Source organism: Danio aesculapii, chromosome 1 (assembly GCF_903798145.1).
Source record: "Danio aesculapii chromosome 1, fDanAes4.1, whole genome shotgun sequence".
In the NCBI taxonomy this organism is placed as follows: domain Eukaryota; kingdom Metazoa; phylum Chordata; class Actinopteri; order Cypriniformes; family Danionidae; genus Danio; species Danio aesculapii.
This window is the reverse complement of record NC_079435.1, coordinates 15978301-16042436: the sequence shown is the minus strand read 5'-3', so window position 1 is coordinate 16042436 and position 64136 is coordinate 15978301. Positions and strand designations below refer to the sequence as shown.

General features: G+C 34.6%; 3 protein-coding genes and 2 non-coding genes across 6 annotated transcripts in view; all 5 read left to right on the top strand.

Annotated features, from left to right (window-relative positions):
* Nucleotides 1-13916: 13916 nt before the first annotated feature.
* On the top strand, nt 13917-23067 carry LOC130238171 (T-cell surface glycoprotein CD5). Its single transcript, XM_056469117.1, has 7 exons — nt 13917-14004; nt 14484-14535; nt 16827-17216; nt 17860-17976; nt 19546-19596; nt 19676-19738; nt 22654-23067. The coding sequence occupies exons 2-7, from the start codon at nt 14484-14486 to the stop codon at nt 22734-22736; spliced, it is 756 nt and encodes a 251-aa protein (XP_056325092.1). The 5' UTR covers nt 13917-14004; the 3' UTR covers nt 22737-23067.
* A 9107-nt stretch (nt 23068-32174) lies between these two features.
* Nucleotides 32175-50463, top strand: tmem132a (transmembrane protein 132A). The gene is made up of 11 exons (XM_056469015.1): nt 32175-32247; nt 33710-33924; nt 38515-38724; nt 40853-41346; nt 41422-41574; nt 42881-43076; nt 45455-45598; nt 45678-45880; nt 47910-48135; nt 49417-49608; nt 49681-50463. The coding sequence occupies exons 1-11, from the start codon at nt 32175-32177 to the stop codon at nt 50461-50463; spliced, it is 2889 nt and encodes a 962-aa protein (XP_056324990.1).
* Nucleotides 50464-50975: 512 nt separating this feature from the next.
* Nucleotides 50976-51047, top strand: trnae-cuc (transfer RNA glutamic acid (anticodon CUC)). The gene has a single exon. It is a non-coding gene; the product is annotated as a tRNA-Glu (tRNA).
* Nucleotides 51048-52731: 1684 nt separating this feature from the next.
* trnak-uuu (transfer RNA lysine (anticodon UUU)) lies at nt 52732-52804 on the top strand. The gene has a single exon. It is a non-coding gene; the product is annotated as a tRNA-Lys (tRNA).
* A 727-nt stretch (nt 52805-53531) lies between these two features.
* dnaja1 (DnaJ heat shock protein family (Hsp40) member A1) overlaps nt 53532-64136 on the top strand; it is a 12814-nt gene continuing 2209 nt past the window's right edge. Inside the window, exons 1-8 of one of the 2 annotated variants that reach the window (XM_056456708.1) lie at nt 53532-53636; nt 54032-54185; nt 56015-56189; nt 58002-58106; nt 59058-59285; nt 59748-59862; nt 60501-60616; nt 62545-62645. In XM_056456708.1, the coding sequence (XP_056312683.1) occupies nt 54054-54185; nt 56015-56189; nt 58002-58106; nt 59058-59285; nt 59748-59862; nt 60501-60616; nt 62545-62645 (972 nt within the window). In that variant the 5' untranslated portion in view covers nt 53532-53636; nt 54032-54053. The remainder of the gene's footprint in view (nt 53637-54031; nt 54186-56014; nt 56190-58001; nt 58107-59057; nt 59286-59747; nt 59863-60500; nt 60617-62544; nt 62646-64136) is intronic. The other variant, XM_056456709.1, reaches the window with a different exon arrangement.

Here is a 64136-nt window from a genome sequence, read left to right as displayed (position 1 = left end):
ACTATTATCATATTTTCTAGTGGGAACGGTGTACTTAAATCAACCTAATATTAAAAGGAAACTGGAGAACAAGGGATATTAATATAGACATATCTACAGTGCTCAGCATAATTGAGGACACCCCATTTTGAAAAGGAATATTTTTCTCCATTTCTCAGTGCATTGAAACTACACAGATTTATGAAACAGATATATTTATTAAAATAATGTTTTAGTCACCAAACATATTCAGAAATTGAAAGATTAATATAATTAAATTCAAGCTAAATATTGCAAATAAAATTACAAACTACAAAATTTCAACTAAATCTTTCTATTTTTTGCTTCACTTGATTCTTCCTCTTTTTAAATTTGTATTTAATATTTTTCTCTAACATATACATTTGGGCTGTACTAGTTTTTGGGCCGCTATCATAAGTTATTTTGTTAGATAAGATCCAGATTTGGCTTCAGTACTGACTAATCTAAAGTATATGGACACAAATATAATATTGTGTAGCTTCCTATTAAAAACAGAGATTTGTGAGGGGTGTACTTGTATATGCTGAGCACTGTATCGGCTATAGCACAGGATTTGGTGGGGGCAGTTGAGATGTAACATAGCACAGAGCTAATACAAAGAAAATAGGCGCTGCATAATACGCTTAGGTTAGTAGACATAGCATTGAGAATCTACCAGTAAGGTAGAGAACCCTTTCTGTTGGTAAAACTATGCTGATGAATACCTGGCTGCATATGTTACACTCTGAATTCAGATAAAGATGAGGCGTTTTGCATATCCAGCCCTCCAGTCAGCATAGATATTTACATTAGATGGCGCCTACGCTATTGGTGTCTATTGGAAGGAATGTGTCAATAGAGCTGCCATTTTAGTACAGGGTAGCGCTCCTTTGAAATGAATGAGGGACCAAGGTGCAGTGGAGGACTGGCCATCCAGAGCCAGAGATATAGACACATATAAACATGTATCTATGATCCGGAGTTTTCCCGGTGGTCAGTATGCAAATATCTTTTTAAATTACGAAAATTATCATTTTACATTACATTCCTACATCGATGGATAAGTGATCGCATGGACATTGCCAACAAAGAGCGTGTGGTTGTGAGCATGGAAATGTATTATCCTCCCTCCCTGTTAAATTTGATCTAACCCGTGTCCTGAAACTCTCCTGCTTTCACTTCTAATGCTAATGGAGGGAGCGATTCGTTTGCGAATAAATTCCCGTTATGAACGACTCGACAATAATACAAGTTTCTAGCACCGCAGCATCTCGTCATGCTTCATTTACATTGTCTGCTGATTCTATTCAACCAAACTAGCATAAGCCTAGTATTTAGTGCGAGTTGGTGCTACTTTCCTTATGATTGATTGATTGATTGATTGATTTTATTTGACAATTCTAACAAAAATATACAAACAAGTCCAGTTAGACCAATTCATACATTATTTCAAAAACTGTCGAGGATAAAGTACACAAAAAAGCCACAGGCTTATTTCCATTGTGGTCCTCGATATTTTTTAAATTAACGAGCAAATCATAAATGGAATGCAAACATCATCAGCTCAGCAACTCAGCACAATAAAATCCTCAACATCAACTATAAAACAACCACTTTTTAATTTCCCTTTTAAAATCACTCTCAATTTGCATCTCTTTAAAAACCGTGGGCAAAACATACCAAACAGCAGAGCTAGTACACAAAAAAGAATTTCTACCTGATTCACTCTTAAATCTATATGGATAAATATCCCTGCTACGTGCTCTTGTAGAATGACAATGTACCTCACTAACTAAAACGTAATAATTAAGAAAATATTTTGGGACCATTTTCTTTAAAATCTTAAAAACCATCACTAATTTTAAAAATTTTACCCTATTCTCAACTTTTAAAATATTACTTTGGCTATAATGTTCATTATTTAAATGTGTCAGTGGAGGTACTTTCATAACAATTCTACACAACTTATTTTGGGCCGTCTGCAATTTATTTTTCATTTTTTTAGAACTACCGCTGTACCAAAAAGCTGCAGCATAATCAAAGTATGGCTGCACTAATGCACTTGCTAAAATTTTTAAAGTTTGGGTATCTAGGAGCTCTGCCTGTCTTGCTAAAAACCTAATTCTAGAACAAGTTTTTGAATGAACTACAACAGCCATCTTTTCACCTGTCAAATTACTATCTAAAACACAACCCAAATATTTCACTTCCTGTTTTGGAGTAATAATTTGATAAGTGCAGTAAGTGACTGTATTATCATCAATACTTGAGCACAAAAGTTCGTAACATAAAAACGTAATCTCACCTATGAAATGTTGTCTTTGTGCTTTGTTTGCTCGTTACTACACACTTACACAGCGCTAAAGTCCAGCATCTTCATATTGGCTTTAGTCTTGACTTGTGCAGTTGAATGACTGGGAGCACTGTACAAATATGGCGGCGCTATTGACGCATGCTCAGAGTCCGTATGCGATATCATATGTGTATATATATGTGTAGATATATATATATATATATATATATATATATATATATATATATATATATGTATATGTCCAGCAGGAATGAACAGAAGGGGCGGATCTGGAGCGTTTACTCTTCACCAAACTAATGCTTTTTGTGTTGCGGTTTGATTTGAACTCAACTTCACTTCATGCTAGCCTCCAAAACACAAAGATGTAGGCCTACTCAATGAAACGGTCATCATGAGCTGTTATGTAGTTGTGTAAAAAGCCCACCGAAGTCTCCTGTAAATCACACTATCACTCCACACTAAGAGCCCTGAACTTTTTTTCGGCAACAGGAGCTGAAGCGGGGCCTTCAAACCATCAGCTTTAGCAAAGGCGTGTGTGCGGGGTCTCTCTTTATTTTTGTACTTTAAAGCAATTCAAAACCAGAGGCGTCCTCAATCAAGCCTCGGGTGGCTTTATCTAATTCATGAACTCAGTAATTAAGACTCAGGTTTGTAGCAAAACCCCCACGTTTAGGTTCCCTCCCCAGCACCTGGAGCGAGGGAGAGGGGTGACACGACACGAGGATGAGAGAGAAAATAAAATAAACAACAAGGGGGAAAATGGGATGAAAATGTTATTAGCACATTGATTTGCAGCATTAGAGGAAAGAGATTCTATTGCATTGGTTGTGATGACTGTAGCCTGTTAAAAGTGTATTTTTATTTTTATCGTCCTTTTTTCGGGTGTGGATATTAAACTCTGAAGTTGATCTATGATTTCTGTGTTGATTGCAATATCTCCTTTATTTTACATTTATCTATTATCATTCATTCATTTTCTTTTCGGTTTAGTCCTTTTATTAATCTGGGGTCGCCACAGCGGAATGAACAGGCAACTTTATCCAGCACGTTTAACGCAGCAGATGCCCTTTTAGCTGCAACCCATCTCTGGGAAACATCCATACACACTCATTCACACTCATACACTACGGACAATTTAGCCTTCCCAATTCACCTGTACCTCATGTCTTTGGACTGTGGGGAAAACCGGAGCACCCGGAGGAAACCCAACATGCAAACTCCACACAGAAATGCCAACTGACCCAGCCAAGGCTTGAACCAGCGACCTTCTTGCTGTGAGGCGACAGCACTACCTACTGCGCCACCGTGTCACCTTCTATTATTATTATTAGTATTATTAGATGAATGCTGCTCAAAAGTTTGTGGTACTTCAATGCTGATTAAATGATCAGGGTTCTTACATCTTTTCCAACTTCATGTTCCAGCACTTTCAAGATGCATTTTATGCTTTTTTTCTAGCACCTGATAACCACGGTAAATTTCGTTCATATATGTTATATGTACTTTTTCCACATTTAAATCCATTGTGCTATTTTTAAAATAATAATTTTATCAGGGTTTTCACCTTTAATTGATAGGACAGTAGAGAGTATTGACAGGAAAGTGTGTCAACGCACTAACCACTACACTACTGGCGCCGACATCCATTGTGCTCTTTTAAAAAACACAATATGACATTTCAACTTAAATTGTTGAATACTTTAGAGCAGGGGTCACCAATCACGGTTCTGGAGGGCCGGTGTCCCTGCAGGGTTTAGCTCCAACTTGCCTCAACACACCTGCTTGATTGTTTCAAGAATACCTAGTAAGACCTTGATTAGCTTGTTCAGGTGTGTTTGATTAGGGTTGGAGCTAAAATCTAGAGGACACTGGCCCTCCAGGAACAAGTTTGGTGACCCCTGCTTTAGAGCATAGATTTATTGGGAAAGTTCACCAAAAATGGTAAATATATATATATATATATATATATATTAAAAAAAGTTCAGTTCTTGGATGAAGTACCTTTTTAAGTTTGGTCTCTTTCTACCTGAAGTTGATATCTCAAAAAATTGCTATTTTTTTACAGTCATTGGTGTGGCATTTTATGTGCAAATGTGCATCCTGGGTGAATGTCTCCTAAATACATATGGAGCTAATAATATGCCAAAACAATCTGAATTTGTAATTTGAATTATTGACAATTGTGAAGTTAATAAAACTGATTATTATATGCCTTTTGAAAACAGTTTTGAATTTGAATTTCTTAACTAAAAGATAAGGTTACAGTACAGGTCAGAATCAGCTCTTTATCTCTCAAAACACCGAAAGCTTAAGCAAGTTTGCTTAACCAATGTGTTTTAATTTAATTAAATATATGAATTTGGTTCACTGAAGCATGAATGTAACTACTAAACATAGCTGCCCCCTGATGGTCAATTTGCAGAAGAATGGTCTCCTCCTGAGCAAAACAAATGCCAGCAAACTCTCGCAGCTCTGTGTTTGACCAAAATGCTTAGTTTGCCTTATTGGTGATCATCTACTCTTCCCTGCTAATGACCCCTGACCTACTTTCTACAAGATCTGAATTTCACAATCTGAATTTCTGGTTTTGAATTTTAGGATACTGAATTTGATGTTCTGAATTGAATTTTTACAAGCCCAATGTCTGCATTCTTATCAATTCAGAACCAATAAAATCTGAAGTTTGAAATGTCTATAAAAATCAGAAAAAATGTCTTAAAATTGTCTTAAATTTCAGATGTTAAAATTCAAATTCAAGTTAAGAAATTTAAATTCAAAACAGTTTTAAAAGGCATACAATAATCAGTTTTATTAACTTACAATTGTTAATAATATTAATACGGTAATACACATACGGTGAACATTTCGCAATGAAAACTGGTCGCATGGCAACAATTTATGCAATCACACAAACGCTCCCAAATATATTTTGAGCTCGCATAAATACAATTTCAGAGGCAAATGCAACCAAAACAGTTGCAATTTCGAGCCCTGCAATTTCAAATTCAAGCATGAAGCACTTTGACCAAAATCCGAGCACTTTTCCAACCTTGAAAACACTATATTAAAAATCAAGCATTTTCCAGGATTTCCAGCACCCGTAAGACCCCTGTATGATCAATTAGTCATGACAACAGGCATTTTTGTTAATCATAAATAGGGCCAGACAGAATGTGTGGGCATTTTTTGCTATTTCTGCACAGAATTTAGTATTTTGAATGTATCAAAACTCAAAACTTAATATATGAAATAAAAAATAAAATGTTTTTAACTTTTTTTTAATGTTTACAGTTACATCCATTTATTTGGTAAACAAAGCAAGCCCCTCATATACAGGGTGTCTGCGGGGTCTTAAAATGACTTAAATGTCAAAAAACTCAATTTTAGGCCTTAAAAAGTCCTAAATCTACTGAAATATTGTGTTGTAGGTCTTAAATCTTTTTTTTAACAGGTCTTAATTTTCCTCTGTTCATGTATAGCTTCCCAGTCTGGCCATTACCACTCATACAATCACCAACAAACCCACTCTCAATAACAATAACTGTTTATTTAAAAATAGCACTTTTAACTCTATTTACCATCATGTTTTAATTACTTTCCTTACAGTAACATTTGTTTAAAAGTTCTCCATTTGTTTACTGCTGAGGATACTGACCTGACCTGTATTTATTATTATTAAATTATTATTATTATTGTATTATTAAATGTATTCAATTATAATCATTTTTTAGATAGGGCAAGTGAAAATCTTTTTCAATTGGGATATTAGAAAGAAATCCTCAGCATTTAGCCTTTTATAAGTATAAAAATTTACTTCATAATGGTCTTAAAAAGGTCTTAAAGTCTTAAATTTAACTTGGTGAAACCTGCAGAAACCCTTATATAATATTAAAGACAGAAAATATTACTTTACAAACTGTATTTGAAATAAATCATATGAATATTTTCATATTAGTCAAAAATATTACTGGCATTAATTTAAAAAACTAAATAAATATAAATTTACACAAGTAATTAAATAGACTCAATGATTGGCTATCATGTGTGCACGGATTCCGTGTGGGCCTAATCATAACTCATTAAAGTAAGCTAATCGTGTTTCAACTTAAGTTATACAAGCAGATTGAAGTCATTTAATGCACAAGGTTAATTTGATTCAACTTAAAAATTGAAGGTAAGCTGACATTTTTTACATTAAAGAAGCTTCAGCCATGCAATGGTTACTATAACCATAATATACAGTGCTCAGCATTTATAAGTACACCCCTCACAAATCTATCTTTTTAAATTCATATTTTAATAGGAAGCTACACAATATTATATCTGTGCATATACATTAGATTAGTCAGTACTGAAGACAAATTTGGAGCTAATCTAACAAAATAACTTACGATAGCGGTCCAAAAACATGTACAACCAGATTTATAATGTTAGAGAAAAATATTAAATACAAATTTAAAAAGAGGAAAAATCAAGAGAAGCAAAAAAAAAAAAAAATAGAAAAATAGTTGAAATTTTGTAGGTTGTGATTTTTTTTGCTTAAATTTAATTATATTCTCTTTCAATTTCTGAATATGTTTGGTGACTAAAATGTTATTTTAATAAATGTATCTGTTTCATAAATCTGTTTTGTTTAAATGCACCAAAATACACTGCCTAAATTCACTGAGAAATGGATCAAAACATTCATTTTCAAAATGGGCTGTACTGAATTATGCTGAGCACTGTAGATACTTTGTTAAACTGTAGAGTTGAATTTTCAACATCAAAAGTCAACAGAGCAGAAATTAAAGTCCCATAAGGCATTTTACACCTGTAAATAAACAAACATAAAATACGGAAACTGTTAATTAACAGATATGTTTTATGCTGTATATCTATATTGTGAAACTTTTTAAAATAAATTTCAACAGATTGGATTTTTTTACATGAATAAATACATTTATCATTTATATTTAGTCATTTAGCAGAAGTGATTGTGAATTACAAGAAGCTTTGGTACCAGTAAAAGGAAAGGACAGGATCCATTCTCACGGCCATCATAGTAAATTTCTATGAACACAATTGATCATCTTCTTTTGCTTTCCATCACAAGCAGCTCACACTACTGTATGTAGAGAGATTCTACTTTGAATATGTAGATTCTTTTCCTCTTGATTTGTTACACTATCCTTTTTAATTTTGCTTTTACTTTATGAACATTTAAATTTTAATTTAAATTATTTTATTTTTTAAAGCTTTCTGATGTATTCTATTTATTTATTCACTGCAGTTCAATAGTTTGGGCTCAGTAAGAATAATGAATATTTTTATTCAGCAATAACAAATGTAATTAGTTAAAATTTGTGTTACAAAGATTGACATATTTTTGTTTTGATTATATTTTGATTTATGTGACACATAGCAAACAAAAGTAAAAGAGAAAATAACAGCACAAATAGAAACAAAAATAAAAACAGTACAAAACTGATGAAAAAATAAAAATAAAGCACACATTGTGGAACGAACAGTGTATGATGTGCATAAACAATATATGATGTGCATTCATTTTACAACAGGTCAGAGAAACAGGTCAGTACTGAAAGTGGAGCTTGGCAGCATGGTGTATTAAGTAAAATAAATAATGATAATAAAAGAAAAAGGAAAAACAATGTAAAGAAAGAGAAAAGGGAAAACATATTGAACTGAATAGGCTGGGGTGGCGTGTTCTTCAAACTTGTGGTTTTACATCAAGAAAGAGTTGTATGCTTGTGCTATATCGGCACCAGTGTTCATTTGGAAGGTACAGACTAAAAGTGCAAGATGGAGAAAGGTAACTGCTTCAAGTTTCAGACAGGGGTCTATTGAAAGGGGTGGTTCTGTTTTCTAAAAAAGTGGATTCATTTTTTTATTCAATCATGAGCTTTAAATGTTGCATTTTAGTAATATTTCAAGTGATAAACTTTGCTGGATTAGATTAGTCACACTCTGTGTTGTACCAAAAATATTTTCTACATTTTGTCAAAGTGCTAACAATACTATTTTACTGTAAGGTATAAATATTTACAAATGTGCATTTACTGTCAGTTATTACAGTTTTATAAATAATGTCAGGCCCGTAGCCAGCCTGGTGAAAGGGGTGGTTCTTTTTCCTCAAAATGTGGACCTTTTCCCGGTTATAGGCCTCATTTAGGCAACTATTTAACTACGAGATTTAAATACTTCATTTTGATGACATTTTAAGCACTATTTTAGCTGAAATAGACTGTCGGATGGTCATCATAACCACAAAAGTACATTTGAAAATTCATGGATTACAACAATAGCCAAAATAGTATTCAAATGCATTTTAATATCAGTCATTTTTGGTGCTTCACCACTTTTCATCTGTGATTTTTTTGTAGAATAAAAGTTACTTGTAAAATGTTTTCTCCATTTAAAAACAAAACAGCAGTGAAAGATGACGTCCCTTCATCAGATTGTATGTTTTCTTGCATGCTGGTTGGTGGATGTTGGAAAAGAATTGTGTGCACTGGCCAAAACTGATTAGCTGTAGTCACACCGAAGCGACTCCACTTTAAACTCCACTACACAGGATTCCACTTGGTCTTAAAACCTTTTTTGATGTGTTAGTTTCACTATTTATGGTAGCATAGCAGTCAAAATAGGACAAATAAGCTCATGTATGGGACAAATTCTGGACCTTTGTCAGTGAGGGCTGGGTCTTTCGAACCACCTGAACACCCCCAGCTCTGAATGTTATAAGATTAGCATTTTAAACAACAACAACAACAAAAAAATTACGAAATATGAAAAAAAACATCTTATTATTAAAAATATAAATGTATTTTCATCCATTATTGAACAATAAAAAATTAGGAATCTGTTAAAACTTGTTTTAAATAAAAACAACTGAAGCCCTTAGGCAGATAACAAACTGGCCTGATCATTCAACTCTCCTCAGTCAGAATTTGGCCATTTCAATAATTATAAATGATCTTAAAGCCTTCTTCTATTGGTTAATTTCACAATTTATGATGGTTTAGTAGTCAAAAATAGAACAAATGAGCTCTTATAGGGGCCAAATTCTGGGCTTTGTCAGTGGAGAGTGGGTCTTCAGGCCTGTCGAGATTTAACATGCTTCAAGAATGACAACCAAATGTTGGAAAATGTAATGACTGAGCCTTGAAGACTGCTTAATTTAACAAAAAATAAGACATTTTTTAATGGGTGGAGGGTTGAGGAAACTTCCACAGCAACAAAATACAAACCCTTTTTAATTGAACTTTATCAAAACATGTATTCCAATAGTTATATAAAAAAGGCTCGAGCATCAGATCAGCATATTGAACGATTTCTGAAGGATCATAAACGTTTTTTTTTCTTTTTTTTTTCATTAAATTACATTTTCAAATGAATTGTAATGATATTTCAAAGTATTACTGTGTTTCACTCTAAAAAATAATCTGAATTTGCATAAAATATGGACAAACTCAACTGCGGGTTTAAAATCAAACATGTAAAATAATTTACCCCAATGAATGGTTTGTTCATATTTGACCAAATTTTTATTTTAAAGTATAAACATGTCTTTAGTTATTTATTTTTTTGTCTTACCAACAGTGGCGGTTCTGGGGGGGCCGGTGCCCCGTGTCAACAAGCTTGGCCCCTTCTCTGGCCCCCCTAAATTTGGACGCTTATTTTTGTGTCACAACTAAAATAAGGTGGTAGATGGAGACATGACTGAGGCCTCTCTCGCATGCTCTCTGTGTCTCGCGCACACGCTCTGTCTGCTTTCCCTTGACTGTTGTCAGTGACGGTGCTGCGTGCATCGGTTTCCCACATTTGTCAGAAGTTAAGCCCCAAATTGAAACAGGTAATAAAAAACTCAACCACAGTCATATTCTTGTTGTGAAACACTATCATAAATGTCCACTGTTGATTATATTAGACTTGTTTTCAATAGTGATTTTAAAACTTCTAATATAGGAAGCCCTCAGCTATGCATGGGTATTATCAATCAGAAATTGACTGGACATAGTTTTACGTTAGGAAATGCAGTCTTGAATTCACAAACAGTCGGCAAGTACCGAAGAACAGATGCAACACGTTGATCAAATTTAGTTTTCAGTCACGCTCATGTAAAAGGAATATTCAACTCGTTCAGTTTTGCCTTCATTCATTTTTGATTTCAGTCGTGAGATAAAGCACGAGTCTTCAGACACAATGTTCTTTCCTACACATTTTTAAACATAACAGTTTAACTAACTAATGTCTAATAACTTAATAAATACTTTTAAAAATAAATACTTTTTGTCTTTCCCATCGTGACAATATTTTACTAGTTATTTTGCAAGATTGTATTCAGATTAAAGTGCAATTTAAAGACTTGTGTTAACTAGGAAAGTTAGAATAATTAGTCAAGTTATTGTATAACTGGTTTGTTGTGTAGACAATCATAAAATATACAGTAAATATTAAAGGAGGCTAATAACACTGACCTTAAAATAGTTTTTTTTTTTAATTAAATACTGCTTTTATTCAAGATAAACTATAAGAAATAAAAACTTATTATAACTCCAGAACAATTATATTTGTTTTATAGGAAATACTGTGAAAATCTCCTTGGTTTGTTAAAGATGACTTGAGAAACGTTATATTAAATTAACAGGGGGGCAAAAAACTAGACTTCAGCTGCATCTGTTAAAGTTAACAGATTTGCCTTGATGTACTTGAATGTTAAACGTGTGTTATCCTACAATATAAAGTTACTTGTCAAATAAACTAACATGGAAGATTATTTTGAGTTTAGGTTATTTAATTATCTTGTTTATGAAGACTGCAGAGTGATGCTTGAAAGAAAATGACTTCGAATATTTGTATAAGTAGTTTGTGATGTATGTTAAAGTGTGCCCTCTACCCCTGCCCGCCCCCCCCAGCTATTCTACACTGTAAAAAATGTCCGTGATTTCAATTGTAAAAAACTTTAAAAATGCTACAGTAAAAATCCATAACCTGGTTAACAGTATGTTTCCTTAATATATACGGCAAATAACTCTAAACGGACTTTCCCAGAATTCCCTGCATGGCACATCACTTTTTATGCTTTTCGTTGACATTACCATGGATCTTTTTGGTTGTTTCCCCATCTGTGATGTACATTAGAGATTAATGTTACATCTAATGTTGATGAACAATGTTTATTTCATGACTTTAATTTTATGCGTGTTACCATACTGGTGTTTAGGAGCCGTGTGAATGACACGGAGCACCTTCTATACTGATATATTTTTCTGCTTGTGGGAAAAGTTATTTGTGATGAGCATTGGTTCAATATGTAACTTTCTAATCACCACCTGCATATGGCTGTGTTAACGTGTCTAACTGTGTAACAAAAGATGTTTAGATGTTGGTAATTCAAAATACAGATTACATCTATAAATTAATTAAATATGGTTGTTTACTGTAAAAATTAGAAATTACTTTTACGGTTTGTACCATATTTTTAACGGTAAAACACTGGCAACCACAGCTGCGTTTTTTTTACCGCAAATTTTACGGATTTATTTTTTACAGTGTAGTCTAGAACAGTGGTTCTCAAACTTTTAAACCCGCGACCCCCATTGTAAGATCGTCAAGAACTCGCGACCCCCCACTACCAAAGCATATACAAACAATAAAAATAGCTTTTTTTTAAGCTGTTCACAATATTTTAACTATATTTACTATAGATTACAGGGCTCGAAATTAACATTTTTGCTTGGTAACACTGGTGCTTCTAACTTTAAAAATGTAGGCGCACCAGCCAAAATTTAGTGGCTCCCACCAATTATCGCACTGTTACTACAAGTTTTATAAACAGATTTATTGCATTTGAAAATCAACACTAATCAAAACTAACAAGCAAAAAAATAAATATGCATGCGTGAGGAAAATATGTCTTAATGAAATCCCGTTATCACAAGAAAAGACATTTTTATAACATAATTGAGTGACCAAAAGATACACGGACGGATATCCCAAAAGATATCCCACAGACTTTACAGTGAATGCTAGTCATTTTCATAGCAGACTGCCAATGGAGGTCTTTTATCCACTCTTCAATAAGTATAGCTGGTGGATTAACATTCAGCACATGATCAGTAATCAGATGTGCCAATATTTGTAGCTTTAGGTGTTTCTAAGACAAATTCTGTCAGTGTTGTTTTCATTCTCATCTTCAGCGCTTTACATTTTCGCGGTTGTAGCTCCTGTCATCTGAAGACAGGAGGCGTTGACTGAGTGATTGACAGCTGATTTTAACCAATCATTCGCGTTCAGTTCTAACAGCAGTGGGCCAATAAGAAGAGCGCGAAGGCGGGGCAAGCGTTGAAGGCTTTGTTTACTGCGGCAAGTTGACATGACAACAGTTTTAAACTGTTCCTGAGCGCTGCGTTCCAAGTACAAAGATGTATTCTGCCCGAATGTGTCCTAAATACTTTATGAATCAGTAATATCTTTTTAAAAATCTGAAAATATTAGCTTTCACTTGTAATACTGAAAAATATTTATTATAATCACTGAAAATTACACAATTTTTAAATAACTCTCGCGACCCCTTGAAATTATTCTGCGACCCCCGCAGGGGTCGCGACCCCCAGTTTGGGAACCACTGGTCTAGAACTGCCACTGCTTACCAATCCCAAACGTTTTAACTAAATCTTTTTTTTCGAACTGAGGATTACACCTTTTGTTGCTAAATTTACAGGAAGAGAAATTATGCTTGAACTCACTGACTCACATTCGACGGCTGCATGAATTCAGTCCCGTATTGAATCATAGATGAGAGTTTCAAGAGGGTGTTGGGGGAATTTTTTTCTACACGTACAAAAACCAGTCTTTACGGGTCTCTCTCCCACTGTACGATATGGTAAACCAACCCCGGCGACACCTGAGAGAGACTGAGAGAGTGAGGGAGGGCACAAAGACGGCTGGGAAAGATTGTGAATGAAAAGAAGATATGAGTAACCATTAAATCAAAGGACTGAGGTGGATATATCGGTGGTTTTATAGCTTTACTGATTTGCCACCATGATCGCAAATGATTCCTACAAGCGCGATTAATCATCTTTCGTGCAATTTTTCGAGGGTCGTACACCACAGGATGCTCAGTTCCTGTATGCAAAAACATTTTCAGTTTTGAATATGCAGATTTTTTATGTCAACTAAAAATGCAGGGATTCATGCAATTCCTCCATGTTGTCGCAACACAAATCGATTAAGTTAATTGTTTACAAATTTAAGTGGATTGAACATAAAACAATTAAGTTTTCCCCCCAATAAACTCAAGAATTGTGTTGTTTCAGCTCATTTTAATTTAGTTTGAACTTAACAAATTTTTGGAGTGTACCATAATGTTTTGAATTAGGTAAAATCCCTTTCATTTCAAGATGAGACAATATCACATCACTAAATACTTGTCCTCCTCCCACTTACCCATTTTTTTTTTCAAGTTTTCTTCACTTTTTGTGTGTGTGCCGCTCTCTTTGAAGTGAGGAAGCAGTGCAATGTGCAATCAAACAATGCTCGACATTAAAAAACACGCTGTATATGGAGAGAGAGAATGGGGGCGGGGAATGAAGATCGTAGCTCCACACCTCTGCCTATTTCCTTTCACTTAATTTTTTCTTGTCACTTGTTGCACACGTTTGTTCTTGTCAGTCACAGGCAAGGTAAGATCTGATAAATCTTGTTTAAAAGCTGGTTAGAAGTCGTGGCGTTGCATTGATGTTTTGATGTTTGACACTCTTTGAGGAAGAAAATCTTCAAACGTGTTGAAGCGGAGGAGAAAAGACGAGACGTAGTGTCATATTTATGAAATAACAATAAATATAAGTAATAGTTTTGCAGATTAAGGTTTGTGGCAGCTAATTAACTCTACGATTGTCACTTTGGTGAAGAATTTGCAACTCAAGTCACATCATCGTAGAGGTCAGATCATTGAATATAGTCATAGTTGTGTATTTACGTGCTTAATCTGAACCATTAGATAGAAACCTTATAATAGCTATTTACAAACTGGGGTTTGTAGCGCACCAAAGGTCACTGATTTGACCTCTGGGCCTGAGTGTGAGTGTTTGTGTTTGAGTTTGAGTGTGTGTCTTTTTGTTAAGTCAAATGATGTTAAATGTTTGGCACAACCTTCTGCCAGATGGAAAACCGTCTGCTGATGAGTCTTACGGCGCTCCTGCTTATTGATGTTGGTATGTACATTATTTATTCTTTGCTTATACTTTGTTGTCGATGAATTCAGAGACACATTTTCCATGATCTGCTCTGCCGCTGTAAAACCTGCCTCTTGCTGATGATATCTGTTTTCATTTGTAGATTAGATTTGTATTAAAACACGCATATCAGTGTTTTATTGTCTGCAAAATGACATGAGAAATGCACTTGACATTTATTGTTCTGCTCAAAATGTTATCATTTTTTGTATTATAATCACAATTTAAAGCAACTTTTCAAATTCATCTTACGAAGTCTCCATTTTCTGCAGACGTATGTTGACGCGTGAATTTAAAAACTATTGCAATCTAACAAGATAAATAAATGATTATCTAATATGATTAATTCAGTCTTTGTCAATCTCGCAATATCTTCATTACACATTTCTTTAATATTGATAAATTACCCCTCCTTTAAAATTTTTAAAATGTTGTTTATAGATAAAGTACATGCTACAACCTTGATTTTTACATGAGCAGACCATGTTATAATGTGTTATTTACAAGTTCAAATGGTTGTACTTTATGTCTGGTTATTTTATTTAAGTATATGGTAGATATGCTACTTTGTTGTGTAAAATGGAAAACTGTTATGGTTACAAATTCATATTGTTAAGAACGTAAATCAGGCCAAATGACATTTTCAGCTCACAGTCTAATAATATATATATATATATATATATATATATATATATATATATATATATATATATATATATATATATATATATATATATATTTATATGTGTGTGTGTGTGTGTGCAGTTGCAGTCAGAATTATTAGCCCCACTTTTAATTTTTTTTAAAAATATTTCCCAAATTGTTTAACAGAGTAAGAAATTTTTTACAGTATCTCTAATAATATTTTTTCTTCTGGAAAAAGTCTTATTTGTTTTATTTCGGCTAGAATAAAAGTAGTTTTTATTTTTTTAACATACCATTTTATGGTCAAAATTATTAGCCCCTTTAGGCTAGATTTTTTCTGATAGTCTACAGAACAAACCATCATTATACAGTAACTTGCCTAATTACCCTAAACTCCCTAGTTAACCTAACTGACCTAGTTAAGCCTTTAAATTCCACTTTAAGAATTTTAGAAGTGTCTTGAAAAATATCTAGTCAAATATTATTTACTGTCATCATGACAAAGATCAAATAAATCAGTTATTAGAAATGAGTTATTAAAACTATTATGTTTAGAAATTTGTTGAAAAAATCTTCTCTCTATTAAACAGAAATTGGGGGAAAAAATAAACAGGGGGGGTAATAATTCAGACTTTAACTGTATACAGATACAAATAAAAGATACTTCACAGAGCAATATGAGAAACATTGCTAGAAACTATAAATTTAGGCTTTACTAAGATGTTAATATTTATTTTATACTAAAGGTCTGATAACATGTCTTCCACATATAAATGAAATCATTTAGAGCATATTTTGAAAATGAGAAGCGGTCAGAATAATAGATGTTTAAAAACACAGTTCTTCCACCAAATACTGTTTAACTTCTCTGAAGTTCTAACATTGGTAATGTGTTGTCTGAAGATGATTATAAACAGGTCTAAAACCCTGATGTCTTTTTTTATGCATGCAAAAAAGATCTAAACGATAACATTTTTATTTCAAATTTGAAAGAAATGTCTTTAGTAATTTACAGAATAAATTTAAAATGTTATTTTTTTCTGAACATATAGCCATAAATCATAAATCTTTGTTTACTCCACAACTGCGTGGTGTATATGTGTGCACACACTATATAATGTGATACTGTAACAGCAGATTGCATGATAATCTTTATGCACCGTGATCATGAGCATTCACACACACATCGCATATATGATGGTTTAATCCTTACTGCAGTTTGCAAACATAGACGCTTTTTGAGAAAAAATAAAACATAAATATGAAGGTACACACGCACACACAGACATACACACAATAATTCTCTGAATGCCTTCAAGCAAAGGCCAAACATTTCATGTATGAAAAATTATTCAATAATATTAAGTGATGTGGAGTGAGAACACCATGCTGTATTAAAATGACACCATCACTTCACCTCAAATGCACTGCGACAAATTAAGCCCACAGAATAGCATGCTTTACTGCAAATATATCAGACAATCTCTGTGCAGCTTTCATTATTAATATTTCTTTATTTCACCATCCTTGATTTGTATTTATATCCAAACTAAACATCTCAGGGACAGATGAAAAGTTGTCCTGAAAGTAACTTGGAAATCTCCATGTGTATTTTCCTCTTGCAGGACTCGGAATCACGACTCCGAACCCAACCAACATCTCTGCAACCGATGGAACTAAAGAGACCTCTATAACACCTACACCACCAACAGTCCCACAGACTACACGTCAGGGAGATATCAAATATATTGCTCTGACAGAAATTGCCCTGCTGAAAGTAAAAAGAAAGAGTCCGTGTGAGGGTCCGGTGTATGTCTATTCCGCTACTCTTGGTGAAAAGCCTTTGTGCTTAAATGAAAAAGCAGTCAGCTTGTTGAGTGGACTGTGTAAAGACATGCGGTGTGGAAACTCCAAGCATGTTACTACCTTTTATGAAACCGATTCTGGGATTCAGCTCGCAAGCAATATGACATTAACAATTACTCCGTGCTCAGGTCTGAGTATAAGCTGCACAGGTATGTCTGCGTGCTTATTTCATTTAGGAATCTGTGTTGAATTGTTCCTCTGGATGTAATATCCGCTGTAAAAAAAGTCAGTAAATTAGCAGTTTTCCATATTTTGTGATTCATGTTTATTTTTTCTGCTTTTGAATTGAATTATGATAGCTTGATCTTTCTTCCAGCAACTTTAAACCTTGAAGAGTTTGAAAAAGTGACTTTAGCATTAGTAATTAACATTAGTAATAGTTTACAGTGATAGATTGTCTGGGTTGGTGTTGTATATGACGGTACAAAACCTTTTTATAAACTGCCAGTGCATTAAACTGCAAGTGCAGTTATTTTACAGTTATTTCTCTCTCTATTATGTTTTATATATTGTTTAATCTTCTGACTAAAATGTCAATAAAAGTCACTTTGTTAAATTTTAGAGTTGAATTTTCAACATCAAAAGTCGACAGAGCAGAGATCAACATCCTATAATGCAATTCACGACTGTAAATAAATAGAAAACACTTGTGAATCACAAAATACAGAAACTATTAATTAACAGATATTTTTTACAGTGTACTTACAAGCTTTATTAGACAAAATAATAATAAACCTTATCATATGAAACGTACATTTTAAACAACATTATTTTCTTTCTGATTTTTTTCAGATCCGCTGGGAAATGAGTTGATTGCTTATAAAGCAGTAACTGGCATATTGTTCTTCATCCTGCTTGTCATTTTGGTTCAGTTCAGTCGCCCCACGATCAAAGTCATCCGAAAAAGATGTGAGTCGGTGAAGCCGCTCTTTAATCTCACATCACCTTTAAAACATTCATGTTTCTATATGAATACAACACTGTAACATTTCTGTGTTCCCTTATAATTGTTTTGTACAAGGACTGTATTTAAAATCAAATTTAAAAAGGTATTGAAGTAATACAATGTAAAATTGAGAAGAAATATTTCAGATGATTCACTTTTATAACTCTCTGAACAAGCAAATCTAAGCAGATTACTGAGGCTGATCATATGAACTCTTCGTGCAGAAGGGCAGAGCTTATTAGACTTGTGTAAAGTCTTTGCGAGTTGCACGTAGTTATAGAGATGTGGCGGGTGACGAATTGAATTAGTGACATTTTAATCTAACAAGACTCAAACTATTTTCGTAAGACAAACTAACATATTTTTAGGGTTCCAATAAATAAAAACAATAAGATTTTATTTTTTTCTTCAGCTCCTGTATGAGGATTTGACAGCTCATTTTTTGCTTCTTAAGAACATATCGTAATCACATTCATTTTCAATTTATAAAATATCACTCAAATAGCTTATATGATATGAAATATTGGCAATACATAATACAATATTATCCTATCAGTTAGTAAATGGATTAATTTAATTTAACTAATGAGTAATACAGTTCAAGTCACAATTATTCGCCCCCCTTTGATTTTTTTCTTTCTTTTTTTAAATATTTCTCAAATGATGTTTAACTGAGCAGGGAAATTTTTACAGTATGTCTGATAATATTCTTTCTTCTGGAGAAAGTCTTATTTGTTTTATTTCAGCTAGAATAAAATCAGTTTTTATTTTTTTTAAAACCATTTCAAGGTCAAAATTATTAACCCCTTTAAGCTATTTTTTTTTCGATAGTCTACAGAACAAACCATTGGTATACATTAACTTGCCTAATAACCCTAACTTGCCTAGTTACCCTAATTAACCTTGTTAAACCTTTAAATGTCACTTTAAGCTGTACAGAAGTGTCTTGAAAAATATCTAGTCAAATATTATTTACTGTCATCATGGCAAAGATAAAATAAATTAGTTATTAGAAATGAGTTATTAAATCTATCATGTTTAGAAATGTTTGAAAAAAATCTCTCCGTTAAACAGAAATTGGGGAAAAACTAAACAGGGGGGCTAATAATTCAGGGGGTTTAATAATTCTGACTTCAACAGTACATTTGTTACAGTGTTTATTTGTCTGCTGAATTTAGTTGAAAAAATCTCAGTGGTTTTTGAATGCTTAATTGTTTATAATGCATGAGTAAATAAAAAATGTTAATATTAATACATATTTTAGAAGTATTTTTCATAGTCCTCTGGTTCGAGTTAATTATTAAACTGGACTTAAAAAATACAAGCTTTTCATAGTGTTAATGGAAATTTGTTATTGCAAAACTGACATTCAAAAGCAAGGTGTCTTAAAAATAATATTTCTTATATTTATACTAATATATACTTCTATATATTTATTTATTTCATATTTATACTTTAAAATGATTGCATTTTCTGTTTGTAATATAAATGTTATGGTAAAAACGGTCTAATTTGCCCTTTTTTTGCTGCAGTTTCACAGAAGCGTCAGAGTCGCTGGATCGGGCCGACTCAGAGTCAGAGTGGTGAGTCATTTCACACATCAACACATTCGGGACTCCTGAGTCTGACAGGCGATTCAGCATTTTATCTTTCTTCTTTAAGTGTCATATCACAGAGGTCAAGGTGGACCAAACAACAACACAGTCAAAAGACAGTCTTATCCTGGTGAGTCCATCCCTCTCTCTCTTTCTCTCTCTCTCTATTGAGCGTTCTGGACTCTATTAATCTCTCACTCACATTTGCTTTGTACTCAATTATATAATGATGACTACAGTATTATGATGATGTATTGGGCTTTTCATTCAAACTACTCAGCATAATAAATGGTGGGTGAGTGTGAGTGTGTGTTTGTTTGTATGGTTGTGAGATCTATTGGGCATGTTAGAACAAATTATCTAACATTAAATGAGCTGTGTATGAACGTATCTAATTCATCATCATTCAAAAGACTGACCATGAGTTTCTGAACTTTATATGGCATTTAAAACATTGAATAACGCCATGATGTTGACATGGGACCACATTTATTAGCAGCTTGAGCTTTCTTTTGATGTTTAAAATAAATACTGTCTGGTAAGGCTGCACAATACATATTTCAGCATTGATATCGCAATGTGCGCTTCTGCAATAGTCATAGATATGCAATGTCTGAATTATAGTGGACCAGGAGCTACAAAATTGTATTTAATTAATGTATTTATACAGAAATTATATGATTTATGCAACAAAATAATTTTTTTGTCTTTGTTTCTAATAAAAATATCTACATCTCAAAGTGAAAACAAGATTATTTAACTTAATCCACTGGCAGATAATGTTGCTTGTTTTAAGGAAAAACTCTTAATTTTGCCTTTTTTCATCTGCATTTTAAAACAAAACAAAACAATATTTTTTACTTGATCTAAGATTTTTTTTAGATATTTGAACTAAAAATGAGACAAAGTAAGAATTTTGTATTTTTTTTGCATTGTGATTATTCAATTTCTGTACATAAAAACTGTTAAACCCTAACAGTTTCATCTCTTTATACAGAATTATTAAGTTTTATACGTTTATACAAACATTTATACAGAATTTATACCATTTATGCAACAAAAATGTTTTTTGTTTTTGTTTTTAAATATTTGTCTTTGTTTCTTTGATTCTAGAAAACAAGATTATTTAAGTTAATCCACTGGCAGATAATTTTGCTTGTTTTAAATGAAAAACTCTTAATTTTAAAATGTTAAAACATAATATTTTTACTTGATCTAATTTTTTTTGATATTTGGACATAGATTTGTTAGATATTTGGATTAGATATTAAGATATTTGGACAGAAAAGTATTTTTTTATTGTGATTATTCAATTTCTAAACCTGAAAACTGTTAAAACCGTCAAATTGGGCTATTCAACTATCTTTGTGAAACTGCATTTATATCAGAATATTTACTGCAGAAAAATAAAATATCGCAATATCAGTTTTTTTCCAATATCACGAAGCCCTATACTGTCCTGATTGAAACGTAATGAAACGTATCGATGAAGAGGCATGAACACTGTGATTTTTTGTGGCTGATCCTATTGCATGCAGTTGCTTTTTAAAGAAATTCAAATGAGCGAAAAAAATATTTTCATATATTCTTTATCTATTAATATCAAAAAATGTCATTGTCCTATGTTAGCTGGCTTCTGTTGATTTTTATCTGTCTGATTTAATCAAATCAGCACACTGAACGAATGCATAACAAACTTTTTGTTTCAAAAGCTTCAAATGTTGTTTTTATGCATTATAAACAGTATTTGTAGAACTAGTTGGATTAATCAGGATGACAGTCCACTGCAAAAAAAAATGTTTTTATTACTTTCTTACTTGTTTTTTTGTCTTGTTTCTAGTCCAAATATCTAACATTTTTTGAATCAAGAAACATTTTCTTGTAAAACAGAAAATATAGTCTTGTTTTAAGAAATAATGTGCCAAATTTAAGTGAGTTTTTTCTTAAAACAAGCTAAATAATCTGCAAATTTAAAAAAGCTAAATAATCTTATGTCAAAACAAAAAACTCACTTAATTTTGGCATTCATTTTGGTTTTGAAAACAAGACCATTTTTTTTGCTTAGAAAATGCTTAAGAATTTTTTGTTATTTAGGCAAGAAATAAGACCAAAAAATCAGAGTAAGAAAAGTATTTGTTAAAATGTGTATCTTAATTCAATTTAGGCTTTAATCATCTTGTTTATTCATGTTTTTTATGATTATTAAATGCTAAATTTCAGACTACATTTGGATTTTGATGACCATTCTGGGTGACACTTTGCAATACGGCTTCATTTAATATTTATAAATTTATTTAATATATGACCTAATTCTAAACAATACTTCTACAGCATTTATTAATGGAATTTATAGTTTTAAAAATATGCAGTTTTTCCTTAAAACAAGCTAAATAATCTGTAGGGTAAACTAAATAATCTTGTGTCAAAACGAAAAACTCACTTAATTTTGGCATTCATTTTGGTTTTGAAAATAAGACAAATTTATTTGCTTGTCTAGAAAATGCTTAAGAATTTTTAGATATTTGGACAAGAAATAAGACCAAAAAAATCTAAGAAAATCATTTCCTAAAATGTGTATTAATTCAACTTAGGCTGATTGTAAATGACTGTAATCATGTTTTTATGTTCATTTAATGCTAAATTTGAGACTACATTTAGGTTTTGATGGCCATTCTGTGTGACATTTTGCAATACGGCTTATTATTAATTAATGCTTATTATTATAATTACTAACGTGAACTAATTATGAACAATACTTCTACAGCATTTATTAATGAAAGTTAATGTTTAAAATCAAAAGTTGTGCTTTTTGACAATAGTAATGCAGTGTGAATTTAAAAAGAACAATAAATGACAATATTTTTATTAACAAAAGATGAATAAATAATGAAATAAATGCATTGACTATTGCTTGTTAGCATGAAATAAATCTAAAAACATTTTTAAAACGTAGAAAAATAAATGCACAACTTATTAAAATATCCAAATTGAAATGAAACGTAGTAGCTCCTAATAATTCCCACTGTTATTCTTCTGTGTTGTCAGGTTTGGAGCGGCTGACAGTAAACACCAGCAGAGAGCCTTCGTCCAACAGAAACAGTGACTATGATTCATACAGCTACAACTGAAGACTGTGAAAAAAACTGGCCTACAGTCAGCGGTCTTACATTACGAGACTTTGCTTTATTTGAGCTGTCATTCAGCAGAGTGTAAATATGTCTAAGAAATACATCTGAGAAGTCCATTTAGGATCAAGTTAATCCATCAGAGCGCTTACTTTGTGTTGCATAGCAGGCTTGATTTTCATTGTTACTAGAATTTCTTTAGTAGTTGCTTGATTTTGATGAGTGTGTTTATGTTATTTTTGAAATACTCAGAAACAAAATGGTATTATGATCAAAACCTGTAAATTGTTAAAAATATATACATATATTTATATAAATGTTTTTGTTTTTTAAGTTGGAGTATAAATCATTTTAAATAAACTAAAAAGAAAACTGTTTTGTGCCTTTTGAGTTGAGTAAAGAAGCAGAAAAAGATTGGAAATTACTTTACAAGTTAAAATATAAACATCATTTATAAATCTTCATGTAAATATGGGATTTCTAAAAATCTAGTCATTAAATGAATCCAGACTGATTCATAGTTTGGCTTTAAGGTCTCCTGAAATGGGCTTGAAGCAAAAAAATAATGTATTCACAACGTTGATATAACTTGGAAGACGGTGAAATTGGAAGACAGGGCGGGGCATACCGAACAGTCCCTCCCCTTTTTAAAATTAACAATTTTAAACTTTGTTTTCTTTAGATTAGCTTATAAGACAATTCGACTAATTTCACCTCAAAACCTCCTCTATCAATTTATAATACAGCATTTTGTGTACAATTCAATTGCGTCCAAAACATATTGTGGTCTGTGGTATCTTGCACATTTGATCTGCTCTTTACACTGCATTTTTGGACCAGAGCAGACTGTGTATGTATCACACTAATGCAAAAGAAAAAGTCATGCACTGCACTGGAGAGCAAATTCACACTGTCTGAATCATTTATCCCCTCTATAGTGTGCAGTGTATCAATCCCCATATAGAAAGTAGTAACTGCGTGAACAAGTGACTGATTTTAGCTTTGACGTCTAGTTATACTGCAGTGTCAAAAGCGATTGGTTGACTTAAAAAGTGAGTAAGATTTGCATGATTATAAAAATTAAGTCAACTTAACAGTTTCAAGTTACAATGGGTTTGCTTACATTATTTTTAAGTGAAGTCAACTTTATAAAGTGCATGGTGCAAAAGCATTAAGGGTGTGTCTGAATCAACTTTTGCTATTTTAAAGATAAATAATACAGTTCGCTCCCTGGTGCACGGTCTAACAGGGTTGTGCTTATTCTCTTAATGAGTTCTGGGTGTGTTTTGAGCATGACGTGCATTAAACCAATCAGAGTCTCGTCTCCCATTCCCTTTAAGAGTCAGTTGAGTCGCACCATGGCGCATTTGCTATTTACATGCCGGACGGAAAAACTGAACGCTTCACTAGCGAGAAAACAGAAGTCTGGACAAAGAACTGATTTATATCCAAACACACGTCCTATTCTTATGCCCCATATGATGGTGCATACATCTCCAAAACCCAACAAGTGGACAAATCTAAACTTGTTTTTATTAAAACAATTATAAATATTCATTTATTTTCTTTTCGGCTTAGTCCCTTTATTAATCCGGGGTCGCCACAGCAGAATGAACCGCCAACTTATCCAGCATATGTTTTACACAGCAGATGCCTTTCCAGCTTCAACCCACCAATCTCTGGGAATCATCCATACACTCATACACTACGGACAATTTAGCCTACCCAATTCACCTGTACTGCATGTCTTTGGGCTGTGGGGGAAACCAGAGCACCCAGAGGAAACCCACGCAAACACAGGGAGAACATGCAAACTCCACACAGAAACGCCAACTGACCCAGCCGAGGCTCGAACCAGCGATCTTCTTGCTTACCTACTGCGCCACTGCATCGCCCAAATATATATGCAAATAATAAATAATAGTACTAATGATAATAACATTAAACAAATGCAAGTTGAAAATAGCAACAAATCGTGCCATACGCATCTTGCGCCTTATTGCGCCGGCTGTACGAACGGGCCCTAAAAGTAACTAATCACTTTTTACAGTGTGTAAAAAAAAATTAAAAATCTTGCAGCCTTTAATTATTAAGTTCAATCTAATCAACTTTTCAAGTCATCTCAACTTACATCAATCAAACTGACTAAAAATATTAAGTTCAACTTTTAAAATTTGAAATTTAATTAACGTATTAAATTTTATTAATTAATTATTTAAATTAAAATAATTTCAAGTAACATTGAAACATTTGTTGTCATGTCTTTTTCAGTGTATAGAGTAGGGGACAATAAAGTAGGAGACTCTAGAAAGATCAGACAGAAGATATGAGTGATGTCATTAGTATCATTGGTGGAGGTGAGAGACAAAATTTTGATTGCTTGTATCTTCTAAATGTAAATTTTGTCATCGTTTTGGAGCAAACTACTAGATTATAGATAACCTTAAAGAGATGTTTCTCTCATTGTTTACACACCCTACAATTGTCCTTAGAGTTTGTTTTTTTTCTGTTGAACACGAAGATATTTTGAAGAATGTTGGAAACCGGTAACCATTGACATCCATAGTAGGAACAAAAAATACTATGAAAGGCAATGGTTACCGGTTTCCAACATTCTTCAGAATATCTTTTTTTGTTGTTGTACAACAGAAAGAAATTCATAAAGGTTTAGAACTACTTGTGGGAGATATAATTGTCATTTTTAGGTAAAAGGTGTCCCTTTAAATCTAATATATCATATTAAAAGTCAATTTTGTTTCATGAAAACTTTAGTGAGGCTAATTTGGAAAGGCTTTACCACTTGTTTAGTTATTTAACTGATTTTACTTAGTGTTAATGAATAGAAAAAGAAAGAAACTTTTATACCGTGCACTGCGGTTTTGGTTGCATTTTTTATAACAATGTTGCAAAACAAAAGGAAAACACTGAAATGAATACACATGAATGAGTTAGTGCTAAATAGATTGACATTTGAGCTTTGACGTGAAATGTAGGCTTCAGAGGAGGCATGGGAGCGATATCAAGCTTGGAAGAGGGAATGCGGTGTTAATGCACACATTTGCAGCAATGCGGTTTCCTGTCGTAATTCTATTAACTTCCTGTTTGTGTTATTTCTGTCGCTCCTGCTCTAAATATACTGTAGACTCACTGTGCTCATTCTTTCAGGCGTTTCTTTGTCTCGATTTGTTTGATTTTCATTCGTTTCCTTCTTTTAATATTTACTCCTCTCTCTGTCTCTCTCTCTCTCTCTCTCTGACCCAGTTGATTTTTTAATACCGCACTCATAGTGGGGTTTAATATCACAAGAGCTTAAAATCTTATGCCTTGTCTGACTGATGTTCGCTAAGTGAAACTCTCTTTCTAAAAGCACTAGTGCGAGAGAGAGTTTTTTTTTTCTATATTTATTTCTCACATCTCTTTATATGTGTTTGGTTGCTCTGCAGTTTCATATTTGAGTTGTGTTATTATTTTAATTTAATAGCACAAGTGTCTTTGCAGCTGCTTTAGCCTCTTTTCATACTTGAGAAATGCAAAGATGACAGCATGCTGTGTGTGTGTGTGGTGGGTGGGTGGATAAGTGTCGTATCCTTCCTCATCCTCAGGTCAGAGCGAAGGATTAAATCTGTAGTTTAAATGAGGTTCCAGCAGAGAACAATGACAGATGACAACAGATTACACGCACAGATTAACAACAGAGACCACACTGGGGGGAAATATCCAGTGAATCCATCAGCGTTTCTTCTTTTCATCCTCACATAAACACTTGTGACACTGACATCAAACCTGCTTGTTACCTGCATTCAGCCGACTTTCACTTAAACCTTCACTTCAGACCATTATAATGCACAGCTAATCTGCTAAAGTAAGTTTTGTAATAAAAAAATTATCAAAAAGGTAATGAATGATAATTATTTATCAAGGATTATATATTATTCTATCATATAAAAAAAAATATAAAAATCTAAATGTATCATATCACAGCTTAGCGTTTGTGTATTAAGAGCTATTAAATTGTGTAAATTGAATAATAAATGAAATTACAAAAATAGTATAGTCTCATCATAAAAAGTATCAGGTTTTAGGCTTATTTATTAGAGCCTATTTTCAGAATATAAATATTCATAATATAAATTACCCTTATAATTGCTCCAACATTAGGCACATTCGAATCAAGACTGAAAACACATCTGTTTAGCTGTGCCTTTACTGAATGAGCGCTGTGCTACGTCCGACAGATCGCACTATTATGTTTTTCTCTTCTTTTTAATTCTTTTATAACACATTTGATCTGTTTTTATGCTTATTTATTTTATTTTTACCATTTTTATTATTTGTTTTTATTTCTCTTATACTTGTTCCTTTTATTCCTGTTTATGTAAAGCACTTTGAATTTTTTTTGTATGAAATGTGCTTTATAAATAAACTTGCCTTGCCTTGCTTATAACCAAAATGTTAAGGAAATTAAACTTAAATTTAAGTGTTCAAAGACCCTCTTTCAAAGACCCTTGTTCAAAGACCCTCTTTAGAAAAACCATTTATAAAGACATCATAGAAAAGTCATTAAAACCATATTAAGTTTTTTTCCAGTTATTTTGAATCTGATATTTAGATACTTTTAGAAAAATCATCTATGAAGTTAAATTAGTGTATTATTTAGCATTTTCTACATACTTTTGGAACTAAATTTAGTTAATAAACATGATAATGTACGCCTTGACAAACCATTGCTATATTTGATAACATTTTTCATATGTAACTGAAGCATTAGCAAGTAAAAACATATACATTTTTTACATTTAAAAACACTTTATTGAGTTGATGTTTTGCTATATATAAATATCCAGGTTTATCCTGAGTTTTTCTGAGTTATAAAGTAAAAAAAGCTATTTAATTAAATCCTATGAGGTATATAATTATTTGATTTCATGCTGTATTAAATTTCCTACAATAATAAATTCAGTTATGAATATATACTGCAGCAGTTTTGAACAAATGTTGAAATAAATAAAAGTGAGGTAAATGCAATAATAAAGTGGTACACTGTACAAAAAATGCTGGGTTCCACACCATTTCTTAATGTTGTCCCAACACAAATCGATTAATTTAACTGAACTATTTTTTACAAATTTAAGTGGATTGATCATAAAACAATTAAGTTGTCCCTAAAAAAGCTGGCTGTGTCGATTTAGCTCCTTTTTAATAAGTAGTTTGAACAAGCTGCTAAAATCTTTTTTTGAGTGTATATAATAAACGAGAAGTCGTATGCTCGTTGGATAAAATATTAAATTAAGACTATTCAAACAAGGGCAACACGGTGGCTCAGTGGTTAGCACTGTCGCCTCACACAAGAAGGTCGCTGGGCCAGTTGCCATTTCTGTGTGGAGTTTACATGTTCTGCCTGTGTTCGCAGGGATTTCCTCTGGGTGCTCCAGTTTCCCCCACAGCACAAAGATGCACGCTATTAGGTAAGCTAAATTGTCTGTAGTATATGTGTGTGAATGAGAGTGTATGGGTGTTTCCCAGTGATGGGTTGCAGCTGGAAGGGCATCCCCTGTGTAAGACATATGCTGGATAGTTTGGCCGTTCATTTCGCTGTGGCAACCCCTGATTAATAAAGGGACTAAGCTATAAAGAAAATGAATGAATGAATGAATGAATATGCAGGTTATCTTTTGAGCTTTTCTGAGTTATAAAGTTCACAGAACCTATTTAATTAAATTCTATTAGTTCTAGCAGGGTTTATCATTATCTGATTATATGTTCTAACAAATTTCATACAATCAAAAATTTAGTTATTAATATACACTCACCAGCCATTTTATTAGGTACACCTTACTAGTACCAGTTTAGACCCCCCTTTGCCTTCAGAACTGCCTTAATACTTTGTAGCATAGATTCAACAAGGTACTGAAAATATGCCTCAGAGATTTTGCCCCATATTGACATGATAACATCACGCAGTTGCTGCAGATTTGTCGGCTGCACATCCATGATATGAATCTCCCATTCCACCACATCCCAAAAGTGCTCTATTGGATTGAGATCTGGTGACTGTGGAGGCCATTTGAGTATAGAGAACTCATTGTCATGTTCAAGAAATCAGTCTGTGATGATTCACACTCTATGACATGGCGCGTTATCCAGCTGGAAGTAGCCATTAGAAGATGGGTACACTGTGGTCATAAGGGATGAACCATTGATACAAGACAGAATGGATCCATGCTTTCATGTTGTTGATGCCAAATTCTGACCCAACCATTCAAATGTGGCAGCAGATATCGAGGCACATCAGACCAGGCAACGCTTTTCCAATCATCTATTGTCCAATTTCGGTGAGCCTGTGTGAATTGTAGCCTTAGTTTCCTGTTCTTAGCTGACAGGAGTGGCACACGCTGTGGTCTTCTGCTGTTGTAGCCCATCCGCCTCAAGGTTGGACGCATTGTGTGTTCAGAGATGTTCAGTTGTAACGAGTGGTTATTTGAGCTACTGTTGCCTTTCTATCAACTCCAACAACAATGCCATGTTCAAAGTCACTTGAATCACCTTTCTTCCCCATTCTGGTGGTCAGTTTGAACTGCAGCAGATCGTCTTGACCATGTCTACATGCATTGAGTTGCTGCCATGTGATTGGCTGATTAGAAATTTGAGTTAACAAGCAGTTGGACAGGTGTACCTAATAAAGTGGCCGTTGAGTGTATACCGCAGCAGGTTTGTGTATGTAGGGTAATTTAACATAAAACATATTTCTAAATAAATAAAAATGAGGTAAATGCAATAATAAAATGGTATAATATAAATAAGAAGTTAGATAAAATATTAAATTATGACTATCCAAACAAACCATGGAGTGAGAAAAAGTGTCGAGAAAGAGTTAAAGTGATGTATTTAGACTTGATGTATTTAGATGTGCTCAGTGGTCAAGGAAATCAGAGAAAGATTAGATGGAAAAAGAGACAGTGGTGTGATTAAATACTTTGATTTTTTTTTTCAGATGCTTAATGCCCTCATTCTTGCTAATAGGATTTTGCCTTTAATGCCGTGCGCAGCGTTTTTCCGTCATGCACTACTCATTTAGCCGGCGAAATTAAACATTAAAAGCATTGAGATCCCATTACTCTAATGTATGCTTAGAAAATCACCATTTCTGACAACATGAATTCTGTCATTTTTTATAGAGTAAACAGAAAAGTGGAGAACTCTGGGAATAGAGAGAGTGAGATTAAAGTCGGAATAGAAAAGAAAATATGTTTCATCTTCAGATTTACAAGGAGATTCATAGAGGGATGTCAACTATATCTTTGGTGGGACACAAAATATCAAGACATAAAGAGAAAGGGGAAAAGGGGGGGAGGGTGAGAGCAGAGAGAAAGAGGAAGAGAGCGGATTATTTACCATTTTAAATGAATAAATCCGTATTGTGTGAATCCAGCACACCAGCTGAAGAGAGACAGACAGCGGAGAGTGACAGATCTAAACTGACATGCTCAAATGGGCAGACCAGGATTTTAATTATTCTTATATATATTTTTATTCTTATTATACTTCTAAAATATCTAAACTTTTCATAATTCATGAAACTAAGAACAAACTTCCAAAGGATAGAAGCAAGAATCCAGACAGAGGATGGATTGAAGAAACTCTAGGACAAAATTGAGCATGTGTGTGATAAGAGACTGATATTTGACCATCGGATATCTGACCACATCTGATAAGAACAGGCAAGTTCAAACTTTGTGCAAGTTATTTACTGTTCACTTTTTTGTTTTACTTATATTATCTTATTTTATCTTTTATTTGCACATTGTAAACGCATCAATAAAAATAATGCTTCCAATATATATATTTATATATATATATATACTCTAGCGGCGAAAAGTTTGGGGTCAGTCTGATTTTTAAATGTCTTAAAATAAGCTTCTCCTGCTCAACAAGGAGGTGAGCTGGAGAATTTAATAATTTATTAAATTTATTGTAATTTTCATTACTCCAGTCTTCAGAGTCTCATGATCCTTCAGAAATCACTCTAATATTAATTATTATGATTATTATTATTATCATTCATTCATGTTCTTTTTGGCTTAGTCCCTTTAATAATCCAGGGTCGCCACAGCGGAACGAACTGCCAACTTATCCAGCACATGTTTTACGCAGCGGATGCCCTTCCAGCTGCAACCCATCTCTGGGAAACATCCATCCACACTCATTCACACACATACACTACAGACAATTTAGCTTACCCAATTCACCTGTACCGCATGTCTTTGGACTGTGGGGGAAACCAGAGCACCCGGAGGAAACCCACGCGAACGCAGGGAGAACATGCAAACTCCACAGAGAAATGCCAACTGACCCAGCCAAGGCTCGAACCAACGACCTTCTTGCTGTGAGGCGACAGCACTACCTACTGCGCCACTGCCTGGCCCCTTATTATTATTATTATTATTATTATCATTATTAATGGTAATAGTAATAAATGCAATAATGACTGGAGTAATAATTTTTATTTGAAACTACATGCTTTTAATCTAGCTGAAATAAAACAAATAAGACTTTCTCCAGAAGAAAAAATATTATCAGACATACTGTGATTATGAACAAATGAGGTTTAACAGATCAAGAAAATTTTCAGAGTACCGTGACATTGTGAAACCATGATATTTTTATCCAAGGTTATCATACCGTCAGAATCTTATACCGGCCCATGGCTAAACTACAGTTTGATTTCTCTAAAAATCTTTCAGTAAACCGTTCTTAAAGTACTCTTATATTATAATCCAGAATGTAAAGAGTTTTGTGGATTTATTAAAGATTGTGAAAGTTTAATTAGTGATTATTTTAATGATTATTTGGTGCTCTTGATGATCCCAAAATGTTAAGTGGCGGTTGTGCACTATGGAAAAGTCTTTCAGTCTCCCTCTGCTTAGTTTCTACAGAATTAGAAATTAAATTAATTAAGAAAGTAAAATAGAATGAAGCTAAAAACGTACCTTTTTTCAAAGGCTTTTAATAGTCCATTAAATATACAAACTTTTTATTTATTAATCAGTGTTTTCTACCCTCTTGGTCTTTTTTTACACACACAGTGGTCTTTTATATCTATTTTATGTTTGTTCTTTTTAGCAGACATTTTGTACAGCACAGTGTTCAACTATGGTTATTTTTATTGTGCTTTATAAATATATCTGATTAAATTTAGACTATTTCATATTTTCTACAAGCATAATACTCTCAATGAATAATTTTTGCAGCTTGTTCAAACTACTTATTTAAAATGAGCTGAAACAACGACACAATTCTTAAGATTTTTTGGGACAATTTAATTGTTTTACATTCAGTCCACTTAAGTTTGCTAGGTTCACTTAATTGATTTGTGTTGGGACAACATAAATGAATTGTGTGTCACCCTGCATTTTGTTATTGTTTGCTGTGTTTCAGGGTGTTATGGATGTACTGCCTCTTTCGTGGAAGTCTTCTACTATGAGACTGGTAATCCTTCACTTATTCATAATCCTCTGTAAGTTTGACTTATCTTCACATTCCCCTAAACACTGCATAACATCATTTAACATTTGTTTCTGATAAATGAAGACAAGTGGAGAATGTTTTCTCTTTCCTAAACATGCACTCTGCTGTTCGTCCTCCTACAGCAACTATCACATGCCGCATTTAATTTTTTGAGAATTAAATAACGATACATATGACATTATTATGTGAAATTCTTGATTCTGATTGGCTGGAAGGTGTGACATCAGGTGGTAGTTTGCCTCAACGTCATGCATTTAAAATCCTTTAATAGATGGCTATTGGTGGCATGATGGCTCAGTGGTTAGCACTGTCACCTCACAGCAAGTAGGTCGCTGGTTCGAGTCACGGCTGGGCCAGTTGGCATTTCTGTGTGGAGTTTGCATGATCTCCCCGTGTTCACGTGGGTTTCCTCCGGTGCTCCGGTTACCCCCACAGTTCAAAGACATGCGGTATAAGTGAATTGAATTAACTAAATTGACCGTAGTGAATGAATGTGTAGTGAATGAAGAGTGTATGGGTGTTTCCCAGTGCTGGGTTGTGGCTGGAAGGGCATCCAAAAAAAAAGAAAAAAAATAAGTAAAAATATGCTGGAATAGTTGGTGGTTCATTCCGCTGTGGCGACCCCTGATAAATAAGGGACTAAGCCGAAGGAAAATGAATGAATGAATGAATGAATGGGTGGCTTTCTTTTTCTTAGCTTCTTACTTATACTATGGGGCTGCTGAATGCTTGATTCTGATTGGCTGGTGAACATTTTAAGCTACAGTAGTTCCAGCTGGGTCCTGGTTGCATTACAGGGATGTGCAAGAAACTAGTCCTACATACAAAAGGACAAGGTTTGAGGTCAAAAACCTAATAAAGTCTTAAAATACAACATTGTGTGGTATAATTGTAAAATAATTGACTTTGGTCCAGTGAAATATTAGAAAATAATACTTTCTAATAATTCAATGGCGTGTCGTGAATTATTCTTTAGATACACTTTTAAGGATAGTTCATCAAACAATAAAAATTCTGTCACTGACTCACCCTTTAAAACCTGTTTGGTTTATTCTGTTGAATGCAAAAGAAGATACTTTGAAAAATGTTTAACTTTATTATGTAAGTTAAAACCCATTGACTTTTTTAACTACAGCAACCAGGAGTCTTCAAAATATCAATATCTTTTGTGTTCAACAGAAGAAAGAAACTAATAAAATCAGATGAGGGAGAATAAACGATGAGATCATTTTCTTTTTGGGGTGGACTGTCCCTTCAATGGTTTTCCATGGGGTCATTTTAGCCCTCAGTGTAACTCTTTTCTGTATCTAGTTTAAAATAGATCTATGAAAGAAAATAATGGTGAAATATTACATTTTATATGTCAATGTCTGTGTCACAAGAGTTAAATAATAAAGCAACTGTAATAACCTTAAACTAAAAGCCCAACTCTTCAATTTCCTCATCAAAAGCCCACTGTCAGACGCCTCCTTCAGCATCTCTTCCAGTACGGATAACAGTTCCCTCACCGTGGCAGTCTGTCCCGCTCTCTCAGGCTGATCTGGGCCTTCTATTCACCAACTCCAGCCCCTTCACCTCCACACAGTCACTACTGGTCTTGCCTCCATCCGGAACCACCTCCAAACCTCTGCTCCGCGCTACGTTTGGTTCCTACACAGTCACACAGGTACAGTAGTCTTTATTAGGTAATAAGAAACAAGAGACAAGAGACTGTGCTATATTATAAGTACAGTCATGAATGAAGAGTATATTAGGTGTGATGTAAAGAAGAGTGCCAGGAACTCGTTTAGAAATGACTATAATCTGACCATAATCATAAACATGGCCCGGGTTTGGCAGAAGTGGCAACGTCTTTAAGATTTGGGCCAGATGTAAAATGTAGTATTTGGCCCAGATGTTAGAAATTGATTTGTGGGCCACAGAAGTTTGGCCTGTCTTGACCCACATTTAATATACATTTCACTATCAAGGACCACGCTACAACCGTTGCTTGAGAAACTTTATTACTAGTTGTAGGGAGAAGTAGGTAATGGTTATGTAGATTGAGAAGAGAAGTATGGATGATCCTTGGACTGGCTGATCAGGGAGTCTTGTCCAGGGAGACTCAGAGTGGGGGCTTTGTCTCGTAGGTTAAGGTAGAAACTTTAGAAGACCCCCCCCCGATGCAGCCTGTGGAAGAAAAGAGGGATGTTAAGAGGTATGGAGAGGGGGGGGGGTGTAGGGGATGAGTGGATGGGATTTAGAGGGAAATTGGGTGGGAGGGAGGGAGAATCTGAGACAAACGGTTTAGGGAGGGTCCACTTCCTCTAAATAGTAGGCGGAGGAGGCTGATTGGTTTAGGCGTGGTCTTTACGTGGTCTGAACTTTAGTAATTCATAACTCCATTAAAATTACTTTTGACTAAAGAAAAAATAATCTACCAATCAGGTCGCTTTGAGAAAACCAGGCCCATAGTGTGCATAGCTTCACGGGTAATGCTTCACGGGTTTATCAATTTCATTGCTATCATGACACACCTACCTATCTTGGCTGAGACTTGACCCAGAAATGGTCCATGGTTGGACCTTGTCTAGAAGCCAGACTTGGTCCAGTCATGTACCATAATTCACTACAGCATGTGGGCCAAGCAAAACATGTGTGAGCCAGAGAAATTTTGCTATGTAGGAAGTGTTCGGATCCTCATACAACTAATAATTATTACTTGTAAACTGGGGAAATATAAAATAAGAAAGCTTATTTCTCCCTCTCTGAATTTTTCTAAACTAAATTAATTTTCAAAGCCTCCTAATTTTTGTATTTATTTTGTTTTAATTTATATATACATTTTTTTTCTGCATTAATGTTCTTTATATGGTATTGTAAGTATCAGGGGCGTAGCAACCGGGGGGTACGGGGGGGATGCGTCCCCCTCACTTTTGGAGACTGACCCTTTAGAAACAGGTGATTAATAATTACATGAACGTATGATCTCATACAGCCGTCCCCCCACTTTTAAAATGTCCGCTACGCCCCTGGTAAGTATGAATTTTCTCTATTATAGGTCAGTGGAATGTAGGGAGTGCGGGGCACAAAGTAACGCAGGATTAAATGTAACACAGAGTTTTAAGGTATTTGCTCAGGGTTAACCATGGCATGCTTCTGAGGTTTTCACCACAGTGCCGGCAGACGTCTTCCTGCCAGTTATTGAAAAAGTTCGGTGAAATTTGGATGAGAAACACAAGAGAAACCAGTTTTGCAGCATAAAACAATTTTTTATTATACTCGATATTTTTTTATTTTTAAAAAAATCTGTGAAAGTATGAATGTAAAATCGTATATTGTTGTGATAATAACCGTCTTCTAGGCTAAAAGATGAAACCATTTTGAAAGATGTAAGAAACACACAGTGACTGCTAGCCAGTTTTGAGGAAAACACGACACAGCGGGGTTAGTTGTAACAGGGTGTAACAATTAAGCCACACACTATTGGACACCGACTAAACTAACACATTTTTTTTTTATAATTTTGAGTGTAATGTTGAGAACTTTTTTAATAAAAATGTTTTTTAATAGAAAATAATGTTTTGAGAAATAAATTTATTTTATTGCTAATAATGCAAATAAATGCATTGTATAATAATGGATAAATGGATAATAATGCAAATAGATTCAAATGTGTTTATCCAATAAACAAATAAATACATAAACATACTGTGCTATGTAGAATAAAAAAAGAAATGAGCCTATTACCGAGGAAATATAGCTACTATTTAAAGTAAACTGGATTTAAATTAATTGTGTGATATCTGCCTTTATATGCATGTTACAACTAACCCCCTGTCTCTTACAACTTGCCCCGCAGGTGGGGTAAATAGTAACATTTTTACTTCTGGCACTTTTGGCAATACTGCACAGAAACCATAGGTCCGGCGATCATAATTTCAGTACTCATTTGTAGGAGAGACTTGTGTGTTCCTGGCAAAAAACATATGCTTTGTCTAACACCATTACTTTGTTCATTATTTGACCAAAACCAAAAAGTGTTACTTTGTGCCCCGCTGTCCCCTACCAGTTTGTTTGTATTGGTTGTACCACGTGACAGATGAACCACCTGGTGCCTGCAGGTTAATTTAAAATAATGTAAAAATAGTGTAACGTGGTGTAAAACGCCTTATCAGTTTAATTTAAATGAGACTGGAAATGCTCTCATGCGTTCTGCCATTTATTTTAGCACAATTTTCCTCACACGCGTCAATCATTTTATGTTTTGTTGTGAGGAAACATTTCTTTCAAGCCTTCTTGTTTAAAACAGACCGCGAGTTCGTTTAATAAGACCTGCGTTTTAAACAGTATAACTTTATGAATAATTTAGCAAGACTACAATACCTGAAGTAGGAAAAGTGTAATCATTTCTGCACTTCGGAAACGGTGAAATCCCATAGACACAAGCAGTCACTGGGTTACTCCAGTCATTGGGTTACTCCCGTTTTGACGGCGGAAAAAGGGCGTGGTCGCAAAAAGTTCATGAAGTTAGCGCTGTCGCCTCACTGCAAGAAGGTCGCTGGTTCCAGCCTCGGCTGGGTCAGTTGGAAATCCTGTGTGGAGTTTGCATGTTCTCCCCGTGTTCGCGTGGGTTTCTGCCGGGTGCTCCGGTTTCCACCATTGTCCAAAGACATGAGGTACAGGTGAATTGGGTAAGCTAAACTGTTCGTAATGTATGCGTGTAAATGAGTGTGTATGGGTGTTTTCCAGTACTGGGTAGCAGCTGGAAGGGCATCCGCTCTGTAAAACATATGCTGGATTTGTTGGCAGTTTATTCTACTATGGCGACCGACCCTGATTAATAAAGGGACGAAAAGAAAATGAATGAATGAAAATACATGGATGTTTTTTAATGATGTTTTATGTTACCAAGAGCATTGCGTAGCCACATAAAAAACTATAGTAATTTATTGTTAATACTAACATTCAAAGTTCAAGTGTGTTTGAACGGTGTGTATTTGAAATTACTTTAATTAATTATTTTTTGCTTTTTTTAAATTGAGTACAGGAAAAATAACATCACTGCATTGAAGAGAATAACAAAAGTTAGAAGAGAGAGAGAAAAAAGCCTCAATCATTAAGCAAAAAGATTACCATAAGCTTGATTCTTATTAATATTATTATTAATAAGCTTAAGATATTCAATGTTGAACTAAACTTCAGAATGGAAAGTATTCAATTTAAGTATTGCCTTTAGAAACTTATTTTTGTGTATAAAAAATTACATTGTAACACAAAAGAGTTAACAATAAGATCTAGACTAGAGCATGATCATTACCAGAGAGAAATATATATTTTAGATAAATAAAAAAATAATGTTATACCAAAGAAATTTAACCTGAGTGCAATTTTGTAATAGATGAAGAAAAAAATCTTCATGGATATTGCAGACTGTACACAAACTAGATATTTTAAAATAATTAGCAATTTGGAAATTAGGATATACAGTATGCAAAATCTTAAAATGTATGTCTTATTTTGTTGGATATGCTGAACTTTTCAGGTAATAACCATGCTCTCTTCCATTGAATACTGTCAGAAAAATTGAATTAATTTTAACAACTAACAACAATTAATTCAACAACTATAAAATTATAAAAGAAATGACCCAATACTGTAGTTTTCTACATTGAGTATATTTTACAATGCACCACAGTTTACTGTAGTTACAAACGAATGTTCTCTATACTACATTGTTACATTTATCAGTAGTGTTGTAAATACTATACCTCATAATACACTTTACTATGGTAAAATAACACTACATTATTTCATCTGGATGCAGAGTTGCATATGCCTCATATGGTCTCAGATGCAATGTTTACTATAGCTAAATTACTGTAGTGTTTTTATGTGGGACGTGAGGCGTCATTAAATATTATGGTGAAGAAAAGACAATTATTGGCTAGTCAGCATCAACAATCGGCGTCCTGACATTTTATACTACCCGCCAGATTATGCTACCAACAGTGTATTTGAATGGTTCTGAGGTTGGGGTTAGAGATTATGTAGGTTAGGGTGATATTACAGCTTCATATCAAAGCAAAATCTGATGGGTAGCATATTGCATCATCAAAATGTGCTACCTACTTTTTGAATGGGAGGTAGGACAATCTGACAAGGTAGGGCAAATCAACAGAACACCGGAGCTATATTTTACAAACAGGGTTAAAAGGAAACACCGTTATAAACGTTGTGGATTTATTGAGTCTGTGTTGGTATTTGTGTTCTTTAGGTGATGTCTGAGCCGATTCCTCCCCTGACTTCTCCTCTGACGGCTTCGCTTCTATCTAAAAGTGTTGTGAAAGAGATGGAGGCTGATAGAGGAGAGCGGTTCAGGGTTCGAGTGCTGTTTCACATGAGGGGTGATGTTAACAGAGGAACCTGCGTTACTCTGCATGCTTTCAAACAGACAGAAGAGCAGAAAGCTTCCTGCATCACTCAGGTACTGATGCTCAAAAACACCATAATTGGGTCGGGACTGCAATATTCTAGAATTCTCCAGAGCAAAGTTATGAACAAAACTCTTATGTCATTTCTAACACTTTCACTGAACACATACAAAATAATAGTTCTGCTGGGCAAAAATTAATCAAATCCAAAATAAAGTTTGTTTTGACTTAATTTAAGTGTGTAGTGTGTATTTATTATGTACATATAAATACACACATATATGCATATATTTGAGAAAATAAAAGATAAAAGTTGTATGTGTGTACGATAAAAGTTATATATTAATTTAAATATCTATGAAACAAAATTGTTTTGTATAGTTTTGTTTCTTTGTATGCGTGTCACATATACATAATAAATATACACTCACCGGCCACTTTATTAGGTACACCTGTCCAACTCCTGTCCAATTTCTAATCAACTAATCACATGGCAGCAACTCAATGCATTTAGGCATGTAGACATGGTCAAGATGATCAGCTGCAGTTCAAATCGAGCATCAGAATGGGGAGAAAGGTGATTTAATTGTCTTTAAACGTGGCATGGTTGTTGGTGCAAGACGGGCTGGACTGAGATATTTCAGAAACTGCTGATCTACTGGGATTTCACTCACAACCATCTCTAGGGTTTACAGAGAATGGTCTGAAAAAGAGAAAATATCCAGTGAGCGGCAGTTCTGTGGGCGCAAATGCCTTGTTGATGCCAGAGGTCAGAGGAGAATGGCCAGACTGGTTCCAGTTGATAGAAAGGCAACAGTAACTCAAATAACCACTAATTACAACCGAGGTCTGATGAAGAGCATCTCTGAGCACACAATGCGTCAAACCTTGAGGCAGATGGGCTACAGCAGCAGAAGACCACACCGGGCGTCACTCCTGTCAGCCAAGAACAGAAAACTGAGGGTACAATTCTCACAGGCTCACCAAAATTGGACAATAGAAGATTGGAAAAATGTTGCCTGGTCTGATGAGTCTTGATTTCTGCTGCGACATTCAGATGGTAGAGTCAGAATTTGGCGTCAACAACATGAAAGCATGAATCCATCCTGCCTTGTATAAACAGTTCAGGCTGGTGGTGGTGGTGTAATGGTGTGGGGGCAATGTGCAATCTGCAGCAACTGCGTGATGCTATCATGTCAATATGGACCAAAATCTCTGAGGAATATTTCCAGTAATATGCTGAATCTATGCCACGAAGTTTTAAGGCAGTTCTGAAGGCAAAAGGGGATCCAACCCGGTACTAGTAATGTGTACCTAATAAAGAGGCCAGTGAGTGTGTATATATACGTAGCACTCACTATATATTATGTCAAAACAAACTTTTATTTTGGATGCAATTAATCACAATTAATCTTTGCCCATGCAGCCTAACAAAATTACTCATTTTAGAACAAAATCTCACGTTTACTATCAATATTCACTAAATTAAAGTACAACAGCAATTTTATAAAAAATAAATATAGTAAATTTATTTCTTGTTTTTATTTTATATTTAAGAAATTTAAGCACTAAATCAGCATTTATGAATAATTTCTGAAAGATCATGTGATAATGAAGAATGGAGTAATGATTGATAAAAATGTACTTTGCTATGACACAAATAAAAATTGTTTTATATTTAAATAATATAAAAATACCTTTATTAATCATTTTTAAAAATGCTGCCGATGTGAGCACAAGAAACAAAAACATTAAAAATACTGAATAATTTTAAACTTCTGACCATACTTATTTTTGTAGTTTATAAACTATTTGTTTAGCCTAATATGTTTTTCAGATTGCAAAATTAATGAATGCATTGTTAAAAATAAATCTTTTAATAAAATACATGAAGATTTAAAATACATTTTAGAAATAAATTGAAAATGACACAAAATATACTATTTAATGTAAGTTACTGAAACTTATTGAAGATACTTGGGTAAATCTCTTTTAAGATATATAAGCAAGCAATATATTTAGTAAGTTTAAATATGTTTCAAATGTATTTCAAGATATATATGCAAAATATTTAGAATAATACATACATGTAAAATGTATTTCAATATATTTAGAATAATATATGTAAAATCAATATGCAAAAAACTAACATTTATTTATGTGTTTTCAATATTTCCTCAGCCACCGTTCGGGTTGTGTGTGGTCACTCTGACACTTCCAAACGACTGGTTTGAGCCCGCTGAGAACACAGAGGCAAAAGCAGACCAGACTTCCAAGCAGCGTTACATAAGCAGAAACCGCTCTCGCTCCCGTAGCCGAAAGAGAAGGCATCCACATGTGCCAGCAGGACACAGGGCCCAGCCTGATCAAATTCAGCTTTACTACTCATCCTTTGGCATCCTGTCCATTAAAACCGGACCCCCGCGGTGTGTGGAGGAAACAGTGCAGCAGTCAGAGAGAAAGCTCCTCTACATTGGTCCTGTGGGACTTGAGGATCAAGAGATCAACAAAACCAAGCAAAGCCCTGCATGTTTAGACACAAAGGCAGAAGAGAAGTTCTGGTTGGATTCCAATGTGTTAATTGTCTACAGCAAAGGGCCTGTGCGTGCTGGACAGCCAATCAGATTGTCTGTAAACCTGAGGGCAAATTACAGTGGAGAGTCTCTGACCATTAGGTAACATTGTTGCTTGACATAACTTTGCTCATTCAGTTTAATATATCTTTAATATTATCATTATTTTACCTTTAGGCTGAAAGTGAAAAAAGGATTGCTGTCTCTGGAGGTCCATCCTGTCACACACTCTGACCTGTGGATGGTTAATGTAGAGAGGACAACAGGTTCAAAACACGATGTTGTTTCCATCATTAGCCACAGCTCTGGTGCACTTCCAGACAGAACTGGGTACGAAATCAATCTGTTTTGAATAGGGGATGGATGCAGACCTAGTGCAGTGCAATCTGAGCTGGATGCAATGCTTTTAAATACACTCACCTAACCCTAACCCTTACAGTGACTTCACTAGCTCCATTGATTGCGTTGTGTCTGACATTGCATCTCTGAGATATGCAATCTCAGCTTGCATCATCAAGGCTGCATCCAGATACTATTGTCTGTTTCACTTTAAAATGTGATTCTATGTGCAATTAATTGCCATTTATTTCCAGCGGTGTGTGTGTGTGTGTGTGTGTGTGTGTGTGAATTAATCAATAAAATTTTGCAGGTATTATTATGTTATGACTTGATTAGCATATTAAAAAGCACAAAATACTAATGGTAAATGTTTTTAGAGCAACATTAGAATGATTAGAATTAGAATGATTTTGGAATTGTCATGTTCACTGTAGACTGTGGAAATCCAATATGCCATAAATGCATTCTTAAGTGCAATTATATAAAAACCAGCAATAATATTCATCAAATTATGAATGACACTTTTTCTAGAAGGTAATTCAGCCATAGTACACTACTAAATGGGCAGTTTATACCCATATCATAACTACTTTTGCAAGGAATAATTATTAAAAGTTTATTGGTGGCACTTGGGAAACTTCCATTCAAGATGAGTGAGACAAATAACTTTAAAAAAGTTTTAAAAAAAAGTCTTGTTTGACTAAATGATCCGCACATTTCCACTTGTTTTTTTTTTGTCACAACAAATAATAAGACTCTGGCTGCATTTTAATGTAACATTGATATCACAAAATCTTTCTAAATTTCCTAATATTTTTGTTCCACATTATTTTCTTTTTTTTTTATAGCATTTTGCTATATTCAATTCAATTCATCTTTATTTCTATAGCGCTTTTACAACTGTGTCAAAGCAGCTTAACATAGAAGTTCAAGTAAATTGAAACTGTGTCAGTCCAGTTTTCAGAGTTGAATTTCAGTTCAGTGTGGTTTAATGAAAGGTTTAATTATATTATGAAAAGCACAAATAATCACTCATATTTTTTCTGACTTTTTCTGAAAATCTAATTATTTTCCCTTTATAATAGTAATTCCTAATGCTCATTGAAAGTTAATGACATAATTCGGTCATATTACCAAAAAGGGAGGATATAGGCACATTTTGCCATTAAATCATCATCATGTTTGTGCATATCAGCATATAAAAATAACGAGCTACAGATCACAAATCTAAAGACGATTTAAATAAAAAATAATAATAATCCACAAGTTCTTGATCTATAATTGTCTTGTGTTTCAGCTCTTCTGCTCTTAGCCAGGTCTCCTGTCTCTCATTTGAGGCTTTACACAGAAACTTTGGCACAGCGATGACTGTCAGTGCCAGCTGGTGGGTGGAGTATTCAACACGCAAGTTTTCCGTTTCACCACACGGGGCAGTGACGAGCTTCTTCTCCTTTACCGACAGAGACGTTGTGGGCATCGCTCCCATCACAGAGGTATGCCATAAACTATTGATCATTTACGAATGCAAGCAATTTGTGGTTACAAGGACCACTAGCAGAGTGAGGAATCTCAGGGTCTTCCTTTTAGGCTACTATATATCTATCAGCAGTGTTGGGTTAAAAAGTTATATTATATTACAAATTTAAGCCTGTCTTACTTTTTAACTCTTTCCCTGCCTGCGTTTTTTAAAGTTTCCAGCCAGTCAGCATTTTTGAAGATTTTCACCAAAATTTTATTCTATCTTCAGTTGTTAATTTTTATCCCCACTTAAATGCATAGAGGTAGGTTTAACCAAAAATGCTTTTTTTTCTAAAAGTAATACATTTTCAATATATATATATTGTAGCGTAACACACATTTGTGTGTGTTTGTGTGAGTATGTGTGTAAAACACTCATTTCTATACTCATGCTGATCGACGGGGATCGTTTTGTTGTGATAATGAAAGATTAAGCTAAAGGAAGGTTGTATAAGTCTTCATTTGTACTTGTTTATGGGGGTTTCCTCCGGGTGCTCTGGTTTCCCCCACATTCCAAAGACATGCGCTATAGGTGAACTGAATAAACTAAATTGGCCGTAGTGCATAAGAGTGTGTATGTGAATTAGTGTATATGGGTTTTTCCCAGTACCATATGCCGGAATAGTTGGCGGTTCATTCCACGGTGGGGACCCCTTAGACTAAGCTGAAAGAAAATGAACGAATGATTGTCTTATATTTACTTCTCAGGACTGAGAGATCCTGTACCTCACTCAGTATTAGGGCTTCCCCTACCATAGTATACCTAAAGCATCAATTGCTGTAAAAAGTCAGTGGCAGGAAAGCGTGTTCTCTTAATTGAGGCACCTAGTCAATGTCAATGTTAGGGAAAGAGTAAAAAAACACATAAATAACACAACACGTACTTTCAAATTACTTTCTATTAGGGCTGCACGATATTGGAAAAATTTAACATTGCAATATTTTTTATTTTGCGATATGTATTGCGATATGAATACAATTTCACCAGATGACTTAATATCTCTATTTGGAAAGAATTTATAATGTTAGATCAATTGGGATGATTCTGCAGTGGGAATGCATCTCTATAGAATCTAATAAACAGTCTTTAAAATTGTTGGGGTCCCTGACACGTTTTTGTTGTTGTCTGAGCTATTTGCAGTGCGTTTCTGTATTTGCATGTGTTGTGAGTATTTCCATGTACTTGTTTAGTCAGAGATTGATGAATTAATGATTACAATTTGTATCTCCATAAAATCTAATAAACAATCTATGAACATTGTGGGGTCCCCCTGACACATTTTCATTGTGGTCTGTGCCGTTTGCAGTGCATTTCTGTATTTACACATGTTGTGAGTATTTTCATACATAACAATCTAAAAATACAATCAAGAAACAATTGAAATGAAGCGTTTTAAGTGCTGTAACTCAATTATAAGAATAAAAATGATTCAATAAAATTAATTGTAGTTAAGGTCACAAATGGAACAATTTCTTATACCTGAATGTTTTTAAATCATTAAACAATCACAGGCATCAAAAACACATGCAAATGATAAATTATAATACAAACTCAACATTGCATATCCTGCGATGTGCTTATTGCGAATGATCACATTGCAGTATCGATGCTGAAATGATATATTGTGCCGCCCTACTTTCTGTAAAAGGTAATTAAGTTACACATTTAGGTATTTTTTTTTGTAAATGTATTATTAGGTTAAAATATATCACTTTTCCCCCCCAAATCTGTTCATCAGGTTCATCAGGTTTTTTACCATTATGTCAACTTTGAAAATATAAAATCTGCATGAAATGGAAACCCTAATTGAAATGGCTTTGTGGACACTAAAAAATGTAGGGCAGAACTTGATTTTGTTAATCTGGAGCTTATTGAGTCCTTTGATCACTGTCGTTTTGTAAATGACATGATTGATAATTATGTATACTGATTCATTCATTCATTTTCCTTCGGCTTAGTCCCTTTATTCATCAGGGGTCACCACAGTGGAATGAGCCACCAACTATTCCAGCATATGTTTTACACAGCAGATGCCCTTCCAGCTGCTACCCAGTACTGGGAAACACCCATACACACTCATTCGCACACATACACTACGGCCAATTTAGTTTATTCAATTCACCTACTGCATGTTTTTGGACTGTGGGGGAAACCGGAGCACCCGGAGAAAACCCACACAAACACGGGGAGAACATGCAAACTCCACACAGACATGCCAATTGACTCAGCCAGTGACCTTCTTGCTTTGAGGCGACAGTGCTAACCACTGAGCCACTGTGTCGCCCATGTACACAGATCATTATCATTAATTATTTTGTTTATTTATGTCATAATATGTGTATTTTTTTGCAGAGCAACACAATTATCAATACAGCCATCCTGACAAGTGAGCCCGTGTCACTTCCTGTCATTGTCCTAGCGGTGGGCATAGATGGCAAAGTTTCCGATTTGACCACAGCAGTGAAGTGCCATTCAGCCAATGAAGATATTGTCAAGGTATAACAGTTTATAATGAGGTCTGATTTAAAGCATAAAATAAATAAACACATCTGATGGCACCTTTCTCTTCTGGCAGGTGTCTCATGACTGCTCTGTGGTTTTTGTGGACGGGAGTGAATCAGGAAGGGGCAGCATCTGTGTGGAGCTAGAGTTTTCTTTGGGAAGGCTCAGCGGCACTTTGTGTTTGGCCGTGTGGACTCCTGTTGTTCCTCTGCGTGTGTCTCTCTCCGACTCTGTCCTGAGTCCTATCAGTGGCTGGAATTACTACAGTGAGAACGGGTATACAATATTAGGTGTAATGCTCTCATATTTGAGCTTTTCAGTAAGAAGCAGAGCTGCTGCATTCTGAACTAGCTGAAATCGAGAAACACAGGACTGAGGAACACCAACATACAAAGAATTTCAGTAGTCTAGTCGAGATGTTACAACTGCAAACATATCTATTTCAAGCTTCTTTAAGCACAGCTTTAAAACTGCTTCGCTTTTGAAAGAAGATGAATGTGATAAAAACAGCAGGTATCTGCTTATCAAATTTGAGGTTATATCAAACCAAACACCATTTTCACTCAATTTTTTCAAGCTGTGGTGACAGGCGTTATTTCAATGACAAATGACGTGCCTAATGTAACCTTAAAGGGTTAAACAAATGACGCACAGCACTACTACAATTACAGAAAAGTTTGCGCTGTTATAATTAACTTACCCTTTAATACGTTTTGGTCGATTATCACCCGCTATTAAAAAAATAATAGGTTTTGAATGAGAAGCTGTAATGTAGCCGTGGCGGGATGAATTTTGGCGTGGCACCCCGCCATGGAACAATGAATGTAGCGCAAACCATGAAATATATATACACTACCTGACAGAAGTTTTGTCGTCGATCCTAGTTCTAAGAGCACTAAATAATAACTTGACTTGCAGTTGATCATTTGAAAAAGTGGCAGAAGGTAGATTTTTCAGATGAATCGCATCCCAATTATCACCATGCAGAAGACCTTCAGGAACCTGCAGGAACCCAAAATTTTCTTAGAAATCAGTCAAGTTTGGTGAAGGAAAATCATGGTTTGGTGTTACATTCAGTATTGGGGTGTACGAGAGATCTGCAGAGTGGATGGCAACATCAACAGCCTGAGGTATCAAGACATTTGTGCTGCCCATTACATTACAAACCACAGCAGAGGGCAAATTCTTCAGCAGGATAGCGCTCCTTCTCATACTCAGCCTCCACATCAAAGTTCCTGAAAGCAAAGAAGGTCAAGGTGCTGCAGGATTGGCCAGCCCAGTCACCAGACATGAACATTATGGAGCATGTCTGGGGTAAGATGGAGAAGGCATTGAAGATGAATTCAAAGAATCTTGATGAACTCAGGGAGTCCTGCAAGAACGCTTTCTTTGCCATTCCAGATGACTTTATTAATAAGTTATTTGAGTCATTGCAGAGATGTATGGATGCAGTCATCCAAGCTCATGGGAGTCATACACAATATTAATTCTTTTTCCACAGCACCATGACTTTATATTCTATACTGCACATTATTTCTGCTAAGTGACAAGACTTTTGTCTAAGCAAAGTCAAACCTTACTCTCCTAATTAAATCATTAAAAATCAAAGCATGACCATATATTATTTTAGTAAAATAAGCGTAATCTAGAGGCCTTTACCTTTTATATAAGCCACTTCTGATACCAAATGATCAACTAGAAGTCAAGTTATTGTTTGCTGTTCCTAAAACTTGGATAGTTGACAAGACTATTGTCAGGTAGTGTATATGTGTTGTTCATTGTTTCGGACCAAACACAATGATTTAAATTTTATTTTCATTTAGGCATAATTAGTTTAGTTTTAGTTTATCTGAACAATCCAATATGGGACTAATTCCATGGTTAGCACCATACATACATTTTTATAATATACACTCTATATTTGTTAAAGATAGACCCTAGGGGGAACATTTAAAGGAAAAACAATACTGGACCAATAACAGAGACCTGTGGTTTGCCAGATCTTAAATGTATGTCAAAAAGAATCACACATTTACTGTTTAAATTATGGTTAATTACTATTCTGTATGAAATATGGCTAAATACTGACAAATGTGCTGACTGGCATCGATGCCTTATAAAAAATGAAATACTGAAATGTTGATGTCATTATTTAAATATATTTGAATTTATGAAGTTTTATAGTAAATGAAATACGGAATCAAATTAGCAACTAGTTCAAATTATAATCAAGTATACGCTACTTTACATTTGTTTTGGTTTTAGTCATTGAATTATATGGAAACTGAAATGTCTCTCTTTTTAGGTGTGAACCGGTTTATCAGAGGTCCACTGTACAGATTTTGGCACAATTCAGTGCCCAATCAGCAACTCAAGGTGGTCAACCGACCTACATGCTCGGATCTCCAGACTGGTTTGTGGATGTAACCGAGCTTGTCCGTGACTGGCTAAGAATTGAAAACCCATATATTGCAGCGCTTGATAAACAAAGACATCTAATCGGCCTCAAGCCTGGACTTACATCATTATATGTTGGTATCTGAATTTACTGTCAGAATGTTTACTGACATGTTGTGCATAACCAATCTAAAGGGTTAGTTCACCCAAGAATAAAAATGGCCTGATTTAAAATTTTCCCCCCAGGCCATCTTATTAACCCAAAGAGAGAGTGCAAGTTTTTGGCAAACAACAATGCAGGATTTTTGTTCATCTAATATAAATGAAAGGGGCGGCAAGGTTGCTAGTTCGAGTCTTGGCTTGGCCAGTTGGCATTTCTGTGTGGAGCTTGCATGTTCTCCCCGTGTCCGTGTTCTCCCCGTGTCCGTGTTTCCTCCGGGTACTCCAGTTTCCTGCACAGTCCAAAGACATGTGCTGGGTATTTCCCAGTACTGGGTTGCGGCTGGAAGGTAAAACAGTTTGCTGTTGTATGAACATAACCCCCCCCCAACACACACACACACACACTTTTAAAATGTCCTCTACGCCCCTGGACCCCTGATAAACAAGGGACTAAGCCGAAAGGATCTGTGCTCTTACTAAATGATGAGTCATCCTCTGGAGAAGTGCTCAGTTTAATCCAGTTTACTTTCACTTATGTGACATTTCATTCATGACCTATCATGTAAAGTGGAAAGAACCGCTCCATTGGTCTTATGGTTAGTGTGTTGACACAGCACCATAGTGTTCGCAATGACCAGTTTGACTCCCGGCTGAAGGTCCTTTGCTGCTCCTTCCCCTTTCCACTGTCCTATCCAAATAAATGTGAAAACCCCTAAAATGTCATTCATTCATTGTCCTTCATCTTAGTCCCTTATTTATCAGGGGTCGCCACAGTGGAATGAACCGCCAACTATTCCAGCACATGTTTTATGCAGCGGTTGACCTTCCAGCTGCAACCCAGTACTGGGAAACACCCATACACATGCACTCATACACTACGGACAATTTTGTTTACCCAATTTGCTTAAACCACATGTTTTTGGACTGTGGGGGAAATCGGAGCACCCGGAGGAAAGCCACACGAACAGGGAGAACATGCAAACTCCAAACAGAAATGCCAACTGACCCAGCCGGGACTCGAACCAGTGACCTTCTTGCTGTGAGGCGACAGCGCTAACCACTAAAATGTATTGTATATTTAAAAAACACCAAAAAAAAAAAAATAAACAAAAAATAAAGTCATGTACATCTTTGGTGTTTGTACATGTTTTGGTCGAACTAGTCTTTTGTTTGTTTGTATGTTGATGAGTCAGTGAAGTACTGGCCTATCATGTTTCCTCATTTCCTCCCTAATACTTTTCTTGATTTTCAAGGTGGTGTCCAGTCAGTGGGATGGAGTGCTTGGAAGGGCTAATGTCATTGTAACCTCTGAACCTGTGACTCCCGCTGACCTCTCTGTTCAGCTGGTGGGAGGGCTTGGCCTGTCCGTTAACCCCAGCCCATCTCACCCATCTGTCATCACAGCAACAGTGAATGCTCACAATACACTCTACAACCATGGACAGGTAAGTTTCTGGCATTCGAGTTCCTAAAAATTCTTCTAGATTTGTTACTCATGATGTTTTCCTATTCAACAGGAGGCGTCTATCAGTGTCTGGATCCAGTTTAATGATGACTCTGCCATATTGATGTCTGCCTTTAATGCGATCCCCTATACTCTACGGCTGTCCTCTTTGGCTGAATCTGTGGTGGTGGTAACGCCCGCTCCATCCCAACGCATTTTGGCACAAGGTGATGGCGGAGGACCTCTTGTTAAAGCCGAGCTCCTGGTTTCCAGCTGTGATCCAGCATCTAACCATGTTGAACTGGAAGCAATTCATAAAGCAAGTGAAGCTAAAAGACTGGCTAAAGGCTCTGGCTGGATAAGAGTGAACCTAAACATGGACTTTTGGCCGATAGGGAGTGAGGAAAGCAACTTTGAGATGCACGATGTGACCGATATGCTTGTCGATTCCAACAGTGATCTGTATGATGACTTTGAAGATCATGAAAGCAGACTAAATGCCACAAGTGACTATGATAGTGGCAATGACATATTTAAAAGGAAAAACGTGGAGCAGGCGGTGTTGATTCCTAACCATGAAGAGAATGCTGTCTATTTGTCTCCTGGGGTGGAAAAGGAGAGGAAAGAGGTTAAAACTGCTGATAGACAGGTAGAGATTGGCATTGGAGCCGTCCTGTCTCTACTTTGTCTTTCTTCCCTACTTTTCCTGGTCAACTGCCTACCTTGTGCACTAAGAGAACAAAGGTATAGAGAAAGACGAGATGGAAACGTGAAAGACACTGTGGAGGAGGAACCTGGAGAAGAGCAAGAGGAGAATAGACAAGAAAAACTGCAGAGAAGTGATAACAGGGAATAATGACAGAATGGAAATTTAATGACATTTTGACTTTACAAATATCTCATGTTGCACATTACAGTGTGCAAATTCTGGAAATTTGTGATTACACAATCATACATGATGGAAAAATACACTAATTCAGACATCATGATTTTTGCCAATATATAAATATTGTATTGTTTTGACATGTAACATATTATGATTTAATTATAGAATCACCAGCATAGAGTTGTCCGTCAGCATGGTAAATGAAGTAGCCTTTTATTATTTCAGTTGTTTGCTTTTATTGTTGTTGCTGTTTTTTTCATTCTGTTTTTTTTTTGTTGTTGTTAAAGGCGTCAAAAACATTTCGATTAAGCACGAGACTAAATAAGAACATTACCACAAACGTTTTGTATGATCTGGAAATAATTTACAAGGCTTTTTAGGAATTTTCACGCTTTTCAAATATTAAATAAAGGTGATGGAAAGTTTTTTTTTGTATGTGGGTTGTGGTTATGTAGGCAAGTACATATCAATTTGTATATCGCTCCCTGGTGGTCTAGTGGTTAGGATTCGGCGCTCTCACCGCCGCGGCCCGGGTTCGATTCCCGGTCAGGGAATGAGATCTTTTGTGCTTTAATAGTAAATTGACTCTCAGATTAGTAAATGCAATAGGGGGGAAAAGGCTGGGAGCAATATTTTTTCTTTTGTAAATGTGTCAATATTTCGGCAAGGGAATTTTCACAGTCTAATATATATATATATATATATATATATATATATATATATATATATATATATATATATTTTTTTTTTTTTTTTCTATGTGGGATATAATATAATATAATACCATGTACTTAACAGTTACCAGATAGATCACTGGTTAAATTTTGACAGACTCTCCGACCCTCCGATTCTGCGTCAGACAATACACACACATATTACACGTACAATCGAATCAGCTTCCGATACAACTGTAAAATATATCCTCTGGAAGATACTCAGTTTAAATACGCATAAATGTACGCAGTAAAAATGGACCTAAAATATGAACTAAAAGACTCCAAATAAAACCAGCATTGAGCTGAATTGAGCTGAAGGGGTAGATTCATTCATACTGAACAGTACATTTTAATACGACAGCAGAGTGGCGCAGCGGAAGCGTGCTGGGCCCATAACCCAGAGGTCGATGGATCGAAACCATCCTCTGCTATGTCTTTTACAGAACATTAATTGTTTGGAAAAAGTTGAGTTTTAACCCTTTGTAGAGCGAAAATAACATATATGGTAAAGTAATTGACCAATTTAAAGGGTTTCACCCAGAATTCTGCCATTATTTACTCATCCTACATTTCCAAACACGAGTTTCTTTCTACTGTCGATCACAAAGGAAAATATGTTGACGAATGTTAGAAAACAGACTTTCATAGTATTTTTGTTCCTACTATGATAGCTGCAAATGAGGCCATTTTTATGTTTGGGTGAACTATCACTTTGAGTTTACAAACCCCACTGCAGGATCTGCAAGATAATAAAACCGAATAAAACGTAAAACATACACACAACGTGAAACATAAAATACATATAAAAGACAACATAAAATCAGTGATCTTCTAATGAACAAGACGTAGAACTGAAATTCAAGGCTTTGAAAACGTTGAAATGATGTGATGTTTTCATGAATTCAGTGATTATTTTGTCTTGTGAAACAAACAAACATGTGAAATTTCTTATACAGAGACATTCAATTTTTTAGTAACGTTACTAAAAAGACACAATCCCTCTTATTTAGTTAAAATGTATAATTTTATAAACATCGAAAGGGGTGTGTAATCTTATGAGCACAGTAATAATTATACTCTTCAAGAAACACCAGAAATATGATTAAAATATGATCGAATGGGACTTTTTTACTCACGTTCAACTAAACTGCCTCCTGGTGGCGAGTAGAGTAAACAACAGTTCTCGCTTTGTCTTAAATGTTAATTCTCTAAATCTTGCCACGGTTTTATGGATGCCGCCAAAAAAGCTATTTATTATTTTAAAAGCTATTTATTATTTAAAAAGCTATTTATTTATTATTACAGTCTTTAAATATGTTTGCATATATTTTTAAACAGAAAAGCAGTGTTTTGAATACGAGTTCGCGTCTATATCAACGTATATTAACAAAACCTTAAAGAACACAGAAATGTAAATGGAAATAATTTGGTTTTCCTTTGGAAAATCCATTATTGACATCAGCAGCGCGACTATGAATTGGGGTCAAAGATAGATTTCACTATGACACACTTCGCTTTCGAAGCCCGGATAGCTCAGTCGGTAGAGCATCAGACTTTTAATCTGAGGGTCCAGGGTTCAAGTCCCTGTTCGGGCGGAATGCCTTTTGGCATTCTGTTCGCTTTGTATAACAAAAAGATTCGAGTGAGGCTGCTGATGATTGTGATGGCTTTGCCTGTCGTTATTTACTAGCCCCTTACTTGTTTCAAACTTGTTTTTCTTCTGTTGAACACAATATAAGATTATTTGAAGAATGCTGAGAGCCTGCAACCGCTGACTTCCATAACTTTTGTTCTTACTTCGTGGGTCATTTCTTACAGGTTTTCAGCTTCCCCAAAATAATCTTTAGTGTTCAACAGAGATTTCCAGGTTTGGAATCAAGGTGTGAAATACAGGAGGGTTTGGGGGGTCCGACAGGAATGCAAACCTGTCATCGTCTATTTAATATCACAAATGTCATTGAGAACCACTCAATATCCCTCAAAACAAAGACAAAAGTTTGATTAATAAATTAGATGTAATTGAATTAAATATGTATCTTTGGTTCACTGAGGCATATTACCGAACATAACCGAAAACCTTGACCTCCCTATCTATCTTTGAACTATCTTTAACTAAATAATGATTATAAAACTTAAGGATTAATAAAAGCGCCTCTGGAGAGCGATTAAAATACTGAAATGTGTAACTAATAATAATAACCACGTTAGCATCCGTCGACAGCAACATGTTGAGGAAACAGCTGCTCGTCATCGCATGTCGTACGTCACTGCGTACAGTAGGTGGCAGAAATAGGTCGCACTGCTATCAAAGTTCAACGATTCTCCACAAGAAGAAGATGCAGAGCTTCTGCTGGAAGATTCTGGAAGTCTCTTGTTTGCTTCGTACACCGAGTCATAAGGCGAGCAGGGATTGCACCACATTTCACGGTATTTGGCGGTTTAATATTAAAATAATGTAATAACGTAAAACAAGTGTCTTTCTTTCTTTTTTTCTTTCTATTGTTGTCTCTAAATCCAGGGTTTTAGAAACAGACACCTTATAGCTTGACTTGTAATTTCGTTCCATTTAAAAATGTGTTAACACAGCTAATCTCTAAATTCAGTTGTTTTAAAACGATCGGTTAAATCTGTCTGAATGTAAATTAATGGTGTTTTTAATTGACGAGACTGCTTAATAATATCCAATGCTATTAACATATTAATGAGACTGAAATATGGGCAAGGTAAAGAGTAATTACAACCTTTATTAATAGTAATTAAGTAGTTATCGAATGGTCACAAGTGTCTTTTTCAGTGTGTTTTTTAATATCTCCTCTGGCTAGATTAACCTGTTTGTGAGCAAATATGGTGAAGGAAACGGGTTTTTATGATATGCTGGGTGTAAAACCCAGTGCCAGCCCTGAAGAACTGAAGAAGGCCTATCGTAAACTGGCATTGAAATATCACCCAGACAAAAATCCAACAGAGGGGGAAAAGGTAAGATTGAAACACTTATTTAATTCATCATCGTCTACAGATTGTTCTTTAATGTCATGAAAAGGATCCCTTATTAAAAAGATACTAATAAAAAAATCTGTCATAAAAGTCCACTCTTAAAATGAAAATTCTCATATAAAATTAATTTTAAACATCTTTTCTTTCTGGTCATGATAACGATTTTAATTCACCCTTTGTTTAATAAATGTTAAAAAGCTCCTAAATCTGAACCCAAACAGCACAAAATGAAAATCTTTTCAGTATTTGTTGTTTTCCAATGAAAAAATATATAATAAAACCATCTTTATTTAAAGATACAGGGGGTTTCAAATGAAAATAAAAAGTCTTGTTTCTGAGCTTGTTCCTAAAATTACAATAAATATCTGTCTGTGGTATTTTAACATTTTTTCCTACGGAATTGGGTATGTTTTTCTGAGCCCATTTATTTATATATATATATATATATTGCAGTGTTACTCATAAATAAGTGTTATGATTAGTAATTTTACATATCTGATAAATATAAATTTATTAATTAATATTTATACATTTGCATTGAGCAAAAATACTAAGGAGTTCAGTGCTTCCCACAGGTTTAAAATATACTTGCGGTGGTTGCTGGATTGGATCCCACCATTTACACACATCACATAAAAAGTTAACTATATGCGACAAACAAAACATAATTTAATGCTTAACAATAATTTTATTATGACAATGTTATACACTGTTTCTTTTCAGTGAGTTAAAGTGAAAAAAAGAGACCAGAAATCCACTATTTCTCTTACTTTTTTGCCATGTGCACCCACTGACAGGTCAAATCTGCTTCTCTCTGTCTTTCAAGTTCAAAGCAAACTTAAATGCCAAAGCATTTTAAATATGTAAATGAAATAGCCCATGTAATATATTAACATCATCAAATAATAAAATATTCTGAAAATGAGAAATAAATGACAGAAAAAGGAATAAAAACAGACAATATATGAAGATTATTTAAATAAGGCAAATGCGTTCATTAACCTTTACCAGTGGTGTACATGTATTTTGCAGCCAGTTTAGACCACTCATTTCGTCCTTTTCAAGTATATATATAAGGTTTTTCTGAGTCATTTGGATTAAAAGAATGAGTTATTGAATGTTTCTCTTGCTCTCGTGACTGTGTGTCCGCAGTCAGCTGCGAAGCCAAACTAAAGTAGGCTTCAGTAAAAAGGTAATGCAAAAACGCAAACAAACTTTAGAAAGTGAAAGCAAAAGTTGAATCCCGGACATTTTAGAAGATTTAGAAACCCGGGCCGGATGAATTTTTTTAAGCCCTAAAAGGCACGTCTCTGTGGGTCTGCAGAGCACACGACTAACTATGGGAGTGTTGACAGGTCTCGCGCACACTGAACGAAACCGGTAAAGGAGAGAAGATTTTCTACTACTTGATTGATCGCGAATGTTTGGTTATATTTACAAAAATATATAAAATGATGTTAATAATAGTAAAAAAGAGTCAATAAATATACTTAGGCAGCTGTTTATATACCTGGGCGGCCCGTCCAAGTAAAGTCTATGTGTGGGAAGCACTGGAAGAACATGTTGACATATTTAAACAATGTCTTAAGTTTAACTTCTATATGACTGTAGAGGTTGAAACCATATAAATGCCTAATACCAAAATATCCATCCATCCATCTGTGATAGGGTGGATTAACATTAACATGCAATATCCTCATGATTGAATTATGTATTCATCTTTTTCAGTTTGCAGCTCTTCTGGTGATCTCAGAAATTTTTGACTTATAGCTTCAGATTTGGTATCGTCTTCACTATTCTCTTGTTTTCAGTTCAAACAGATCTCCCAGGCCTATGAGGTTTTGTCAGATGCCAAGAAGAGAGAAGTGTATGACCGGGGAGGTGAGAAGGCCATCAAGGAAGGTGGAAATGGAGGGTCGTGTTCCCCCATGGACATTTTTGACCTTTTCTTTGGAGGAGGTGGGCGAATGCACAGGGAGAGGAGAGGTAAGCTACGTGTCTCTACTAGATGCAGACTGATTTCTTTTTTCCAACGAATCCTACTGGATTTCAGAGTGTACTTGGAAATCTTGTCTCCATTATTTATCACAGCAAATTCAGATCATAAAGTTATTAGAAGAGAGCTCCATGCATGAGCTGTTTTCTGATTGACAGAGACCCTACACAGGGTTCATTGCTTCCTACATGAACATGAAAAATCTTTACTTTGCTGTAGAAAGTTTATTAACAGATTTGCGCAATGCAAAATACACACTTACTAAAAAAGTGTAACATAATATACCTTTGTTAACTGTTGTGTGTTGTTCAAATTGACGACCCTTTCGTTATGTTGGTGCCTGTTTTTGCTCTATTGACTTGCATTGTGATGACATTTTTTGATTGAAAACCATGATACCACATAATCCTGCATTCCTGATTGTTGCTGGTTTTTCCTGTTGGGAAGAGGTACAATTTGTAATTTTTTTTTTGTTGATCATTAGTTGGCATGATTAACCCTTTAGAGAGGAAATCCAGCAACAATTAAGAATGCATGATTATACGGTCATGGCTTTGCAACAAAAAAGTCATTATAATGGAAGTGAAGGGGGCAAAAGCAGCCACCAACGATGAAAGGGTAGTAAGTTTAAAAAAAATCAAAGCATTTTCCTAAAATGTGTGTCAAAAATGAGTTTTTTTAAACCAAATATCATTCAATTTGCTTAAACACAGAGAAAGTCGTGCCAAATTTATACTCAAAAACAGCCCAGAGTGGATGAAAACCTGCCTGACAGCACACAAGGGTTAATAAATATACTTTTATTTAACAAATTGTACACTAAAACAGTGTTTGTATGAATCATGCGGTCCATTTAACTGGATTTATGGCAGAAAATCCTATCGATACTATTTTGCAGGGCAATTGCGGTCAAATTAAAATTAATGTGGTAAGAGAAGCATATGCAGAGCAATGGTTTACACTAAACTATGATAAAAACAGATATTTTCCTTGGCTTTTCTGAAGTTTCCTTGGCGTTTTTGAAGTCAGATGTCAATGTTTAAACTCTAGGTGGCTACAGCCGTGTTCACACTAGACTAATAAAACAATCACTATATACATCTCTGTACAGAAAGTTCACTGATCTCATCCCTTCACATGGTGTGAATTCACAGGTCAGAGTTCACCAAGCTTGCACTTTGGAACACAGCAACATGTAAAACTTGTCACATGAGCTTGCCTTTCCGGTCTGGCGTATTCACATGCATATGAATGGAAGTCAATCAATGCAGTGAGAAGTGCAGCTTGACCACACCTTAAGACTATCCTGTTGTTCAAGGCTGATGTTTAAATTTCAAGAACATGTTTGTGCCTATAGACAGATTACTTAATACAGATTTTCATAGAGACACTGTTTTCACAGATTTGCATTTTCTTAGTTTACACTGAGATTTCTAGTATGGTTTTCAGTATCTTGAACTTGAACTCCTTTTCAAAAGTTTGTTGTCAGGCCCTTGAAACACATTAGTCTCGTAAATATGACTAAAACACATAATTTTTTTTGTTGTTGTTAAAAATGATGTCATGTGAACTGCAAATTTGCTTAATTATAATATAAAATGGTAAAGAATATTGAATAATTCATAATGTTTAATTCAATAAAATCCTAAAACCATGTTTACATTAATGAATTTAAAAGACGTCCTTTCAGAGCCAAATAAATAGTCCAATATTAAAGTACTATTCGAGATTAAATCACAAAGTCACAAATTTTCCAATCAAAGTGTAAATCCAAAGTGAAATGTAGTGGTTTTTCTACACAGGGAAGAACGTGGTGCATCAGCTGACCGTATCTTTGGAGGACCTCTATAATGGAGCCACCAGGAAACTTGCTCTCCAGAAGAATGTCATTTGTGACAAATGTGAAGGTAATAAATGGCTAACATTTGTATACGCAATCAAACTATGAACTTTAATACAATAATAAATATTGTTTAATAGATACACTACTTTTTTCCCACAGAAGAAATCTTTTGTGGTTGACAATGTTCTATTGATTTGATCAAAAGACAGTAGAAAAGTAATTCAGTGAAATATTGTTAATTTTAATATAGCTGTAATCGGTTTAAGAATGTAATTTATTCCTGTGATGGTAAAGCTAAATCTTTGTCAGCTTAGTTTGATGCATTCCTGCTAAACAAAATTGTAAATTTCCTAAATAAAAAACAAAGAAAGAAAACATTGACTTTAAACAGTAGTATAAGTATATAAGATTTATTTACTGTTCTGTTGTTGATGTTTTTCTGGTATTATTTTAATAGTGGATATATACAGTTGAAGTCAGAATTATTAGCCCCCCTTTGAATTTTTTTCCTTTTTTTCAAATATTTCCCAAATGATGTTTATCAGAGCAAGGAAATTTTCACAATATGTCTGATAATATTCTTTCTTCTGGAGAAAGTCTTGTTTGTTTTATTTCGACTAGAATAAAAGTAGTTTTACATTTTTTAAAACCTATTTTAAGGTCAAAATTATTAGCCCCTTTAAGATGTATATTTTTTTCAATGTTATACAATAACTTGCCTAATTACCCTATCCTGCCTAGTTAACCTAATTAACCTAGTCAAGCCTTTAAATGTCACTTTAAGCTGTATAGAAGTGTCTTGATATTGTCAAATATCATTTACTGTCATCATGGCAAAGATAAATTAAATCAGTTATTAGAAATGAGTTATTAAAACTATTATGTTTATAAACGTGTTAAAAAAATCTTTCCATTAAACAGATATTGGGGGAAAAAATAAACAGGGGGGCTAATAATTCAGGGGGCTAATAATTCTGACTTCAACTGTATATATTTATATAATTTTTTTTTACAGGTCGTGGAGGCCGTAAAGGAGTAATTGAAGTGTGTCCGCTGTGCCGTGGGGTGGGTGTCCAGGTTAGATTACACCACTTGGCTCCTGGCATGGTCCAGCAGATCTCGACAGTGTGTGCGGGGTGTCAGGGACAAGGCCAGAGACTCGGTCACCGCGATCGCTGCAAAACATGCACAGGTCGCAAGATACTACGACAGAAGAAGATCCTGGAAGTGCACATTGATAAAGGTAATAATGGGTGGAAATCAGTTCATTCATTCATTTATTTTACTTCGGCTTAGTCCCTTTATTCATGGGTTGCCACAGCGGAATGAACTGTCAACTTATCCAGCATATGTTTTACACAGCTGATGCCCTTCCAGCTGCAACCCAGAACTGGGAAACACCCGTACACACTCATTCACACACATACACTACGGCCAATTTAGTTAGTTCAATTCACCTATCCTGCATGTCTTTGGACTGTGGGGGGAAACGCAGCACCTGGTGGAAACCCATATGAACATGAGGAAAACATGTAAACACACAGAAATGCCAACTGACCCAGCCGGACTCGAACCAGTGACCTTCTTGCTGTGAGGCGACAGTGCTAACCACTGAGCCATAGTGTCGCCGAAATCAGTTAATTCAAACACATTTGTTTTATGCAGCCTTTTAGGTTTTTAAATCCTTTGTTGCTTGCTATTGCAGGTATGAAAGATGGACAGAAAATAGTGTTTCATGGAGAAGGGGACCAAGAGCCTGGGCTCGAACCTGGAGACATCATCATCGTCTTGGATCAGAGAGGACATCCGCTTTACACCAGGTAAAACCTCTCAGGGAAATTTAAAATTAAAACTATATCTAATAATGTTTATGTATTATATTTGTGATATTTTTTTAGGTGCACCACTGGTCAAACATTTTGAATAAGTTGAAAAGATTCATGTTTTTATAAAATGAAATATATTTACAATTTTAAATGTTTCATATTTGTGTTTGCGTATACACTCAATAAATATAAAATCTGGGATTTATGCCTATGATAATAACAATACAAGTTTGTAGAGCAAATCAGAATATTAGAATGGTTCCTTACTAAAGACTGTACTTTGACTCACAGCATGAATGAACTTTTTTTTAATGTGTTTAGAAAACAGTATTATAAATCTGTAATAATTTCACATCTGTTTTAGTGCATTTTGATCAAAATAACGAAGCCTTGCTGAATATAAGAGACTTTTGTTTGTTCAATGTTAAATAAAACCGATTCTAAAACATTTTTCCAGATGTACTGTAGTGTCCTGCAGAGGGCAGCAGAGTCTCGCTTACTCATTTACTTCAGTATCTGTGTCTTGTTTCTGTATATGTGGCAGCCTGTTCCAACACATGGCCATTCAGACATGATAACTGAGGAAAACTGAATATGTGAATGATAACGATGTTCGACATTTGTCCACTCAGGCAAGGAGAGGATCTTATTGTGAGCATGGAGCTGCAGCTGGTGGAGTCATTGTGTGGTTTTCAAAAGCCCATCAAAACACTGGACAGCAGAACTCTGCTCATAACGTCTCATCCAGGTAAACATTCACATTACACACGCTTTCCAGCATTATGGGGGTCAATACTTGTGTTGAGATCTACAGAAGCTTCTATCTTGAAACCTGTAACTGTGTTAGTTCAGATCTGGGGTGCGTTTCCCAAACAACGTAGTAACTCGCAGCTGAACTATCATAGTATAATGCATCATTTGGGAAATGAACGATGTAGTGATGAGTGTTTCCCAAAACGCATAGTTTCTCTGTGGCAGATCCATCGCTTAAACCATGTTAGTTATAACGTAAAGCGCCCATAATGACACTCTAAATGGGGCGGAGGAACTACTTAAGAGAAGAACCCCATAATTTCTTTGTGCAAATTAAATTGTTTTACACAAACACGCATTTAAAATAAAATCCAATATTAGATTTGGTAAAAACATGCACTCGCTTTCCATATTAACTGAAATATATGTAAATGCCACATGTAAAGCCTGTGTTTCCTTTACTAATGTTATTGAGACATTACATATTATATTCTAAAACATAAAACCACTTACAAAAGCTAACACCTATTCTAATATAATATATGAATCATATAAATAAATAATGAGGCGATTCATTATAAAATGAAATTTAATATTTATTATGTATTAGAAATTAAAAAGTCCTACTTTAATAATAATATTAATAATGTGAATGATGATGATGATGATGATGATGATTATTATTACTATTAAGTAGGACATTGTTTATTTATTTATTTTGAAAAGTCTACCTTTACAATTTGACACTTGTAAACCACAGCAGAGAGTTCAGCAGGCCCATGTCATATACAGTACAGATACTTAATAAATAACCAACTATGAATTAAAAGAATTATAGTATGCTATTTGTTTTACCAAGCTTTGGAGACGTAACATAAATTCCGCTTTTAAATAATAGGTCACCTAGAGCTTTCGCCATGAGGCTGTGTTCAAAATGACATCAATGTTTTCGAAGTGCACTGCGAAGGGAGCACTATTGTAAACTTGAAGAGCGCTAAAACTGAACTGTAAAAATAGTTTGAAAGCAAATTACACCTAAGAGAGATGACTTTAATGCTTTTTTATTTTTAATCATTCCAACTTTGAATGTTGGAATGTTCTAAATGAATAGGGCATAGGGGGGATAAGTGGCAATAGAACACAGCCAGGAACTATGTTTCTAACTACAGCTCCAGAGCTGTAGTTGCGAGTCCTTAAGTTTGTGACGCAGTTTGGGAATGTTCATTGGAGCGACGGATTTGGAAAACGGCAAATCAACAAACTATGTTTGTAACGACGGAACTTGCTACCTTAGTTGGCTAACGATGGTTTTGGGAAATGCACCCCTGGATGAGAATGGTAACATTAGCAGCACGTCATCTTGGCAGATGGCACACACCATATGGCCATGTTTACAAAAGCAAACTCCTCATAAGTGATTTTTAGTGTCTTATTGACCTTGTCTAATATCATTTGCTGAAGTCAGTCTAGGCATGTTTTCGTTTATTTATTTTTTAATTTTAAAAGAATCTTAACAAAAATTAATAATACAAAATCTGTAGTTGCATTGTGTACTAAAGACTAGCAGAAAAGTTGTTTTATATACGACCTAGGATCTATACCAAGGGTGCCCAAACTCAGTCCTGTAGGGCCTTTGTCCTGCATAGTTTAGCTGCAGCTTGCTTCAACACACCTGCCTGGAAGTTTCTGTTAACCTAGAAAGAGTTTAATTATCTGGTTCACGTGTGTTTACTTGGGGTCGGAACTAAAATATGCAGGACACCGGCCCTCCAGGACCGAGTTTGGGCATCTCTGATCTATACTCTTCTTCTGGTGTAATAAACAAGGTGCTTTGCTGCTGTACCATGCCTGTAGCAGGCTCGGTGTTATTATGCGGGAATATCATTAGTATAATATTGTGCCTTTTATTTTTAATGTTAATAGGGGAACTGATCAAACCTGGAGATAAGAAATGTGTTGTGAATGAGGGGATGCCTATGCACCGTCGGCCATTTGAGAAAGGGAAGCTCATCATTCATTTCAATGTGAGTACCAGTTACAATTATTAATTAATTAATATGTTAATTGTTCCCCATATTTGTTTCTATATATGTATACCTCTGGATTAGGGCCACTAAATATTTAAAATATTTTTATTATGTGAAATGTTTTGAAAATTTTTAATCAGTTCATTTCATGCTTGAATGTTTCTTTCATTTCAGTATGATGTTTTAAAACCCTTTACCTGCCTGCTCTACCTGACGGTTGAGCATATGTTGACTGTTTTAAATAATGACTGTTAAAGTAATTTAAAGAATGACATACAGCACTGAATGACACACAGCACTTTTGGTTTACAAAAATATCAAACAAACATCCTGTTGCACTTCTACACTTGATTTTGGTTTTATTGTAAAAAAAACGCGTGCTAAATGAGAGTCTGAAATATTTTATGGCATACTTCAAAAAATAAGATGATTTAGACAAAAATTTTTCATTTTATTGTTTTTAAATAAATTGGTCTTACACTTTATATTTTCAGATTTTTCATATTATATGTATTAATTCAGGTACTTTTACCATAAACTGACACATCTACTATTTGGTAGAAGTTGATATTTTAGAAGTTATGGGATGTGGTAAAAAATGCATTGAGTGTGTTAAATGGTGACATTAGGAGTTTAGAAATGCAATCCAAATGTTTTTTCTTGGTGGGACAGTTAAAGGGATAATAAATAATATAAATGAAAATAACAAAAGTACTTAAGAGTAACATAATGAATAATAGAATTAAAATATGTAAAACTATAATGTATTGTTATACAGTAAAACTATTTAAAAACCCAGTAAAAAAACTATTTTAATAACTAATTTCTATTAACCAATTTCTTTGTCTTTTTCACGATCATGTTACATTAGCTTAATTAGCATAAAGAGGCAAGTTAATGGACAACAGTGGTTTATTCTGTATCCAATAGGGAAAAAAAAGTCTCAAGAGAGCTAATAAATTTAATCATAACACTTTGTGTGTGTGTGTGTGTTTTTGTGTTGTGTGTATATATATGTATATATATATATACAGTTGAAGTAAGTAAGAATTATTAGCCCCCCTTTGAATTTAATTTTTTTAATATTTCCCAAATTATGTTTTCACAGTATGTCTGATAACATTTTTTCTTCTGGAGAAAGTCTTATTTGTTTTATTTCGGCAAGAATAAAAGCAGTTTTTAATTTTTTAAACACCATTTTAAGGTCAATATTATTAGCCCCTTTAAGCAATTTATTTTTTGATAGTCTCCAGAACAAACCATCGTTACCTAATTACCCTAACCTGCATAGTTAACCTAATTAACCCAGTTAAGCCTTTAAATTCCACTTTAAGCTGTATAAAAGTGTCTTGAAAAATATCTAGTCAAATATTATTTACTGTCATCATGGCAAAGATAAAATAGGGGGGCTAATAATTCTGACTTGTATATTATATATATATATATATGTATATATATATATTCAAATTAAAGAAACAAGACTTTAAA

Excerpts from the sequence above, each read along its gene's own strand:
- LOC130238171 (XM_056469117.1), top strand. The coding sequence starts at position 14,484 with ATGGAAAACCGTCTGCTGATGAGTCTTACGGCGCTCCTGCTTATTGAT. Across the intron at positions 17,977-19,545 it reads CAAAGTCATCCGAAAAAGAT|TTTCACAGAAGCGTCAGAGT; the intron begins GTGAGTCGGTGA and ends TTTTTGCTGCAG. Across the intron at positions 19,739-22,653 it reads CAAAAGACAGTCTTATCCTG|GTTTGGAGCGGCTGACAGTA; the intron begins GTGAGTCCATCC and ends CTGTGTTGTCAG.
- tmem132a (XM_056469015.1), top strand. The coding sequence starts at position 32,175 with ATGGATGTACTGCCTCTTTCGTGGAAGTCTTCTACTATGAGACTGGTA. Across the intron at positions 38,725-40,852 it reads AAGCTTCCTGCATCACTCAG|CCACCGTTCGGGTTGTGTGT; the intron begins GTACTGATGCTC and ends ATATTTCCTCAG. Across the intron at positions 41,575-42,880 it reads GCACTTCCAGACAGAACTGG|CTCTTCTGCTCTTAGCCAGG; the intron begins GTACGAAATCAA and ends CTTGTGTTTCAG.